The following is a 72,089-nucleotide window of genomic DNA, read 5'->3' on the forward strand; positions in this document are numbered from 1 at the left end:
AAATTATTCTTTTTTTGTAAATGTGCTGTAATTGTGTACTTGTAATTCATTTCCAACATTGACAAGTACAACTCACCCAAAAAAATAACTCTATTTATGTCCGACTTTGTAGAGCTGTTTTGTGTGAGACTTTCAAACTCGGACTCAATTACATCGGCCGAGTTGTATGTTTAATATGGGGAAAACATCTGGATCAGACTTTCTACCGGGCGTTCTTGTTCAGAGTAGAAAACTCTCAGAGTAACTTTCATGTACTTGAACGCTATTAGATTGACTGAGTTTGCAAAATGTCCGACTTTTACTGCAAATTTCAAAAATTCGCAAACTCAGCTCCCATTACATCCTGGCCATAGTCTGTAGTTGACATGTTTTGCTACTTATATAAATGAAACATTATTTTTTATTGTTGATTCCTAAGGAATTTATAGTCTAAATTGTTATATCCTAATCACTTAATTATGTAGTAATTATATTGCCCATGTATTTATTATAATTATATAAGTTGAGATAATTTGTTCTTTAGCACTGTCTGTAGACAAGTGACAATTGCTCATCAGCCTTCAGTATAATTATATAAGTTGAGACAATTTGTTCTTTAGCACTGTCTGTAGACAAATGACAATTACTCATCAGCCCTCAGGAAGTCATGTCCGCATGTTACACAAACCACTATATTGGGCACAGCAAATAAAACTTTACACTTGTCCTGGCCTTTTGTGTTTGATGTTATAGATTATTGCATGGCTGTGGATTAACAATGTTTGACTTCCAGTAACTATAAAACCAAAAGAAAATTGCACGATAATTTAAGACTTCATTTGCCCAAGCTATGCAAATTTACATAACTACAGGAATATCATTATTACCGGCTATTGCGTGAAACACCTGTTTGACATTTGATTTAGAACTATCCAAAAATAGATCTCAGATGAAAAATTTTACTCAAACATAAGGATTGTTTCCATACTGCTCCCATAATGTATATGTGTTTATTTTTAAGTACCTTTTTAATACCAAATTATAATATCAATATTCAACATGAGTTTTAGAAGATACATCCCTTCTTAAGTAAATGACATGAGCTGGACAATAAAAAATGATTGTTAAAGAGTGTGGCATCACTGCTTAGAGTATAGCATTACTGACTGCTAAAGAAGTTGTGTAGTGGAAGCACACACTGACTTCTTCACCATGGTTTTCTTTTGTCAGGATGTTCTCAAAACCAGGAATGATTATAGTAAAATGTTTATGGCCCTGTCACTAACAGAGATCTACTCCCTAGTCCCCTGCCAGCTTTCCCGGCGTAGTTCATCCAAACAAATGGCCCAAACAAACCTTATACACCCTAAACTACTCCTCCTCCTCCTCCTCCTCCCCCTCCTCCCCCTCCCAGACTGACAGGCAAACAATACTTCCATCTTGCCTTTAACCCAGGGGTGGGGAACGTCCGGCCTGCAGACTGTAGAAGGCCCGCAAAGTCATTTCACCTGGCCCAACCAGGGAAACCATGGTGCAGACCAGACTAGAAGGGGGATGGCATGCGACGGAGGAGGGCGTGAGTTCGAGGGCGGCAGCATGCGGCACTAGGAGGGGGCGACATCTGCAAGTGGGGGACGGATGGTGGAGTATGTGGGTTACCACGGCCAAGGCAACTGCGGGCAGGACTAGGAGGCGGTGTGGCCTGGCAGCCAAGGAGGACATGGGTCACAAGGGCGCTTGGCACACTGTCTGTATGAGTGTGTCCCCTCTGTGTCTTCCGAGCACCTGCTGTTCTGAGGCTCCTGTGCCCAGCTTCTAGCAGACCTGTTCACCGAAGGCTGCTTTAATCTGGATGGGTGGTGGTGAGTGGCCTGCTGGGGACAGTATGTGTACCTGGCACTATACTGGGGACATTATGGGTAACTGCACTATACTGGGGACATCATGGATAACTGGTGCTGTTCTGGGGACATCATGGTTAGCTGGCAATATACTGGGGACGTCATAGGTAACTGGCACTATACTGGGGACATTATGTGTAAGGAGCACTACTGTAAGCATTATGTGTAAGGGCGTGAGCTTTGCGGGCAGGGTGTTTTTCTTAAAAAATGGCCTGCAAATGATCTTAAAAAAATCCAAATGGCCCCTGGCAGAGAAGAAGTTCTCCACCCCTGCATTAACCACTTCCCTGACATGGTCGCATCAGATGTGACCACATCAGGCTGAGCTTTCCCTGACTTGTGACCAGCCAGAAAGCCCATGGTGCAGCTTCTTACAAATACCGCTCTCAGAGGGACCTCAGGTCCTTCTGCTTCTCCCAGTGCCTGCTGTGCTGCCGATCAATGCTGATCAGTCAGCCTGGCAGCACCCCCTCCACACCTAGCAGCTGCAGACATTAGCAGCCGCTGGGGAAATGTAAATAAAAAGAAGCCCTCACTTTCACTGGGGAGCTCCGGGGGCTGCGGAATAGGATCACATGCCGGGAAACAGAAGTTGTGATGTTCGTGATGTTCTGATAATCGATGGTCATAATGTTCCGACCTTCTGTGTTTGTACCAATGTTAAAAATAAGTTTAGGTCTTTTTTCTAAATTTAATTTTTTTTAAATAAAATTGTATTGGAGATACTTTACTGTAAATAAATGTTCTTAACCTAATTCAATCATAAAAAAACAACAATTTCTGAGCATTTTTTGGAAAAAAATATTTGTCAGTTATGTGGTTAAAAGGGAGCTCTTCACACCTGCTCTGATTTGACCAGTCACATGCCTTCAGCTATGCCAACTGAGTTCTGACCAGAGTTTCTTTGGAGAAACGCCACTCATGGAAGTGCTGAGCTCAAACTGGACTAGTAACTCCGACATGAGCTAGTATCTCAGTCTTTAAGGTTGAATACACTGATGCTTCCCTCTTCTAGAGGTCCATATAAACCTACTGGGCCTCACCTGACAAGTATGGTGCCAGCTTCTCCACCCAGACTTCCGGTGGGCATTTTATCCCTATTTGCCGTTCTCTTAAAGATGGCAAGGTAAGCTCTGTCTTCGTCAGCTGACATTTTCTGAAGTTTGGCCTCTTCCTTAGGATCCAGGTGTTGCTGCTAGGACCTTAGGTCCAACTGTCCATTTGAAAATCCATAAACTTTTTAAATATAGAGTTCAAATTTCCTGGATTAAAATCCTGATTGAACTGCATGCATATGTGGACATTTGAACTCTATCTTTAAAAAGTTTATGGACTTTCATATGGACAGTTGAACCTAAATTCCTTATTGAACTGCATGCATATGTGGACATTTGAACTCTATCTTTAAAACGTTTATGGACTTTCATATGGACAGTTGAACCTAAGGTCCTAGCAGCAAGTCCACATATGTATGCAGTTCAATCAGGACTTAATTTTAATCCAGGAATTTAGTTCTCTTCAATGAAGCCTAGGCCACCAGAAATATTCAATGCTGGTAAGTCTGACAACCTGTAATATACCCTCTCACCAGAAAAGACACCCCAAACATGGCACAAATAGCATCTTATTAGTCAAATATCTGAAATGTATTCATAACATTCAGAATAAAATGTATATAAAAGAAAATTTTCTTACATCATAAAAAGGTGTGACATACTGTAGTACCAGCACTATCCATTTGGTGGAGGGTTCCCGTATTAGCAGAAGGGTCAAACCACCAATACCCAGGTCAAACCACCAATGTCATTTAGAACTACCTTCAGCATAAATGAGAACAGGAAGTCCTGGAAGTGATGATATGCCCCCCACAGAGTCCTGATCTCATCATCATCGAGTCTGTCTGGGATTACATGAAGAGACAGAAGGATGTGAGCAAGCCCACATCTACAGAAGATCACAGAAGGTTAGTTCTAAAAGGCGTTTGGAACAACCTCCTTGCCAAGTTCTTTCAAAAACAGTGTGCAAGTGTACTTATAAGAGTTGATGGTGTTTTGAAGGCAAAGGGTGGTTACACCAAATATTGATTTGATTTACATTTCTCTTCTGTTCATTCATTTTGCTTTTTTTTAATTGACAAAAATAAACTATTAACACTTCTATTTTTGAAAGCATTCTTACTTTGCAGCATTTTTTCCACGCCTGCCTAAAACGTTTGCACAGTACTATATATATATATATAGAGAGAGAGAGAGAGAGAGAGAGAGAGAGAGAAGATATATATCTATATCTATATATATCTATATCTATATATATATACATATATATATATATATATACATATATATTATATATACATCCGGAGGTCTGGCTCTCCCATTAATGATACATACTGCGCCAAGTGCCTTCACGGAAAAAGTAACATACACAGCGAGTGGTGTGGCACTCCAGGCGACGGATAAATTAGAGGCAGTAGACAGTCATGTACAAGACAACGTTTCGATGCTGTTTAATCTGGCATTTTCATCAGGTCACAAAAGAAAATCACAACACACTTACCTATATACCAAGTGTCTAACCCCATTTACCGGCGCTTCTGGAAGTCAGATCACCCACCCGGTTCCTTTGGCGCATCCCCATGACGTCAGTGTTAATAGTGTCATCCACATTTGTACATCACCATGGCAACATGTACATATACACTGAAATGCATAATCAAATGACAATAAAGCATTTAAACAAACACCAAAAGCTAGAATGCAGATAAACATTTACAATATTAGCCATTACACTATAAATTAATAGTACTGCAAATAGCCATATTGGTACATGAATAATGAAACCAAACTACAATCTTAAATTTAATGAAGCAGTGCACTGTAATACTAATTCAGGTAAAACTAGTCAAACCTAGCTGCTCATTAAGACCCCTGGGCTGAAGTATTCCTAACCGATGATCCACCTGGTTTCTAATTGGAGCAATTAATGCCCACGGTCACCACCTCTCATAGTGGCAGGGACATGGTCGATCATACGGTAACGTAATGACACCAGCGGATGCCGTACCTGGCAATAGTGTCTGGCCACTGGCTGGTCACTAGTACCCTTAGCGATGGCTAGTTTGATAGCCAACCTGTGGGCTGCCATACGTTCTTTGAACATCTGTTTGGTTTTTCCTATGTATGACAGCCCACAGGGGCATAGAAGTTGATACACTACGTATCTGGAGTTACATGTGAGAGTAAAATTAATGAACATAGGGGGTAATTCAGAGTTGATCGCAGTAGCAAATTTGTTAGCAGTTGGGCAAAACCATGTGCACTGCAGGTGTGACAGATATAACATTTGCAGAGAGGTAGATTTCGGTGGGTTATTTTGTTTCTGTGCATGGTAAATACTAGCTGCTTTATTTTTAAACTGCAATTTAGATTTCAGTTTAAACACACCACACCCAAATCTAACTCTCTCTGCACATGTTATATCTTCCCCCCCCCCCTGCAGTGCACGTGGTTTTGCCCAACTGCTAACAAATTTGCTGCTGCGATCAACTCTGAATTACCCCCAGAGTGCGTCCCGTTAACGGTTGTTGAAATGTATTGCCACTTATGAGGAACTGACACGTGGTGAAAGGGTGCATTAGGTGCACTTTCACCAGAGCCGTAATTAGGTGTGTGCCAGAGGGGCATTGCACACAGCGCAACTGCACTGTGGGCGCACCATCTGGCAGCACCAACCGCACGGCCGCTGCCCGCCGCCCACTCTTAATTGCCTCCTGCCTCCCGCCGGCCGCCGCTGCAGTGATTTCCTGCACGCAGGCAGAAACCCCCCCTGAGACGGACACACCTCTGCCTCAGTGGCGGATTTACGGCAAAGCAATTAACGCCCAGGCAGAAGTCGGCGGGGCCTAGGACCCATTGCGGCTCTGCAGTAAGGCACAACCTTGGACACACTGGCTCTCCACGTGGTTGCTCTCCAGCGTCCTGCGGGCCTCCCCACTGTGTGTGCGCCGGTGACGAGACAACGGTGAGGAGCATCATCCAGCTATCTTCAGGCTCTCAGCTTATGGGAAAGGATGTGCTGCCAGCCTACCTCCCAGGACTCACTCGGCCCGGGTAAGACTCCGGAGATCTGGGTGTCCGCAGTGCGCCTGTAGCACATTTACTGTATGTTGAATGGTTAATGGGTGTGTGTGTGTGTAATGATTAATGCAGCATGTGGGGGGGTAATTATTAATGCAGCATATGTGGGTAATTATTAATGCAGCATATGGGGGGGGTAATTATTAATGCAGCATATGGGGGGTAATGATTAATGTGGCAAATGGGGGGGTAATGATTAATGTGGCAAATGGGGGGGTGTAATGATTAATGCAGTGTGTGTGTAATGAAAGTACAGCATATAGGAGGAATGTAGTGTAGTGTATAAAAGCGGGTGTAACGACTTGGTGCAGCATATAGGGGGGATGTAGTGCAGCATATTGGGGGAGGGGGATGTAGTGCAGAGTATGGGGGGGTGTAACGACTTAGTGCAGCATATACAGTAGGGGGATGTAGTGCAGCATATTGTAGTGATGTGGTGTAGCGATGTAGTGCGGCATGTAGGAGGGCGTAGTGATGCAATATAGTGATGTAGTGCAGTGTATTAGGGGCGTGTACTGATTTAGTGCAGCATATTGGGGGGGTGTAGTGTAGTGGTCTAGTGCAGTGTATAGGAAGGCGTACTGTAGTGATGTAATGTAGCGATGTACTGCGGTGGTGTAGTGCAGCAAAGTATTGTAGCCTATGGGGGGTGTAGTGCATTGATGTTGTGTAGTGGGGAACGCGCTGCTGTGGAGGGGGCATGCCAGTGAGACACTGCAAGCACACAATGAGGATTGTTTGAGAAAGGGGGGTTCCCCTTGGTGTCTTGCTTAGGGCCCCATGAAGTCTAAATCCGCCTCTGCTCTGCCTCTGTCTCCTTTAGTGATTCCCGCAGCGATGATCGGCGCTGCCAGCAGCACCTATAGATAGAGAGTGCTGCTCAACAAAGCTCTCCTGTGCTACGGCTGAGAGGAGCTTCGGGCACCCGGCGTCAGGGGAAGCGGTAGAACCGGCAGCGGCGGCAGGCACTAAACAGCAATGCACAAAGGATTTTTCTCTATTGGGCGCCGGGCGGCCTTTACACTCTTCTCACCGGGGCTGACCTACACTCTGCTGTGCTCCCAGTTCCAGCGCCGCTGCCTCCTTTTTCAGTGTTCCCAGCTTAACAGGACTTCAAGGGGCAGGCTCCGGCTCAATGAAGGCAGCAAAGATGGACAGACCCTTGCGGCGCTGACTTCAGGTTACCTGCCCTCTCCTGTTCTATATATCGTGTATATATATATATATATATATATATAATATACAAAATACTGTCATATATCTATGTGTATATATCTATCTTATACTGTATGCCTCCCTATATATATACTATAGGGAGGCACACAGTATAAGATAGACATATACACATAGATATATGACAGTATGTTTGTGTGTGTGTATATATATATATATATATATATATATATATAAAAAGAAGGTAGTTACTGCTTTATTAAAGGCACTCCGGCGCACAGGTAGCATAATCAGCATGAATCCATATCAGTATCAGCAACGGCACTCAGAGTTGGCATGAGGCAAAGAAGATTTGTGTTAGACAAGCGTTTTCAGGGCATGCGCCATGTAATCAAGACCACACAATTATTATTTATGTTGTTTTGATGACAGTTCGCATGCCCTGAAAACGCTTGTCTAGTACAAATCTTCATAATCTCATGTCAACTCCGAGTGCCGTTACTGATATGGATTCATAAATATATAATCTGGAAACCCTCCTTTACAAATTCTGCGTTTGCCTCTGCTGTGTGTGGTGTGCGCTCATCTCCTCTGCTGCTGAGCGCACCCACAACCTGCACCAACGCAGCACCTTCTCCCCGGGCCCAATCAGATGCTTTGCCTCCCTCCTACCTGCAAGGGAGAGACATGATGACGTCTTTCCCAACTGTCTCCCACAGCGCCCCGTGCCACGAGTTGCTGCGGCGTTCGGGCGGGCAGTCAGGGAGCATTCAGTCCAGCTGAGCTCACACTGACCACTGCAGCAGCACCCCAGCCTGCAGCTTCCCGTCCCTCACTAGGCTTCGCCGCTGGTCTTCCCCTGTGTCTGCAGCATTTAGGCTGGAGGGATGTCAGTATAAAATCAATATCTCTCTCTCCATCCCTCTCTCCCCCAGGGTAATGTGTAAAAGGTGACTCTACCTTCTGTAATGTGTAAAAGGTGACTCTACCTGCTGTACTGTGTCTAAGGGAGCTCTGCCTGTCGTAATGTGTAAAATGGGGCTCTACCTGCCGTAATGTGTGTAAGTGGTGCTACTGTTCGGTGTAATTTGAATAATGGAGACTACTGTGCAGCATAGTATGAATTGGCATAATTTTGTAGCCACGCCCCTTCCCATGAAGCCACGCCCCTATGGGGGGGCGCCGTTGCTGTTTCTTGCACACAGCGCTAAAATGTCTAGTTACGGCACTGCCTCTAGGTCTAGTATTCGTTTGAACAATAGGGTCACTTGTAATGTCTGATTAAAATAAGAAATCCCTAAGATTTTTGCGCCTAGTGTAGCAAGACATTAATCTCGTTTATCCCATATTAAGTTCCGGGTCCGATTGTACTATGTGCCACAATTTTTTGGAGATATCTGAATGGGATGTGGACTTAGATTCACCATATAACAACTGTGCTCTGTCTATTTGCATAGCTTTAGTTTTAGATTCCTCCAGCACATGTAGTGGGTACTCTCATGCCTGAAGCTGATCAATCATCTCATTCATCTGACACTCGGCCAGAACCGGACCTGAAGTAATTCTACGAATTCTAATTAATGGAGAATATGGCAGTACTGATTTGAGGGGAGATGGATGGAAACTCTTAAAGTGCAACAAGTTATTACGATCTGTGGGTTTGCTAAATAATGAAGTATGACCTGTACCATTCTTAATGGATAGTTGCACATCCAGAAAATTGATGGCGTCCTTGCTCATGGAGTAAGTGAATTTGACTGGATGATCACATTTGTTATGATTATTAATAATCTCCTCCAGGTGATTCTGAGTACCTTTCCAAAGAACAAGGATGTCGTCAATATAGCGACAATACAATAATATATCCTCAACTACAGTTGGATCATCAAAAAATATGGACTGTTCAACCTGGAACATGAAAATATTTGAGTATGATAGGGCCACTGAGGACTCCATCGCACAACCAATGTGTTGCAAATACACTTGCCCATCATATAAGAAAAAATTCTTAGTCAAAATCATGTGTAATAACTCCAAACAAAATTGTATATTGGGACCCTTATATTCAGGATGTCCGTCTAAATACTGCTGTACAGCGCTGAGCCCAAGATCATGAGGTATGACAGTATAAAGGCTCTGAACATCGATACTACAAAGTATCACATTGCAGTCAAATCTAGGTAATGCCTCAAGTTTACGCAACAGCATGCTGGCATCTAACAAAAATCGGTGATGAGTTTGGATACAAGGTTGTAGAAGAGAATCTAGGTATAATGCTACAGGTTGAAACAATTAATTATTGACCAAAATTATGGGCCGTCCAGGCGGATTAACTAAACTTTTGTGTATTTTAGGTGATGTATACAGTACGGGCATTACAGGATGTTTAGGTACCCATGCATTACGTAGAGTACTCAATATAACACCAGAACCAACAGCCAGGTCTAATTTCTTACATAGCTCATCTTTAAATCTCACAGTAGGATCAGTAGAGAGAAGGCTATAAGTGTTATGATCTTGCAGCTGTCTAGATATCTCAGCTTTATAATCACTAAAATCTTGTAACACAAGGGCACCGCCCTTATCAGTGAGCCTAAATACAAGCTCAGGACAAGAGGATAATTTGTCCAAAGCTTGTCTTTCAAGTTTAGATAGATTGCTCCTACAAACAGGCTTAGTGGCTATAAAATGGTCAGTCTCGTTATCCAAAAGACGCATAAATGTCCGACTGGACACATTGGTGGTCATTCCGAGTTGTTCGCTCTGTAATTTTCTTCGCATCGCAGCGATTTTCCGCTAATTGCGCATGCGCAATGTTCGCACTGCGACTGCGCCAAGTAAATTTGCTATGAAGATTGGTATTTTACTCACGGCATTACAAGGTTTTTTCTTCGTTCTGGAGATCGGAGTGTGATTGACAGGAAGTGGGTGTTTCTGGGCGGAAACTGGCCGTTTTATGGTAGTGTTTGAAAAAACGCTACCGTTTCTGGGAAAAACGCGGGAGTGGCTGGAGAAACGGAGGAGTGTCTGGGCGAACGCTGGGTGTGTTTGTGACGTCAAACCAGGAACGACAAGCACTGAACTGATCGCACTGGAAGAGTAAGTCTCGAGCTACTCAGAAACTGCACAGAGAAGTCTTTTCGCAATATTGCGAATCTTTCGTTCGCAATTTTGATAAGCTAAGATTTACTCCCAGTAGGCGGCGGCTTAGCGTGTGCAATGCTGCTAAAAGCAGCTTGCGAGCGAACAACTCGGAATGAGGGCCATTATGCGTCTGTGGTTCAAAAGTCAATCAGGGCAGGATCTTCTTAAGTTTAGGAGGAATCTCTTTATCCTCAACAAGATCGCTAGAGCTTTTAGCGAAATGCTCTTTAAGTTTAAGCTGTCGGTGAAGGCGATACTTATCTGCCTTCCATTGTAAAGAGTCTTGTCGGTAAGACGGAATAAATGAAATACCCCGTGAGAGTACATCCTTCTCAATTTGGCTCAGTTCGTAACTGGCGAGGTTAATTATTAGGCTCGCCGTTGCTTCGGATTTTTGGGCAGATGACCGACCCTTGCTCTTCCTCTTCCATTGCTGCTTGCGTCTGGTAAATCGGCGTTGTCTCTTGCACTGGTCGTGACCCCTAAAGGGTGGTTACTCCTAGGTGTTTGAGTATTAGATTCAGAGTCACTTGTGGTAGAGGACTCTAGATCTCGTACTCTGTGCGCTCTGCGGCGGAAAAAAGGTCTTTTAGTGTCGTGTTTAGGAGCTGCATCTGCCCATCTATATACATTGTGTTCAGAATCCATATCCTCTTTTTGATGCTTCTGGGATTAAAACTTAATAAGCTCGCGTTTATATAACTGAACTTGATCATTGAGCTTATTAAACCAATTAACTGTATTATCTGCCTCCATTATTGCTTTATGCACCGCCTCAAAATCTGCTGCCTTTGATTTAAACGAATTCATCTCCTTAGTAGATTGCTCGATGATTAAAGCATTAAGTCCATTGAACAACGATTTAAAATTCCCACCCATTTCCAACAGAAAATGGGATCATTATGTCCTATGGTGGGAGAGTTCCAGACTTGCAGCCCATGGGGAATTTTCTTAGATCTGTAATAGTCTGATAATGATAAGCAGTGATAAATAGTCAATCTCTTTACGTTTAAGCTTTAAAAGTTTGTGGTATAAACCCTCAGGAAACGAAGATTCCTGTTGTTCACGTGATTTTTTAGTATATAGGATAGCTTCAGCCTCAGCCTCCGAATAACAATGTTTACTCACCAATTGGATAGTTAGTAAATACTGCTCCACAGTTGTCAACTTCAGCAGGTTCCCCCGCCATAGTACAGTGATGGCTGATTGTAAGTATCAAAAATATTGCACTAATCCAATGGCTAAAGTGACTATGCAAGTCAATTCATATGCAAAGTGGCGAACAGTGCTAAAAGTGCAACACCATAAAGTGCATATCATGCTAATTCATAAAAAACGTATGACCGCTGCAAGGTCTCATATCCATAAACCACAGAGACAGCAAACATACTGATACTTGATGAAACTAGGTAATGGATGGGGAGCCTTGACAGAGAATACTCACTACGAACGTGCAGCCAGGACCGTTTCTTGGGGCAGGCGAGCAGTGCAACCGCACTGGGCGCCCGCCGCGGCACTAACTGTGGCTCTCTGCTTCCCCCTCCTATTTCTCCCCGAGTAACCCGCTCGGGGGGCGGAGTTTCACGGAATGATGCGGTTGCGTCGTTACGTCACGACGCAACCCCGTCACTCCGCAAAACTTCCCCCCCGAGTGGAGTACAGAGGGGGATCCAAGTTAGGAAGAGGGAAAGGCCGGCGCGAGGAGCGACTGGTGAGGCGGGCCGAAGAGCGGTAATCGCCTCTGTAAGTATTCTCTCTCTCTCTCTCAATGTGTAAAATGGGGACTCTTGCCTGCCGTAGTGTGGGGATTTAATGTATTAAGGGCATTGCAGTGTGTGGCATAATATGGTGCAGGGGGCATTACTGTGTGGGGCTTAATATGGTAGAATTTTTTTTTCCTGTGGTGGTTGTGATCTGTTGGAGCAGGGTCAAAAACTGGATTGTGAGGTAGTCTTTTCAGACGAGGCCATGCCCATTTAAATGAGGCCACACCCATTTAGATGAGGCCACGCCCCCTTGTCAGGTGCACGCGCAAGTTTTTTTATTTTTATCTAGGTGTGTGGGGGGGGGCACATTTTTTTATGTCATGGGGGGGCGCATTTTTAAATCTCGCACTGGGAGCCAAATTGGCTAGAAACAGCCCTGCGTGCAGCAACTCATACATATACATCCAGAGGTCCGGCTCCTCCATTAATGATACATACTGCGCCAAGTGCCTATCACGGAGAAAGTAACATACACAGCGAGTGGTGTGGCACTCCAGGCGAAGAATAAATCAGAGGCAGTAGACAGTCATGTACAAGACAACGTTTCAATGCCGTTTAATCTGGCATTTTCATCAGGTCACAAAAGAAAATCACAACACACTTACCTATATACCAAGTGTCTAACCATGTTTACAAGCGCTTCTGGAAGTCAGATCACCCACCGGTTCCTTTGGCGCATCCCCATGACGTCAGTGTTAATAGCTTCAGCCACATGTGTACATCACCACGGTAACATGTACATATACACTGAAATGCATAATCAAATGACAATAAAGCATTTAAACAAACACCAAAAGCTAGAATGCAGATAAACACACACACACACACACACACACACACACACACACACACACACACACACACACACTATACAATGCAGTAACATTTTGAAACACTTGTCTGTGCTGTCAAACAGCATACTTTACTGTATTTTAACTTTGATTGTTGTATTTGTATGTTTATTATTACCACAGGCAGGGAGTAGTTCAAGGGCCACTCTTATAATATATTTGTGGTACACCACTAAATGTATAGTTTTATTTATTTATTTTATATTGTTACCCTCTCATAGAGGAAGTGGTTTGACCCAACCAGGGAGACTGTGGATACTGTGATGAGGCTTGCCACCTCCTGTCAGTACCATGAGCAGCCAGGTAGAAGCCACAAGATGGCCACAGCTCACTTGAGTTAGCAGCACTGCAGTCAGGGAAATGTAGGCGACGGCCAAACGTTATTAGTTCTCTTGCGCACTGCACCATGTGACACTGACTGGCATACCCTTGCCCCTCTACCGCACAATGGTGCACATATTTGCACACTGTGTTGCTGCACTTGAATAAAATAACAATTTTCCTAAATGACAGGGGTGGGGGATGGGGGGCACGTGCCTTGGTGCCTCCCCTCCTGTATCCACCTATTGCCGTTTGCCATTTGTTAGCATCTGTTTTGGAATGACAATAAACAAAGTGCAAAGTCAATCCTTTAATGTCATTGGTGTGGACTTGCGTAACAAGGTTTTTTCACATGGTCAGTTATACATGGGTTTCTCCCATGTCGGTAATGCCACCAATAAAATAATACTCATAACTGATCACAGTAATAAGACACATAGGGGATCATTTACTAAGCAGTGATAAGAGTGGAGAAGTGAGCCAGTGGAGACATTTCCCCATCAACCAATCAGCAGCTCTGGAACATTTTATAGTTTGCAAATAATGTGGTTTACAAGAAGGTACTATTAACAGACTGACTAAATAGGTAAACAATAAGAAAATAAAAATTATTTTATACTACAGAACAGTGGTTCATAAACTTTTTTAAATCATGACACCCTAGAGTATCAGAATTTTTTTCACAGCACCCTAGGGTCAAAAGTTTCTATTGAGAAATTTAGTAAGAAATATTAACTTCAATTAATTGTGTTTATATGTCATCCTTAGGTTCAGTTATGTGGTGAGGAACAATATTTGCTTCTGTTTGTCCACATATTTTATGACTGACAGCCACTAGCACTGGTTTTGCCTATTACATTGACCATAAATAATTTGAATTGGTCCTGGACCACCAATCCAAGGAACCCCTGCAAGAGCCTTGCGGCACCCCAGGATGCCACGGCACACAGTTTGAGAACCACTGCTACAGAAGATATTAAGACAGATGAAGTAAAGAGAAAAATGCATCATTAAATATAATTAATACGCACTAGGCATCATTGAATAAAATGAATAATCACTCGACAATGACGGGCACGTACTGCTAGTATATATAGTGAGGAGATCAAGGTAGGATTGTCCTCTCCTGGGGTAGATGGGCAGATGGGCACTTCCAAATACACAGCAGCCAGAAAACAGCACACCTGTCCAGGGTTTATGTGCAACCTAGCCGTAGTTTTATTGCGCAGTGCAGAAAACAGAAAAATAAATCCTAGCCTGTCTGGACTCTAACTAACCTACAGATTCCCTCTCTCAAAAGATGGTAGGACCTAATGTCCTTACCACAAACATAGATATGCACAGTACTCACAGTTAGTAGATCACAGTGTCTCATAACAAGCCTGCTGTCTGTTCCCCCAGGTAGTGAGACCCTGAATAATGCTATAACACACCTTATATAGTTTGCTCTCAGGTTGAAGACTCAAAATGGGCCTAATGGATGGAGCCCACCCTCTCTCTTCATCCATACCCCAAGGAACCCGTAACCTGCTTTTACTAAAGCCTAAAATCTAACCAAGTCTATTTTTCAGAAAAATACATTTTTGGGCTGTTTAAATCATATGGGTCAGAAACCTTGGAAATAAATATCTCCTGTTTATAACTTTAACACAATATATAAAGATATATTCTTAACTAAAGCTATATACTTAACTAAACATTAGACTTCAATGATCCCTGGTGGTCCCATTTCTTTCCTAATCAGACACCCATATTGAAGAACATGGATACAATACACCATCCATCCATATCATCTCCAGTCACAAAGGCCAAGATGGGTCGCACCTCACAACCTTTTTTCCCCTCTAGAGATAAGGGGAGGTGTCTCTCCAGAAATGTATAAAAAATATATAGCATCTTTACATTAATGCTCTACGTTATTAGCGGTAGGAGACATCTACTGTATTTAACTGTTCTCAAAGTCAACTATTTCTTATGAGAACCACCTTAAGCCCAAAAACAACCCATCTGCGAATGTCAGTCTGAAAATAACCCATGGGAATAGACAAACTGTTCTCTTACAACACACAAACATGTGCAGCCTTGTACTGACAATGTGGGACAAGAGTCACAAATATTTTAGCATTACTCCAACTGGTTACTATTGGGAAGCTTCAGTGGAAGCCAGTGAGGTTCACTCATAGCTTATATCGGGCTGACTACATGGTGCAGCTCACACAATAAAAGTACATACAACAAACATAAAATGATGCTGAAGGCATGACATTGAGCTTTGCCCAACTTTAAGATTTATTAAACTGTCATCCTACTATTTAGCTGAGGCTGCTGTAACTATTTGTTTCCTTTATGTCCAATGACATCTTTTTGTACTTTTCAGATACAGTGGCCTTTCCTTCCCACCTGATATCTTTTATCAAAATGTAATTTATGAAGATGGGGCACTTTTCATCTATTTTATTTATAGGCAATGCCATCTTTTGGTCTTAAGAAATGCTGACTTTGTATATATCCTAAATTATTTAAGTGCCATATAGCAGGGTGACCAATCCCGGGATCGGGATTGAAAGCTCCAATTCCGGTGATTGCGGGATCAGGCGGCCCTTTGTATTTTTAATGCCGGCAAGCGTTGAGCGCACTTAGGAGGTTCAGGCGCTGCCTGGCTCCCTCCTCTCGGCTCCCCCTGCGCAGCGTGACTTGAAGTCAGAGGTCACGCTGCGTAGTCAGCCGCCCGTCACCTGCCGCCGAGCCCAAAGGAAAAATGCCCGTCACCCGACGATGACCCCGAAGGAAGTGGCCCACCCGCCTGCCCCGTACTATGGTGAGTTATGTGTGCGGTGTGGGGCGGGAGGGATGAGCGGACACACAGGAAAAAAGCCAATCCCGGGTATCCCGGGAATCCTGGTATTGATCATTTTTCAACCTCAATACCAGGGATTGAAAAAATAGCCCGGGACTGGACACCCTACCATATAGTCTGCCGCTGCATCTGATGCCTTTTTGGAGCACTCTTTTGATGAGATAATAATGTATGAAGATATGATGTATGTAATTAAAACGTAACCTTTATTTCTTGCCAATATAATATAGATGGGGGAAAAAGATTTTTTTGTTAATACTAAAGAAAAATAAATTTGAACAAGTATAACAATGGACTAAAGCAAATATGCAATGCATGTTGCTATCTCCCCTATGGTAATTTAAGATCAAATTTATTCAAAAATAAGAGCAATTCAGATCCTAGCAGCACCTAGATCAAATGTCCTCCAAGAAGAGGGGACAAAAAGACTAGTGGCTTAGTGTCAAATAAAGTCATAAAAAGCAATAATAGCCAAATACTATAGGTTAATATTCGTGAAAATTTGGCAGATTTGGCAGATTAGCCTCTACGGAGCTAGTCCCCAAAAAAAGTATGTTCATGTGAAGTGCTTTCATAATTCCAGGAGCACCTCCAGCCTAAGCAATTTATAGGATTTTCCTTTGGATTAATATTAGCTGATTCTTAGCTAAATTAGTAACACTGAATTTTGAGTACTTATTAGTCTGGTGCAGGAAACAACTCTAGCTTTAGAAGCAGCATATAGTTTGTTTAGTAGCACAGTATATTTCATCAAATTACAATCTACCGATCTGGAGCTGTTTTGACAGTCTGTTTTATTTGCATCAAATTTCATCTTAAAAGAACATGTAACCACTGCTCTCCTAGAGCTAATATTTGAGACACACCCCCACCAGCAAGGTACTGATTTAATTCAATGCTTTTCCAAATTTGGCCGGTGCACAAAGTGAAACATCCACAGAGGTTTAAATTCCAACGTGCCCACAACTATCTCTGACCAGTCCATCAGGAGCCAAAACCCCAGGTCAGGGGTGTCGCCAGATCTCTGTGGGCCCCATATCAACATTTTGAAAGAGCCACAATCCCAATGCTTCTAGAGACACCTCTCTGCCGCAGTTTTTCATGTCATGCTTCATAATAGTGCCCTGGTTCATCTTCTGAACAATATTAGTGCCCTATTATGTCACATTGTAGGGCTGCCAGTACACATTATGCAACACAGTACCCCCAATCCTTATTATGACAGTGTCCCAAGTTCATATTATGCCACATTACTTTGCCCCCTATTCATATTATACTACTGTAGTGCCTCCATGTAATAATATGGCACATTACAGTGCCCCAGTTCATATTATGTAACATCAGTGGTAGAAGTAGGGGTATGGAAAAGTGAAGGCTGTAATGCGCACGTGCTCCAAAAAAGGGGGTGTGGTCACTAAAAAATGGTGTATCCACTAAAAGAGGCATGGTCTTAAGTGTAGTGTACCTTACCATATACCCCTTATACATATTATGCACCACATAGTAGGACTCCTTATATTAACTAGTATTGGTGCCCCTTACACATTATGCCACATGGAATGAGCCAAAATTCACATTTTGCCAATGGCCGCTTACACACATTACGCCAGGTACAGCCGCTTATACACATTACGAGAGGTAGCGCCCCTTACACTCATTACACCAGGTAGAGTCCCTTACACACGTTATGCCAGGTAGAGCCCCCTACACACATAATGCCAAGTGCAGCCCCTTGCACGTGTTACGCCAGGTACACCCCCTTGCACGCGTTATGCCAGGTACAGCCCCTTGTACACGTTGCGCCAGATACAGCCCCTTGCACACGTTATGCCAGGTACAGCCCCTTGCACATATTACTCCAGGTACAGCCCCTTGCACGCGTTATGCTAGGTACAGCCCCTTGCACACGGTACCCCAGGTACAGCCCCTTGACACACGTTACTCCAGGTAGGCCCTCCCGAAAAAGCACTCACCTCTCCTCATAGCAGGGACATGGTGGGGGTAGAGGAGAGGTCACAGGAGAGGTGGCAGTGTCATGCTCAGGGCTCAGGCTCCAGTGGCGATGCCTAAACGGGTGCACCACAGGTAGGCGCCCAGAGAGCTCCAGTGGTGACGGGTGAAGGAACTGGGCGCAACCCACGTGGGCGTCCGGCACCTAATGATGTACGGTTGTCCTATCCCCCATCCTCCTACTGCTCAGCGTGCCTCTGCTAATAGCAGTGTGCAGAATCGAGTCTGCACACTGCTATTAGTTAAGAAAAAGAAAATAACTTTCTGGTCAGTGGAGAAGTTTCGGTATGGCATACTGTTGCATACTGGCCCACTTCGACAACTGTGTAACATTATAATGCCGCCCAGTTTATATTATACCACATTACAATGAGCAGGTCTGGGGGCATAACTAGATGTTTCGCAGGGCTCAAAGCAAAAGTTTGTAATGGCCCCGATGTATCACCCAATAGGTCGGCATCGCAAGAAAAGATAGACTGTGCAGGCAAGTCAATCCTTGCTAGATCGGTGTACTATCTAGTTCATCTCACATGTCAATTACATCTCACATAAGCCAAAATCGTAAGCACACATAGTCAATATCTCAAGAAAAGTTAGTCAAAATCGGTGGTGCTGGGCTCCGGGGAGTTCAGGGGAAATTGCAAAGTGAATATCGGGCATAGCAAGGATCTCACCGTGTGTACACACTATTAGACTGTGAACCATCAAACTGATAACAATACGATACAAAGCTCTTAAAATCTTTATTCCAATATGAAAGGTTGAATATTTGTAACATTAGTTTGGACGCCATTGATTTAAATTCACTATCATTTCCTCACAGATTTGGATTGCTCTGCAACTGAGTATTTTAAAAATGAAAAAGAATTAATATCTGCATGTTGGTGTACTCATATCTGTGGGCCTAATTCAGACCTGATCGCTGTGCAGTGATTTTTGTAGCCCTGAGATCAGATAGTCGCTGCCTACTGGGGGAGTGTATTTTATAGAGATGAGCGCCGGAAATTTTTCGGGTTTTGTGTTTTGGTTTTGGGTTCGGTTCCGCGGCCGTGTTTTGGGTTCGAACGCGTTTTGGCAAAACCTCACCGAATTTTTTTTGTCGGATTCGGGTGTGTTTTGGATTCGGGTGTTTTTTTAAAAAAACACTAAAAAACAGCTTAAATCATAGAATTTGGGGGTCATTTTGATCCCAAAGTATTATTAACCTCAAAAACCATAATTTACACTCATTTTCAGTCTATTCTGAATACCTCACACCTCACAATATTATTTTTAGTCCTAAAATTTGCACCGAGGTCGCTGTGTGAGTAAGATAAGCGACCCTAGTGGCCGACACAAACACCGGGCCCATCTAGGAGTGGCACTGCAGTGTCACGCAGGATGTCCCTTCCAAAAAACCCTCCCCAAACAGCACATGACGCAAAGAAAAAAAGAGGCGCAATGAGGTAGCTGTGTGAGTAAGATTAGCGACCCTAGTGGCCGACACAAACACCGGGCCCATCTAGGAGTGGCACTGCAGTGTCACGCAGGATGGCCCTTCCAAAAAACCCTCCCCAAACAGCACATGACGCAAAGAAAAAAAGAGGCGCAATGAGGTAGCTGTGTGAGTAAGATTAGCGACCCTAGTGGCCGACACAAACACCGGGCCCATCTAGGAGTGGCACTGCAGTGTCACGCAGGATGTCCCTTCCAAAAAACCCTCCCCAAACAGCACATGATGCAAAGAAAAAAAGAGGCGCAATGAGGTAGCTGACTGTGTGAGTAAGATTAGCGACCCTAGTGGCCGACACAAACACCGGGCCCATTTAGGAGTGGCACTGCAGTGTCACGCAGGATGTCCCTTCCAAAAAACCCTCCCCAATCAGCACATGATGCAAAGAAAAAGGTTAGGTGGTATACAATTATGGACGGACTGCCTGCCGAGTGCAGACACAGAGGTAGCCACAGCCGTGAACTACCGTACTGTACTGTGTCTGCTGCTAATATAGACTGGTTGATAAAGAGATGTCGTAGTAGTATGTATGTATAAAGAAGAAAAAAAAACCACGGTTAGGTGGTATACAATTATGGACGGACTGCCTGCCGAGTGCAGACACAGAGGTAGCCACAGCCGTGAACTACCGTACTGTGTCTGCTGCGACTGGATGATAAATGATATAAAAAATATATATATATATCACTACTGCAGCCGGACAGGTATATATTATATAATGACGGACCTGCTGGACACTGTCTGTCAGCAGAATGAGTTTTATTTTTATAGAATAAAAAAAAAAACAACACACAAGTGAAGTCACACGACGAGTGTTTAACTTTTTCAGGCAATCACAATATAAGTATACTACTAACTATACTGGTGGTCAGTGTGGTCAGGTCACTGGTCAGTCACACTGGCAGTGGCACTCCTGCAGCAAAAGTGTGCACTGTTTAATTTTAATATAATATTATGTACTCCTGGCTCCTGCTATAACCTATAACTGGCACTGCAGTGCTCCCCAGTCTCCCCCACAATTATAAGCTGTGTGAGCTGAGCAGTCAGACAGATATATAATATATATAGATGATGCAGCACACTGGGCTGAGCCTGAGCAGTGCACACAGATATGGTATGTGACTGAGTCACTGTGTGTATCGCTTTTTTCAGGCAGAGAACGGATATATTAAATAAACTGCACTGTCTGGTGGTCACTCACTAGTAAACTCTCTGCACTCTCTACACTTCTACAGTACTCCTCCTAGTCCTAAGCTCCAGTAAATCTCTCTCTCTTATAATCTAAATGGAGAGGACGCCAGCCACGTCCTCTCACTATCAATCTCAATGCACGTGTGAAAATGGCGGCGACGCGCGGCTCCTTATATAGAATCCGAGTCTCGCGAGAATCCGACAGCGTCATGATGACGTTCGGGCGCGCTCGGGTTAACCGAGCAAGGCGGGAGGATCCGAGTCTGCTCGGACCCGTGAAAAAAACCATGAAGTTCGGGCGGGTTCGGATTCAGAGAAACCGAACCCGCTCATCTCTAGTATTTTAGTTGTGCAAGTGTGCGAATGCATATCTTACAGAGCTGCACAAACTGATTCTGTGCAGTCTCTGCGCAGCCCAGAACTTATTTAGCCACTGAGATCACTTCAGCCTGTCCGGGACTGGAATGGACGTCAGACACGCTCCCTTCCAATGCTTGGTCACGCTTGCGTTTTTCCAGACACTCCCTGAAAATGGTTAGTTGCCACCCACAAATGCCCTCTTCCGGGCAGTCTCCTTGTGATCGCCCGTGCGATCACTTTTTTTGCACCATCCTGTCGCTATGCTCCGATCCCCGTTTCTGCAGTCCATCGCACCTGCGCATTGCGGTGCATACACATGCGCAGTTTGGACCTGATCGCAGGCTGTGAGAAAACGCAGCCTAGCAATCGGGTCTGAATTACCCCTGTGTTTGCTGTTATACAATACTCGCCTCTGAATAAACTGAGGCTGCAGACTTCTTTAAGGGCAAATAATTTCTGAATCACAGTCTATTTGTGATATATTACATACACATTTATTTTCTAGGTGTTACTCTCTAGCACCTGCTATATTTAGCAAGTGATTTACCCTTTCAAAAGTGTTTTGAGAATCTATGGACTGGTAACAATAGTGAGCATCCAAGAGCAGTGGCGGCACTGGGTTCGGTGACACCTGGTGCGGCCAAGGGACCCCCTACACACACCCACGATGTGCGCTTGAAAAGGGGGTGTGGTTTCATGGACAGGGAGTGCCCTCTTGGGAGCCCCGATGATGTCACAAAAGGGGTATTGCCTCGCGGGTAGTACCCAATTACTTTACTCTGGGGGCATGTGGACCACCTCTGGCAGCGCTGCTGGCTCCTTCTCAGTGACAAGAAGTGAGTGCTGCAGGGGCAATCCGGAAGCTGCAGGTCACACTGCAGTACCCTGCTCCTGTCACTCAGGAGGAGATGACATTGTGGTGTCACCCCCTGGAGGGTGAACCCCAGGTACAGCCCACTCCCCCTGCACCCCTCTTTTGACATCTCTAAGAGTTTGTTCAAACCAGTAAATTAATACTACTTTCACCAGAGTCGGATTCCCAGGTAGACCCTTTCACACCAAACCTGGACCATGATTTCACCAGCAATAACCCGGGTTATAAGTTTGGTATGAAAGGGGTATAAGAGAGCTTGCTCCTATACCGCATGTATGATTTTCTAAAGTGTGGCAATAACTCCCAATTCTGAGGGCCAAGCCCATGCAGAGCACAGGTAGCATACTGTTCAGAACACTGAGATAGCAAATTCTCACAATACATTCATCAGAACAAACCCTTTTACTGAGAAATATGAGGACATTTATCATAAAACAAAAATCACTACTAATGTGGTAGCTGGGTGGAAAATGAGTTATAGTATGAATCATTACCCACTTGGGTAGCTATTTATATCAAGACCATTACAGAGAAAGATAAATGAAAAACAAGAAAAGATTTCAAGTGTCCCTTGTCCGGGGACTATCTTGTATAGTTCAAACAATACCATTATTATTCTTATCAGATGCAGTGTAAGATCTGTCAATCACTGTAATAGCCATTTGGGAAATTCTTCAAAAGAAAAGCACTTGTCTTCAGTAAATTGACACTGTTCTTTTACATCACAAATCAGCCAGATGCCCAGTTTATTTCTGTAGGGTTATCTTTCATTGTGCCCTGCCTTTCTTCCTTTGTATCTTGTCTCTCACTATGCTGCCTCCACACTGAAATAAGCTATGAACACGTTCCTATATGATTTACGATACTGAAGGTAATTTACAAAGCAGCAGAAACATACTCTGATTTTACCCCAATAGGTAAAACCCTTTATCGGAGTTATTCGCAGAGATACAGTATAGTATCAGGGCCATATACGAGTATTATCACTCTATGACAGTAGCGCCGGAAAACAGATATCTTAGCCAGAGATACTAAGACCGAGAGTTATCAAGCCTTGGAGAGTGATAAATTGAACAGTGATAAAGTACCAACCAATCAGCTCCTGTCATTTTTCAAACACAGCCTGTAACATGACAGTTATGAGATGATTGGCTGGTACCTTATCACCGTGCAATTTATCACTCTCCAAAGCTTGATAAATCTGGGCCTAAGTACTTTCCTGTTACTGATGACTCATTTTTCACTCATTAACAAAAACCCTGATTTAAATAATTTCTGATGCCACAGTCCCACCTATTATATGATTCTGTAAGGGCCAAAGCAGTTTTGTGTATTCCTTTTCAATTTACATGATGCAATGTTGGCAGAGAAATACTGGCTGCTTTTGCATTTAGCACACAAATAACATTTTATACAGGAACATGCTGCATCCTGTATTGATTCAATACCAGACGCAGTCCTGTATTAGGTCTGCAGAGTTGAGAAGGGGGGATCCGGTCTGAAGATCGACACTGTCTAGGTTGACCACAATAGGTCAACAGTCACTAGGTCGACAGGGTCTGAAAGTCGACAGGGTTTCTAGGTGACATGTGCTAGGTCAACAGGTCAAAAGGTCGACATTAGTTTTTCACATTTTTTTTCTTTTTTTGAACTTTTCCATACTTAATGATCCACGTGGACTACGATTGGAACGGTAATCTGTGCCAAGCAAAGAGGTAGCGAAGCGAGCCATGCGAGGGGACACGGTACACTAATTGGGCTACCCGGTCACTGTACAGAGAAAACGACAACAAAAAAACATGAAAAACTCATTTCGACCTTTTGACCTGTCGACTTAGAAACCCTGTCGATCTTCAGACCCTGTTTAAACATTGTCGACCTAGACACTGTCAATTTGATGATCCACACCCGAGAAGGGGGTATGCCGGCGGCCGGGCTCCCGGCGACCAGCATACCGGCGCCGGGAGCCCGACCGCCGGCATACCGACAGTGTGATGAGCGCAAATGAGCCCCTTGCGGGCACGGTGGCGCGCGTGCCACGCTATTTTATTCTCCCTCCAGGGGGGTCGTGGACCCCCACGAGGGAGAATATATGTCGGTATGCCGGGTGTCGGGATTCCGGCACCGGTATACTGTGTGCCAGGATCCCGACATTCGGCATACTGAAGACCACCCCGAGAAGGGAACTGTGCAAGTGTAACACAGGCCTACAATAAAAAAAAGTCTGAAAACAAATATTAAATTCTTACTTTCAGTAATTCCTGAATTACTGTATTCAGGGCTTAAAGTGGTCCTGGATAGGTGGTGGAACTCATTTAACTCTCATCTTGTCTTGAAGATGCACTGACTCCGCTCCTCTTCACTTCAGAAGCAGTGACAACATGACATAACATACGCTGTGCTAGAAAATGATGCCACTTGGACCTGAGTAGGGGATGAATGCTGTCCAACAGACACATGTGTGAGTACCAGGAGGGGTGGGCTATAAATGGAGGAGGGCCATGGAGCCACCAGGACCTGAGTAAGAAGGAGGTGGCTCCAGCTCATCAGTAACACTAGCACTGCCTGTATCATCTATTGATGTAGATGATGGGGCAGGTTTTTCTGTTGGAATCACTGTGCAGGACAATGGAGGTGGTGGAACTAGTTCCCCCTACCATTACAGGTGGTGGAACTCAGTTCCACCTCATCCCCGTCCCCCTCACTTTAACCCCCGACTGTATTAAGCTTTAAAACAAAATGTAATTATCGCGCTTTGAGAACATTTTTTAGACTGTCATTTAGTCAAGTTTTGAAGAAGGCGCATTCTACGAACAAAGGGGGTTATTCAGACATAAGGGGGCATTTACTAAGCAGTGATAAGAGCAGAGAAGTGAGCCAGTGGAGAAGTTGCCCATGGCAACCAATCAACACTGAAATAACATCAGCCGACTGCGAATGCGTTGCAAACACATCACATGGGTGGGAGATTGTGATTCCTTCGTAAACAAGCACATCAAAATTAACACAAAGAAAGTTGCTGCTTGTATTACCAAAAAAGAGGAGTAACAGGGAGTGGCTGAGGTGTGTTCAAAATTAGCATTGCAAAAGTGGGTGTCCGCATGGGCATACACAGCTCTAATGTGGTCGTGCATACATTAGCAACTGCTGTTTCAGGTGCAGAAGTCTGTGATGAGAGCTGGGAATTGCAACCCATTTTCTGAGTAACGTCTGACCTAACACAAGCTTCATGGTTCCACAATGCATACTTTCACTGCAACCATCGGTGCTGGAGAAAGGCTGCACATCCATTAATGCAGGTGATTAGTCTTTCCTATTACTTTAAATAGATTGCAATGTAAATCTGCACTGAAATGATCTTATAATATTGGTTTTTGTCACCTACTAGTTGTACTTGATTGTTAAAAATTTATTTTATTTTTGCTGCAATTGTAATGTGTAAACTAAAAACATTTGAAACATCCATCTGAATTTTGTTCACTTCCTACATCTTAAAAACATCAAACATTTGAATATATACTGTAGGTAATCAATTAACTTTCTGGTTTAGTCTTAAAAAGAATTGCATTATTAACCCATTGTGTGTTAACATTTAATTTAGTGACATAAAAAAACTGAACCCACAATTACCTTGTTCATGTACATTACCTTGTGTTTTTCTATGACAGCGTACCATGGGGGTAATTCTGAGTTGATAGCAGCAGGAACTTTTTTAGCAATTGAGCAAAACCATGTGCACTGCAGGGGAGGCAGATATAACATGTGCCGAGAGAGATAGATTTGGGTGTGGTGAGTTCAATCTGCAATCTAAATTGCAGTGTAAAAATAAGGCAGCCAGTATTTACCCTGCACAGAAACAAAATAACCAACCCAAATCTAACTCTCTCTGCAAATGTAATATCTGCCCCCCCCCCCTGCAGTGCACATGGTTTTGCCCAACTGCTAAAAAATTTCCTGCTGCGATCAACTTGGAATTACCCCCCATGTGTGACTCATTTTTCTGTTGTACGTAAATAAATTTGTCTTTGCAAATGTAACTCATGGAGAACAATACTATATATGTTTGCAAACATGTTCATGTCTCATAACTTATCCCAATGTCAAACATCAACACATTACATGGTTTTAAATTGCTTTATTTTTTGTGTTTGGACTTTCTGGATGAGTTGTAGGTAAATCAGAGGGTGTGGCTTACAAATCTAGAGAAAATGAAGTCAGCAGTTGTAGCTGCCTCTACTGCAGATAAAACAATCTCAAGCATACACTCCAATGTGACAACAAAACACCTGTTATGATTCAACAGAAGAACTAGCTGATAGACAAGTGCCACACATCACAATGAGAAGGAATGCCATCCTGAATAAAGAGGCACTGGCAAGATTCTTCATGAATTCAAGGTCAGGAGTAAAGAGAAGAAGGTCAAGATCTTGCAAAAGTTCAAAGTGGCGCCCATGCTTCACAGCAGGCTGTGGGCGTTGAGTGGGCAGGTAGGCTTGCTGGCCCATCCTCACATGCTCTGGCCAAAGGCGGGTTTTACGTGGGCCAGTGAGTCGGGATGGTTGGTCAGTGGTGGAGGGTCTATTTGCTAGAATGTCTATAAACACCCCCAGTATTTGGTTTAGGAGAAAGGTCTCTCGCATCCTGGCTTCACAATCCCTCTCCAGGAACTCCATTAGGAGATCTAGGTGTCTGTTGTGGCCTTCCACTGCTACCCTGATGGCTGAGATGTTTTCTTCCTGGGTGGCAGTGGAGGGGGCCTGAGAGACTTGTTGACAATCATCCCTCAGGCCCTCCTGTTGAGTCCCTGGAGAGGTCAGCTGGTTGTCTAAATGGAGAAAAAGAAAAAAAATTACATATTCAAAATCTAAAGTATTTCAAGGTCCTGGCGTGGCCTAGCCAGTCTCCAGACCTTAACCCAATAGAAAATCTGTGGAAGGAGTTGAAGGTCTGTGTTGCCCGGCGACAGCCCCAAAGCATGACAGATCTAGAGAAGATCTGCATGGAAGAGTGGGCCAAAATACCTGCTACAGTGTGTGCAAACCTGGTCAAGAACTACAGGAAACGTTTGACCTCTGTAATTGCCAACTGAGGTTATATTACAAAGTATTGAGTTAAACTTTTTGATTGTCCAAATATTTATTTTCCACAAGAATATACAAGTAAATTGTTTAAAAATCATACAATGTGATTTCCTGTTTTGTTTTTTTTCCAGATTCTGTCTCTCACAGTTGAAGTGTACCTATGATGGAAATTACAGCCCTTACATCTTTTTAAGTGGGTCAACTTGCACAATCGGTGGCTGTCCAAATACTTTTTTGCCCCACTGTATGTAATATCATCCTAGCTCAAAGACTGGAAACAATTATTCAATAGTACAGTTAAAGTCCACTGAGAAGTATATAGCATTAAGGGTATCTTTTATCAGCTGCACTGTCAAATTGGAGCATTAGACATTGGATTTAAAAGTTTCTGTTAACTTACTTTCCCTTAGTTACAAGAAAAGAACTGCTATTTTATACACTTAATCTATACTACAGTATAAATCAGAGGGAGAAACAACTTTAAATACCTTCTGGAGACTAGTTTGCCACATTGGAGTTATTTGTACTTCGAGAACAGAAGTAATAGCAATATCTATATTTAATATTCTTAATTAAAAGGGCCCCAACACTGTGTGCACCATCATACTGCAGTAATATTTTTATGACTAATTATACCCGGGTATACTTATATGATTTCTTTACTCTGTGGTTTTTGTATTGCATGCAGTGGAAAAATTGTATAGGCCATTTCAAGGGTTAAGATCTGTAGAGCTGTTATGTTGTAATGATAAGATAAAAATGTGAAAGTGTAATCCTTTGAATATTATTCCATGTCATTACAATTGTGTACTTACCTGTTTAATATTGTTCCTGATGACTGTTATTGAAGAACTTTGAACAAGAAGAGTAGACAGGTTTATTAGGTGTATCTACTGTATATTTTAATTGATGTAAAATTACATTATCCATCATCACACTGATACATATATTGTAATTACTTTTATTACATTTAAAACCACTTAGGCTTTCCCAAGTAGTCCCCATCTCCTATTGCAGGACAAAATAGGATTTTAATTACCTACCGGTAAATCCTTTTCTCGTAGTCCATAGAGGATACTGGGGTCCACATTAGTACCATGGGTATAGACGGGTCCACTAGGAGCCTTGGGCACATTAAGAAATCAATAGTGTGGACTGGCTCCTCCCTCTATGCCCCTCCTACAGACTCAGTCTAGAAACTGTGCCTGAGGAGACAGACATACCTTGAAAGAAGGATTGAAAAACCAGTGGTGAGATTTGAACCAGTACACACAAACCAAGAAGAAAGCCATGCTAACCAAACTTGAACAGGAACAGCAACAGCTGAACCAACAACAATACTGAACCAAATAACACTTCAGGAAAACATGAAGCACTGGGCAGGTGCCCAGTATCCTCTACGGACTACGAGAAAATGATTTAGTGGTAGGTAACTAAAATCCTGGTTTCTCTTACGTCCTAGAGGATACTGGGGTCCACATTAGTACCATGGGGATGTACCAAAGTCACCAAACTGGATGGGAGAGTGCTAAGGTTCCTGCAGAAAATATTTACCAAACTGCAGGTCCTCAGAGGCCAAAGCATCGAACTTGTAGAACTTAGCAAACGTGTTCCAACTTGACCAAGTAGCTGCTCAACAGAACTGTAAAGCCAAGACACCCCGGGAAGCCACCCAGGAAGAACCCACCGACCTAGTAGAGTGGGCCTGTACAGATCCTGGAACCGGCAAACCTGCTGTAGAATAAGCATGCTGGATAGTAAGCCTGATCTAGCGAGCAATAGACTGATTTGAAGCAGGACACCCAATTTTATTGGGATCAGAGAGAACAAACAGCGAGTCCGATTTTCTGTGACAAGCTGTCCACTTCATATTGATCTTCAAAGCCCTCACAACATCCAAGGACTTTGAAGTAGCAGAGGTGTCGGTAACCACTGGACCCACAATCAGGGCCGGTTCAAGGGCGCGCTGCACCCTGGGCAGGAAAAGGGGCGTGGCCTAATACAGGGGCGTGGTCATTTACGCCCCCTGTACATTGCTAGCGCCGCTTGAATGCTGAGCGGTGCGCGATGACGTCATCGCGCACCGCACAGCAAAAGGTCCTCTCCACGAAGGGAAGCTAGACGCTATGCGTCTAGTTCCCTTCGTGGAGAGGACCTTTGCTGTGCGGTGTGCGATGACGTCATCGCGCACCGCTCAGCATCTAGTTCCCTTCACAGGAGGCGGACGGGGACGGCAGCGGGCAGCGGAGGCGGACGGGGGACACAGCGGGCAGCAGTGGCGGATCTTGCCACGGTGCGGCGCCCTCCGAATGGCGCCAGCGCCCTCCGGAAGGCGGCGCCCCGGGCAAAAGTCCTGCTTGCCCGTGGCAAGATCCGCTACTGCCCACAATAGGTTGGTTGATATGAAATGCAGACACCACCTTTGGAAGAAATTGCTAACGAGTTCTGAGTTCAGCTCTATCTTCATGAAAAATCAAATAGGGGCTTTTGTTAGACAACACCCCCAGCTCCGACACACGCCCTGCTGAAGCCAAGGCCAACAGTGTAACGGCCTTCCACGTAAGAAATTTGACGTCAACGTCCTGTAAAGGCTCAAACCATTCCAATTGGAGGAACTGCAACACCACGTTGACATCCCAAGGTGCTGTAGAAGACACAAAGGGCTGTTGGATGTGCAGAACACCCTTCAAAAATGTCTGGTCCTCAGGGAGAGAAGCCAATTGTTTCTGGAAAAAAATGGATAAGGCCGAAATCTGGACTTTTAAGGAGCCCAAACGTAGGCCCACATCCACTCCTGACTGCAGAAAAAGGAGAAAACGTCCCAGTTGAAATTCCACTGCAGGAAATTTCCTGTTCGCACACCAAGAGATGTATTTTTTTCCAAATACGGTGGTAATGTTTAGACGTTACCCCCTTTCTGGCTTGGATCAAGGTTGGAAAAACCCTGTCCGGGATCCCTTTCCAGGATAGAATTTGACGCTCAACCTCCATGCCATCAAACATAGCCGCGCTCTGAGACTCAGAGGCATTCCCAACTGTTTGCTATACTTTCCATTGTTATGTTGTGTTATGGTATGTATGAAGCTACTTCAGTAGCTTATAGAAGCTTCAGTAGTATTGAGGAAGTTTTTTTATAAATAATTCAGTGGTACAGAGGAAGTTTGTTTTTTTTATAAATAATTCAGTAGTACAGAGGAAGTTTTTTTAATAAATATTTATTGGTGGACAGTTATACTGTCAGTCATTTTAATTAAAGCATCCAATCACAACCCAAAAAACACTATACATACTAGTGAAAAATAGAAAGATGCCCCTGCCATCATGAGAGCCACGACGTTCAATACTTACAGCCATTATGGAGGGGAGGCTTGGGCACCCCATACCCAGACCTGTTGGCAAGGATGTGGGCATCCATCCGTGACGCTAAGTACTTTTCTGCACACTTTTACACATTTTGTTATATGTGTGTTTGGTGTTGTGAATGTATCAGGAACCACCATTTTTATAGCAGTTATCTGGTTGGTTGGTTGGTTGGTTGGTTGGTTGGTTGGTTGGTTGGTTGGTTGGTTGGTTTGTATGCTGTTACAGCCTTCCATGTTCAGGTGCCATTTTGTGTGGGATATGTAATCCTATTCAGTACTTACAATGTAATTAAGGCAGTGCTGTACCGGGCTTACACATTCTTTTTTATTCTTTTTTTAGAAAATGCTTTTCTGCAGTGGGGTACACTGTATTCCACAGGGAATAACATCGAGGTGTAGAGTAGGATCTTGATCCGGAGGCACCAACAGCTGAAGCTTTGACCTTCGTCCCAGGATGCATAGTGCCGCCTCCTCTATAACCCCGCCTCCATGCACAGGAGCTCAGTTTGTAGTTGGTGTCTGCACTAGCAGGCATCTCAACAGCAGGGCTTCTCCTGGCAGCCCTGAAAAGAGCTTTTTATTTGAAGAAAGAAGACTTCAAGGGCAGCAGCCAGTGTTGGATGTCAGTTTGACATCGCTGGCTGCTGCTCCATCACCTCCCCCAACGGCGCCGCATACTCCCGTGCCCCGGTTGCTGGGTACTTGCGCGGAGGCTCCGGTTTCTGTCAGGCACACAACACTTCGCTGCAGCTCTCCTGGATCGCGTGGCCATGTACAGGGAAGAGGTAAGAGGGTCCCCCAGGCGGGACCAGCCGCAAACCGCGATCCGGCGCAGTCTGTAGGAGGTGGGCCACGCGCGCTGGCTAGGACACTGTGTTACTACAGGGACCCCACTAGGCCACCAGGGCAGGATACAGGTCGGGTATTAACCTGATTTATGCGGTCCGCAGTACCTGGTGGTGGAAGCCCAGCAAGGGGAATGTGCTCCGGCCTGTAGCCCCTCCCCGAGCTCCGGGTGCCATTTTATATAAGTGTTCCTGCCCTGGAGCTGCATACACTCTCTCTCCCTCACTCCCTGCTGCAGCTTGGCGCCATAAATACATGCTGAAGCTGTTCTGGGACTGCATGGGCAAATCCTCCTCTGTAAAGCCGCCTGTTCCTCAGTGCTGTGCATTTACAGGACACTTAAGTATTCTACATGCTTTTTAGCAGTGTTAGTTAAGAAATAGTGCATTGTGTCAGGGTTATTTTGTACAAGTTACCCTGTGATCCAGTCTTTACTGTGCATTATTATATCTCTAGACATATGTAGCTTTACTGGTTATTACTTTGCCTCCCAGTCAGATTGTAGCAACGGGAGCTCATCAGGACCCACCTTGGGCTACTTTCTCTGCCTTGCTGAGTAAGCTAGTGGCTAATAGCACGCCCCCTATGGGACCACCGGTGCTTCTGCAGCCACATTTTGTCACTGCCGTTAACCCACCATGGGCAGATGCTCTGTCCTCTCAGTTACAGAAAATTTAGCAGACTGTGGCAAAACAGAAAACTGACCCTCGCCCGCCTAAGGCCAAGGGGCCCTTGTTTCCTCTCAATCCACTCCTGCGCCGGATACATCTTCAGACATAGATGGCGCATATACTGATGCCGCAGACACTGACACAGATGTTTCTGATGGGGAATCGGTTTCTCAAGTGGATGTGCATGATCTTCTGGAGGCCATCAGGCTGATTATTGAGATCACTGATGATACCGATCCTCAGGATGCTTCTAAAAAACCTGATAGGTTCAAGCATCAGAAGGTGACCAAACTGGATTTACCTCATTCTGACCACCTAGTGGACATACGTCAGGAATCCTGGAAAAATCCAGGGAAAAAGTTTACACCTCATAAGAAGATGCTTGCTCGCTATCCTCTCTCTGCAGAGCTGACTAAAAATTGGGAACCACCGCCTCCAGTGGACTCACATGTCACACGGATGGTGGTATCCTCTGCTCTGCCAGTCACTACTGTCACTTCTCTGAAGGAACCGTCGAATAAACATGTTGAGGGCTACTTGAAGTCTATTTATACTCTGGCAGGAGCAGTGCATAGACCCACTATTGCAGCCTCATGAGCTGCTGAAGCCATTACGGTCTGGGTTCAGGAGGTGGAGGAGGAACTACCGTCCAACTTTCCTGACAATGCGAAACAATGCCTCTCCTATATTGTTATGGCTTCTCAATACATTCAGGAGGCGGTCTCCGAAGCTGGTGTCCTGGCAGCCAAAGCGGCTACTATGCCCATTCTGGCCCGTCGGATTCTCTGGCTACGGTCCTGGTCTGTGGACATGGACTCTAAGAAAACTCTGGAGGTTCTCCCATTTAAGGGAAACATTTGTTTGGGGAAGAGCTCAACAAAATTGTTGCTGACCTGGCCTCTGCTTAGACTGCATGTCTACCTAGTACTGCTCCTTCAACGTTAAAGGCTAAAAGTACTTCCTTTCATTCCTACAGGCCTCCAAGTAAAGCGAAGGGTCAGGCGTACTCTTGCACTTCCAAGCCCGGGTTGCCCAAGCCTAAACGAGCCTGGGCCGCCCGTCAGCCCGCTTCCAAATCGGAGAAACCGGCCGCATGATGGGGCAGGCCTCCCTCTGGGGGATCCCAGGATGGGAGGCAGACTTCTAGAGTTTGCTCAGACGTGGTTAAAGACCACTTCAGACGCCTGGGTATGGGAAGTCGTCACTCAAGGGTACGCAATCTCCTTCAAGAAATGTCCCCCTCGTCGGTTTTGAAGACATCCTTTCAGATCTGACTAAGGCAAATGCTCTGCAAGTGGTGGTATGATCCCTCCTGGACACAGGAGTGGTAGTACCGGTGCCCCTGTCTCAGAGGGGCAGGGGGTATTATTCCACACTGTTCCTAGTCCCAAAGCCGAATGGGTCCTCGCGGTCCATTCTCAACCTCAAGTCTTTGAACAAATTGGTGCGGGTATCCAAATTCCATATGGAGACTCTCCGCTCTATTGTTCTGGCTTTGGAGCCATGGGATTATATGGTATCCCTGGATATACAGGATGCTTACCTGCATATTCCTATTGCCATGTCGCACCAGAAATACCTGCTATTGGCAACCTCCATTATCAATTCCGGGCCTTGTCCTTTGGACTAACGACAGCTCCACGAATCTTCACCAAAGTCATGGCGGTGATGACAGCTGTACTACGCTGACAGGGTATCAGGATCCTGCCGTATCTGGACGATTTGCTGATCCTGGCCAACTCGCCAGAAGTTCTCCTCCGTCATCTGGAACTGATGGTCCAGTTTCTGCAAGCCACGGGTGGCTCATCAACTGGAAGATATCATCCCTGGTCCCTGCTAAGAGCATGTTGCACCTGGGAGCAGTGGTGAACACTCACAACCAGCAGTTGTTTTTATCCCAGGAGAAAGTCCTGAACCTTCAGGACAGAATACAATGCTTCCTGTCTCGTACACGAGTGTCGATACACTCGGCGATGCAAGTACTGGACCTCATGGTATCGGCTTTCAACATGGTAGAGTATGCTCAATTTCATTCCCGCCCTCTACAGAAACTGGTTCTTGACAAGTGGGATGGCCTGCCTCACCAGATCAGGTCTCAAATTATCTCTTTGTCTCCGGAGGTCTGTCTGTCACTGACCTGGTGGCTCCAGGACCAGCAGCTGGGCAGGGGCCATCCCTTCTGGATCTCCAACTGGGTCCTTCTGACGACGGACGCCAGTCTGAGGGGTTGGGGAGCGGTGTTGGAGCAGCACTCCTTCCAGGATCGTTGGACCTGGGAGGAGTCTCGTCTCTCGATAAATATTCTGGAACTGCGGGCAGTGTTCAATGCACTGACACTTGCCCTGCCTCTGGTACAGAACAGGCATGTTCAGGTATAGTCAGACAACGCCACCACGGTGGCGTACATAAATCATCAAGGCGGCACTCGAAGCCACATGGCAATGATGGAAGTGTCAAAGATTCTTCAATGGGCGAAACGCCATCTGCCAGCCATATCAGCAGTGTTTATTCCGGGAGTATTCAACTGGGAAGCGGACTTCCTCAGTTGTCAGGACGTACACGCCGGAGAGTGGAGCCTTCATCCAGAAGTATTTCAACTCCTAGTGGACAAGTGGGGCCTACCAGATGTAGACCTGATGGCGTCTCGACACAACAACAAGGTTACGGTCTCCGGAGCAAGGACATGGGATCCTCAAGCAGTTCGTGGATGCACTGACAATTCCATGGGACTTTTGGCTGCCTATGTGTTCCCTCCGGTGTCACTCCTGCCCAGGGTAATACGGAAGTTCAAGCAAGAAGGAGGAATCCTACTTCTGATCGCTCCTGCGTGGCCCAGACTGCATTGGTTCTTACACCTCCAGGGTCTATCGTTAGAGCGTCCTCTTCTACTTCCACAGCACCCAGACATACTCGTTCAGGGCCCCTGTGTCTATCAGGACTTGGCCCGACTGGCTTTGATGGCGTGGCTCTTGAAGCTTCTGTCATGAGGGCCAAAGGATTTTCTGAGGCAGTTATTCAAATGATGTTGAAGGCCCGTAAACCAGTTTCTGCTCGGATTTATCATAGGGTCTGGAATTCCTATTTCACCTGGTGTGCCGATAGGAATTGTGATGTGTTTAAGTTCAGTACTGCCAATCTTTTGGCCTTTCTGCAACAAGGTCTTCGTCTGGCCTCCCTCAAGGTACATGCTTCTGCCTTATCGGTGTGGTTTCAAAGAAAATTGCGACTCTTCCTGATGTTCACACGTTCACTCAGGGTGATTCAACCTCCCTACGTGCCTCCTGTGGCTCCTTGGGATTTGTTGGTTGTGCTGAATGCCCTACAAGAGGCTCCGTTTGAACCTCTTGAGACTGTGGACCTCAAGTGGCTTACACTTAAGGTCTTGTTTTTGATACAGTAGCTATTACTTCGGCTAGACAGGTTTTAGACTTGGGTGCTTTGTCCTGTAGGTCTTCCTTTCTGATTTTTCACCGTGACCAAGCAGTTCTTTGAACGCGCCCTGGTTATCTTCCTAAGGTGGTGTCCTCATTCCACCTTAACCAAGAGATTGCGGTTCCGGCCTTTAACTCTCCCGATTTGTCCTCCAAAGAGCGGTCTTTGGATGTGGTACGGGCTCTCAATGTTATTCCCTGTGGAATACAGTGCACCTCGCAGAAAGAGATTTAACAAGGGTAAGTTCTTACCATAAATCTCCTTTTTTTTTTCAAAACGTAAATGGTAATTTTCCCATATAAATAAATTTTTTGCTAGAAGATAATGGAGATGTCAAATTGGAAGGTGAGCACAGCAACTGCTTCACGACTACAACTCCTCATCCCCTTCTGCTCCCCCTCCTGACTCCTGCCCCCATCCCCTTTCACCCCCTCCTGACTCCAACCCCCATCCCATTCCACCCACCCAACTCCAACCCATCATCCCCTTCCACCACCCTCTCAACTCCATCCCCCATCCAACCCACGTCCACTTCAACAGCCCCTCCCCATCCAACCCCCTTATCCACATCCCCCTCCAACCCCCCCATCCACATCCCCAGGTTGGGAGAATGATGTATCCCCCAGTGAAGGTGAAGAAGCTCAAGAAGTTGGGCCTTCTGAAGAAAGTAAGTATATGCAAATGTTATTTAACCTTTTTGCAATTATCATTTGCAAATTTAGTGGAATGTAAGGACTCAGTCCCTGCAATGTGGCAAGAGTGTGGTCCAGCCCTCTGTGCACCCATTTCCAATATTTATACATCTGTTAGCATTGCAACCCCCATATAAACCTAGGGGAAATGCAGCTACAGACACCATTGGAGGGATTGCAGCAGGTATTGGAGATACCACCTACATTTACTCCTAAAATTGCAGTAATATTAAGACCCACTTCTTTACCAAACCCAGCCAAATCTCATCCTAACCCTCTGTTCCACCCTCAGTCTACCCTATCTGTGTAACCCCTGTCTGTCTGCCCCTCCCCTTTAGAATGTAAGCTCTCATGAGTAGGTCCCTCTTCCATCATGTGCTTATCCTTTTCTTACTTTAATAATCCTCAATTGCCCCAAATCCTGTGGAAGACACCCTGATACTTATTCCAGTGTCATCTGCTGATGTAGTTATGTTTAGTTACCCTGTACTTGTTCTATATTGTCTTCATCTGTAAGTCACTGTTTTCTTGTTTTGATTATTTGTTTATGTACTCTGTAATTGGGTGCTGCGGAACCCTTGTGGCGTCATATAAATAAAGGATAATAATAATAATAATAATAATAATAATAATAATAAATAATAATGAATGTTTGTGGCTTGCAACTAAAAAGTTTTGGGGGACACTGCGCATGTGCAAAACACGTCTGGAGAAATATGCATTTTTCACAGATTACAGAAGTGTGTGTGTGGCTGAGGTAAAACTATGAACCTTGAAGCCAAATTGCCCCAACAAAACAAAACATAAAGGTGGAAACTTTTCAGTTTTACTGTCATTTAAGTTACTAATATTGCCAACGAATGTTAGCAGGTGACCTTATACACGGGTCACTTACAGTCATTCTGTACTCCAACTCTTTTCATAGGCAATTAAGTGAACCATTACAAGGTATCACACTTTTGGGGCAAAACCACCAGATCAGAATGTTAGAGATCCTACAGATGATTCTTAGCCTGAGGATTTTGCTTTAAATTCCTGCTTTTCTCCCTTAAGTAAGACTCGTAAGCTGTTGAGCTAAAAGTCCATTTTATATGATTTGTGAAGAAATATGCCACTTTTAACTTGACAGCCTACAGTACACTTTTTATTTAAGGAAAAAAGTAAGCATTTACGGAAAAATCCTAACTCTAATGATTACATGCAAGGATGGATACTGTAAGTGTAGATTACTAATTACTACTGTATGGTCTGACTTCCTCAAATTAATCTTACAGAGAAATAATTTAGTAAGGCTTCGTGTAGATTGCAAGGGCTACAGTCTTATTTTAATGGGCAAATACTGTATGCATGCCATTTCTCAAGAGTTTTGTAAAGCATCTCAGAAATTAGAATCTAACTAATAGTAAAATAGTAATATATATCAAACTGTCATATTTGTCCAGAGTAGTTAGCTTCAAAAGACACAGACTTCTCAGCATATGATGTATTAAAGTGTTAGTTATAGAGAATTCCGCACAAGCATAGCAATCTGAACCAGTGAGTGGGGTTGGCACCATACAGGCATACAAATCAGATAACAGAATATAGCTCACAGTCAGCTGCACCAGCCTGCACAGATCAAAAATTTGTTGCCAGCCATTGGGACACAGATAACAGGTGTAGTATGTTATTCCGGGGCATGGGATCCCGACACCAAGCATACCAGCACCGGTATCCCGACTGCCGGCATGCAGGCAGCGGGGTGAGTGCAAAAGAGCCCCTTGCGGGCACAGTGGCGCACTACACCCCAAGAGGGAGAATAGTTGTCGGGATGCCGGCTGTCGGGATTGCGGCGTCGGTATGGTGAGCGCCGGGATCCTGAGAACTGGCATATCAAATGCCTCCCCAGATAACCATAGGAAGACCCTGTGCCTGGAAGAGCAAAAATGTATGTATGTATACTATGTATGTATATGTGTATGTATATATGTATGTATGTATGTATGTATGTATGTTTGTGTGTACCTGCAGAATTTAACCCCAGAGGAATAGTAAGTGTGACACACCCGGCCCGAGTGTGAGTGCGATTACCTTATCGGTGCGAGGAATACCCCAGTTCTTGTTATCCGGCAGTTCAGAGACACCTGCTGGGGACTCAAGGAGCAAGTAACAATAGGGCTATGCAACCAGAGTATTTTACTACTACGTCACTGGGGCGAGAACCCCTAAATTTCTCTATGCTGTCAGACATCTGGTTAATAAACAGGTCACTTCAATAATGCTTCTGCACTTATAACAAACACAACACTTTCAGTACAGTGGTCTCATCAACAGTAAGTGAGTTACTTTATCTATAGCTTATATTACATATCACAACAGTGCTATTAATACTAGTATGTCCCACTCACAGAGCTGGCCCTAACCAATATGATGCCCTAGGCAGGATTTTGGCTGGTGCCCCCTAGCACCACCGCTAGTTCCGCCTCTAACCCTGCACCCCTTTCCCAGCACCATCACCCCCCACCCATCGCAGTCCTTTTTTTTTGCTTTCCTAACCCCTGTAATTTAAATAAGAACAATAAGTACATTTGGCGCACAGCCCAAAAAGGTGTGTTTTTGCTGTGTTTTGCAGGCAATTCAAATTATGCCTCACAGTAGTGCAACTTTATTCACAATTTATCATAGAATAGTGTCCCTTATTCACATTACATCACATAGTACCAATTTACCTTATATACGTTACTCCTCACAGTAGTGCCCCTCATTCACATAACTTCATACTGAATTGCTCCTTATTCACATTACACCACACCATATTGCTCTTTATTCACATTAGACCACACGGTAGTGCCCTTTCTATACGTTACGCCACACAGTAGAGCACCTTATACACATAATGCGACTCATTGGTAATGCATTTATACAAATAATACCACACAGTAATGCCCCTTACACATACTGTATGACACACATTATTAATGTCCTTATAAACAAAATGCACCTTACACATTATGCCAACCCTTATTAATGCCCTTATACACATAATTTCCCTTACACATATGCCGCACATTGTTAATGCCCTTATACACATAATGACACACATAATGTACCTTACACATATGCTGCACATTATTAGTGCCCTTATACACACAATGACACACATAGTGCTCCTTACACATATGTTACACATTATTAATGCCCTTATACACATAATGACACATATAGTTCCTGGCGTGAGTCAACTGGCAGCTCTGCTAACGTCGGGTGCCTATTTTTTATGAAAATGCATCTTATTTGCATTGCTATGTGGCTAGGATGCACAAGCAGCTTCTGCTGATTAAAATGATGGCCCTCATTCCGAGTTGATCGCTCGCAAGGCGATTTTAGCAGAGTTACACACGCTAAGCCGCCGCCTACTGGGAGTGAATCTTAGCTTCTTAAAATTGCGAACGATGTATTCGCAATATTGCGATTACAAACTACTTAGCAGTTTCAGAGTAGCTTCAGACTTACTCGGCATCTGCGATCAGTTCAGTGCTTGTCGTTCCTGGTTTGACGTCACAAACACACCCAGCGTTCGCCCAGACACTCCCCCGTTTCTCCGGCCACTCCTGCGTTTTTTCCGGAAACGGTAGCGTTTTGATCCACACGCCCATAAAACGCTGTGTTTCCGCCCAGTAACACCCATTTCCTGTCAATCACACTATGATCGCCGGAGCGAAGAAAAAGCCGTGAGTAAAAATACTATCTTCATTGTTAAATTACTTGGCGCAGTCGCAGTGCGAATATTGCGCATGCGTACTAAGCGGAATTTCACTGCGATGCGATGAAAATTACCGAGCGATCAACTCGGAATGAGGGCCGATATGCGGCATGCCTATATACCTGTACTGTGTGCGACTGTGGCTGTATCTGCATACGAAATGCTACAAACAGAATATAGGCATGCCGCATATCATTTTAATCAGCTACAGCTGCTTGTGCCCCTGGGCATACCAGATGCCCTAGGCAATTGCCTAGTTTGCCTATGCCTAGGGCCGGCTCTGACCACTCACTATTTTAGGCTAGCAATGGTATACCTTTTATTACTAACACTTGCAAGTGTGTGGTAAACAAAACCCGACCTGTGCACAGGGATTTAAGTCTCTATTTCTGTAAATAGGGTTTACTCCCACAGTCACTGTCCCATTCACCATTGCTGGGTAGCAGAATGTGCCTTTGGGCAGGTAACCCAGTGTTAATGTGAGGTATGGAAGGAGAAAAGAGGAGTCACGTGTCTTTGTAATAGCCCTGGCTCAGTTCTGTGGTGACAGTGCTGAAGCCCAGTGTCCCTGGCTCAGTTCAGTGGTGACAGTGAGGGTGCCCAGTACCTTCCCAGTTGCCAGCTCCAGCTGGATGTCACGATCCCTGACTCACACAGTATTCCTTGGTCACTGTAGTCTCGCCTAGAAGCACCCGCACGGCAGCTGCCTGTGCGTGGTAGGCCTCTGTGGAAGTGATCGCTAACTGGCTGTCTCCAAACCTGGGTCACGCTAGTGTGGGTGCTATGCGTTGCCGCAATCAGCTCTTACCCCTTGTCCTGCTCTGGGAACACAGTCGCTGCATCACTCCTGGTCCGCGCCACATGTGTCCACACACTGGCCCTCCTGAGTGCTCTCCACACAGCAGCTCCTGTTCCCTCCTCTGCACACATGTAATGCTCCAGCTGCTCAGCTCACTCCCCACACAGGTCAGGGGTTTATCATAATAGCGGGCTTTTCCCTTCCAACTTCAGAGATGAGTCTGCCTTCCCTGGGTCCTAGTGCCCCTCTTGTTCCATTAACCCTGTGTTGTGAGGATCTTGAATAGTCTGAGGGAATCTCTGATGTCTCTAGGGCAATCTTGCAGGGATCCCTGCTGGGACAGGGATACCACATTAGCAAGGTTGTCAGTGTGCCAAATCCCCAAGTCCTAAGGACAGTAACGTGTTGTAATGATTTATCCCTGAAAATATTTGTCCCTGGAAACTACACCACATCAGGGCCATCTTAATAGTATTGTAGGCACTTGGCAAAGCAATGCACTGGGACCCCTACCCACCCATGCATCGGAAGAAATGTAAAAAAAAATCATAACCCCTCCTGTGGTCTGTTGCCTTCTTTCCACATGCCTCCGAACAGTGAAAGGCTGTATGCACTCTGACTGGTGGATAGCTCCAGTCATCCACGAAAATAGCATGCAGACAGCCATTCACTGTCTGGCTGCAGGCTGAGAGGCAGATAGAGAATCCTGCCTGGCTGCTCTAATTGTGTGTAATTAACACCGGGCAGCATTCTATAACTGCCTTAAAAGAAGATCTGAAGGCACCAGCCCACCACTGCTTTAAGGCTGATCCTGGCCCTTATGCCACTGAGCTTCTTCATTAACCACTTAACTGGCATGGTCAGATCACATGCAACTGCGCCCCCCCAACTTTGTCCCCCAGATTTGACTGTGCATAATATAATATTTGAACATTTAAAAAATATGCCTTCTAAACTATATTAAATTAAAATAATTAAAAAAACAGTGTTGTGAATGGTTTTGAAGGGGAAAAATCGTCAGTTAAAAAAAAAAATACATGCAATTGGCGGTGGTTGATGACAGGCATGGAGGGCCCCCGAGAAATAATGTATCCCCCCTCCTTAATCCAGCAATGTTGTAGCGACCCACAACAGGCCCTTCATGAATTTTTAGCTCCAGGCCAATGCGGACATTAATCTGGCACTGTTGGTGGCAATACATCAAGAAAGTGAAGATTAATCATATCCAGCAGAGGCTCCTACTCACAATTAGTAGGGGGACTGCCGCTACCCCCGTGCCCGGAGAGGAGAAGAGACATCTAGCCCCAGGTCCTGGCACCTGCGCAATGGATTTGGCAGGTGCCGGGAACCGGCACATGCACAGATGCCATGATGGGACTGAGCCTGCGCAAACCTCCGGCTTCTATAGACTGCACCGACTGCAGTCCATAGAAGCCGGATTGGGCTACACAAAAGACACGGCGTGGCTTCCTACAGGAAGCCAGCTTTTTACTTATTGCAGCCAGGTCTGGCAGTCCCAGAGGGAGGAAACACCTCCCAATGGGACTGCTTTGTGTGTCTGTGACTGAACTGTAGGACTTCCAATAGGAAGTCACTGCAAGTCACAGTGACAGCATCTGACTTTAATGACACTGAGCTAGATGGCGGATTTTACCTGGAAGAGCTGCAGTCCTGCAGCCCATAGGTAAAATCCGCCACTGATCATATCTTCTTCCTCTCCAGAGCCGTGCCTTCTGCAGGATCTGGGGCTGTACCTGGTGTGACCGGAAGTGATGGATCTGTTTTGAAAGAACAAGTAAGTATGTTTTTACAAACAGTAGTTTTTTCCCAGTACTGCATCATGGTGTACATTTTTCAACAAAAAAGTAAAATGCACATAGATTTGGGGAAATGTACCAAAGGACAGTGCAGAAATAAACAAAAAGATACTGTACTCATGGGGGCTAGATGCATCATCGCTTGGAGAGAGGATGAAACGAAACATTTGCTTTACTCGTGATTGTGCAGCAGAAAAGTAGTGCTAGCTACTGTTAAAATAAGACTGCAATTAGTGCAACAAAAAAAAATCCCACACATACAAATCCTGCCTATTTAAACACAAAGGTGTTTTTCTACTTTAGAGTCTTTACATGACATGTGACAATCACTTTTGTATTGGCATTTTACACAGGAACACACCTACTGGCTGCGTACATAGTGGAGTAGATGAGTCCCTTGAAGAGTCAGTGTTCGGAGGGCTTGGTGTGGTTTCACGGGGAAGATGTGGAAATGATGGAGGCAGAACAGTACTTGATGGACCTACAGTACAGAATAAGAGTTTTTTTAATTACAATGCAAACACATATACATACTACATTGGCACATATAAATGCCAACTCGTCATCTTCAATCTTCAATTATAGTAGACTTTGATTTTACTGTCTTCTTTTGTGGAGCTATAAATAAACAGAAAACACATTAAATACAATAAATTTGTAAAGCAAAAAGCATGTTTACTAAAAGGCCTTATTGCAAAAATGCATTCAGGGTACAAGACACCATTGAGGTCATTCCGACCCTTTCGCACGCAGTGGTTCTTTGCTGTGGTGTGAATGCCCACAATGCGAACGCGCGTCGTTGCCTGTCAGCGACGCCACCAGCGCTGAAAGTGATCGCAGCAGCGATCGCAAGAAGACTGAGGGCGGGGAGACATTCCGGGGGGTCTACTCATTGTTTTCTGGGCGGGGAGATCTGAATGCAGGCGTGTCCAGACGTTTGGAGGGCGGATGTCTGACGTCAATCCCGGGACCTTCGTCACTGGATCCGTCGCACAGGGTAAGTAGGTCTTGTTTTGCAGGAAACTTTTTTAGCATAGCAGGGCTGCACATGCGAATGCGGCCCTGCGATGCTAGAATACACTACCCCATAGGCGGCGTCTAGTTGATCGCACGAGCAGCAAAAAGTTGCTGCGTGCGATCAACTCGGAATGACCACCCATGTACATGAGCACACAACAGCAAACATTTTATACTTTAGGTGCTACAGCTGCTGTGGGCGCCATTTAGAGCATTTTTTGTGTAATTTATACCTAGTAGGTATAAGTTAGGGCCCATTACTGACTATTGAGACAGACATCAATGCACCTGTAAGCTAATGATGTATATATTACACATGTATGCAAACAACATGATAAGGTGAGCATATAAAAAAATTGAGTCACTCACCAGGTTGTGGTGGGGTCTCCTTGGCCATGGACATTGAGGGCCTGGACTTATTTTGCGGTATGATGGCATGCATCGGCTTTTCATATTCATATGCATCTTGAGAAGTGGACCACCACTGGTTTGCCTTGCAGCCTTCCTCTCCTTAGCCATCTTGTTTTTCATTCACGCACCTTTTTATGTAGCTGAACCTTTTTCTACAGGGTTCAATATGCCTCTTAATGTGTCCAATCATGGCATTGACATCCTGCATCACACTGTTCCACATTTGCATTTTCTTGTGTCCTGTGGATCTTGCAAACAAACACAGAAAACTAAAATCTACTTTGAGCGGGTTCGGTTCCTCTGAATCCGAACCCGCCCGAACTTCAGGTTTTTTACACGGGTCCGAGCAGGCTCGGATCTTCCCGCCTTGCTCGGCTAACCCGAGCGCGCCCGAACGTCATCATCACGCTGTCGGATTCTCGCGAGACTCGGATTCTATATAAGGAGCCGCGCGTCGCCGCCATTTTCACACGTGCATTGAGAGTCATAGGGAGAGGACGTGGCTGGCGTCCTCTCCGTTTAGAGAAGAGAGAGACACAGTATTTTGGGGAGCATTATCAGGAGGAGTACTACTATACTGTATACTACTATACTACTTGCTGAAGTGATATTTATAGATTAGATAATAGATAGTGTGACTGTAAGTGTATTATCTGACTTGTGGGGGAGACACTGACAGTGGGGAGCAGTTAGAGTCTGAGAGCAGGACTCAGGAGTACATATAACGTACAGTGCACACTTTTGCTGCCAGAGTCAGTGCCACACTGCCATTGTTGTGACCACACTGACCACCAGTATAATAATATATTTTGTGATTGTCTGCTTAGGCCTCGGAGTACTAGTTGCAAGTTGCAACGTGACCTGAAGTGACCACCAGTTTAATAATCAATCACCACCAGTTTAATATATATATATATATATATATATATATATAATTGTATATAATATATATATAATATTGACAGCGGTGTGGGGATCGGCACTCTGAAATAGAGGTACTAGGAATACTTGCTGCGGTGCCCTCTGTGATCCTGTGTGGGATCCAATATGGTGAGTAGAAAAAGCAGCGGCACTCAGCAGTCAGAAGTAAATGATGAGAAACAACTTTTAATCACGTCCTACGGCGTTTCGGGGAACAAGCCCCGTCTTCAGGGACAGACAATATAACAATACAAGTGTACATACAACATATATATACCCGTGCTGAACAATTAATCATGTACAGGATTCATCTCACCTGTCAGACGCCGCCACCGCCGCCGCGTCCGTCCGGGTATCAGCGTGTCCACGAGTCCCCGGACACTGACGTCAGTTAGCAGCGCCGGACAGGGAGCCAATCCCGACGGTCACAATAGTGTTGCTAAGCAACTGAAAATAAACATAAACAAAGAAAGCGTGAGGGTTATTGTGCAGCGGACACCAAACTTAGCATGTCCGCTGGTACAGAAAACATTAAAAAAGTATATATACAATAAAGGTTAAAAACTTATATCCTCTGATCTAGGCAGTGACGAGCCAGTGAATATCCGGTGGTATAACATTCAATTATAATAGGGTCTACACATACATTGCCCCTAACACTGGCCAATTAATGATTTAGGACAATATGTAAACAACATTACAGTGTCTTTGGAAGAAATCTATTGCCTACACCATTGGACTATTATTTAAGATTAATAGGGATAACTAAAGTCACACTATAATCATAGGAAGCTTTGGAGACCCATGGTCTCATTTAAACCCCGTGGTGACAGGGTATTGAGAACAAAGATCCACCTGCTTTCTCGTTGCAGTAGGATCTTGTTCCTATCTCCTGCACGGTGTGACAATGGTACTTGATCTATTATGATGGCCCGCATGCTGGCTACCGTATGTCGTGCTTGTACGCAATGTCGGGCTACAGGTTGATCGCTAGTGCCCTTCTCAATGGCCAATTTGATGGCACTGCGATGCAGTGCCATACGTTCCCGAAATTGTCTCTGTGTTTTGCCTATATAGGCTAATCCACAGGGACATTTTAACATGTAAATTACATGTGTAGACGTACAAGTTACCCTATGCCTGATAGTGTATTTCTTACCCGTAAGTGGGTGGCTGAAATTGGGACCCGTCATAAGGGTGTTACAGGTGGAACAACCTAAGCAACGATAACAACCAAGTTTAGGACGCAGGAAATGTGATTGCCCAGGTCTAGTTAAAGGAAAAATATCCAATTTAACGACCGTGTCAGCAATACTTTTACCCCTAGTGTAGCTAGGGAGTAATTTAGAACCTGCCAGTGCCGGTAAGGATTTATCTGTACTTATCATTGGCCAAAGCTGTTTGGCCTTCCTTACCAGAGGAGTGGTAGCTGTCGTATATTTATTGACCCATGGGATTCTAGTGATGTCTTTATTCTGCACTCGTGTTGAAGCAGTGCTGTTCAATAGGGATTCCCTAGTCTGTCTAAGCGCTTTGGCCTTATTAGCCAAAAGCTCTGAATATGGGTATCCCCGCTCTTCAAATTTAATTATCATTTGATCCATGGTATTTACTGTCTGTGTGGGATCAGAGATAATACGCCTGGCTCGTAATAACTGAGAATACGGGAGACCCTTTCGTGTAGACAGAGGGTGAAAGCTCGCATGATGCAACACAGAGTTTCTGTCTGTGGGTTTGACATAAAGGTTGGTCTGTAAAACACCATCAACTAAAGAAATGGCCACATCTAAAAAGTGTATGGTTTGGGATGAAGTCTGATAAGTAAATTTCACAACACTTTCAGAAGCATTATGGTCATCCAAAAGTTTAGATAATGATAGGGCAGGCCCTTTCCAAAAGATTAAGAGATCATCTATGTACCTCTTGTAGAAGCACACAGATGACCCTAGTAAATTATCAAGCAATTGGGTTTCCACTTGATACATGTAGGCATTCGCGTACGATGGGGCCACTGGGGACCCCATCGCACAGCCTGTTAGCTGTAAAAAAATACGACCATTAAATGAAAAATAATTACGAGTCAAAATTAAAGTTAACAGTTGTAGAAATACTTCAATAGGGGGACCCAAGTATAAAGGATTATTATTGATTAACTTCCGTACTGCCTCCACACCTGCTTCATGTGGAATGCAGGTGTAGAGGCTAGTAACGTCTGCACTACATAACTGTACTTGTTCTGAAGGGATAATCAACCGTTGTAAGTGCTCCAATAGAGCTGTGGTATCCTTCAGATACGAAGGGACTGCCTGAATGCATGGATTGAGAAAAGCATCCAAAAAAATAGAAATAGGGTGATATAATGATTTTCTGGCCGACACTATAGGTCGGCCCGGTGGATTAGACAAAGATTTGTGTACTTTGGGTACTGTGTAAAATAAAGGTACGGTGGGGTACTGTACTGTCATGACCTTTACCTGTTCACTAGATAATGCACCCGTGCTTACACAATGTGCCAAGAACAAATCTAATTCTGTTTTATACTGTATAGTAGGATCAAATGTTAAACTCTTATATGTGGTAGTATCAGAGAGTAGACGATTGCCCTCTGCCACATATACTGGTAGGTCCTGTATAACTACAGCTCCCCCTTTATCTGCTTCCCTGATAATCAGGTCAGTCCTGGTGGATAAGTCCTTCAAAGCGCTCCGTTCCTCACTTGTAAGATTAGGATGACATGTAATGGTGGAAGTCTGTTGATATGACTGTTCCAACATCCTCGAGAAAGTCCTAATGGATGGATTATTCGTATTAGGATCAAATTTGGATCTTGGAGCCACATTTCTTAATTTTGCTGGAATATTGGTGTCATGTTTAGGCCCCTCGGCAATTCCAAAATGTTCTTTGAGACGTAAAGTCCTGTTGAACTTATAATTTTCCACTAGTGCGGTGAAGTCATCCGGCTTGGTGGTTGGCACAAATGATAACCCTCGCGATAAAACTCTTTGTTCTGTTAAAGTAAGTGGAGTCGAGGATAAGTTTATAACTAAATCCGTCAGCGGCGTGGTGGTCGACGTACGTTGGATCCTTTTGTTCTGCCCCGACCGCCTCGTCCTCGTCCGGGGGCGGGGCGATGTCCCGACCGGGTAGCCACCCCTAAAGGGTACGTTGCTGTATTAGATGTGGAGGGGGTGCTAGGTTGTTCGGTTTCGCTCACAGATGTACTGGAGCCAGATTGCTCAAACGGATGATTTCTCTGTCGATACCTCCTAAAGTGTGTCGGTCGCTGTTGAGATGGGTTGGTGTTACTGAGCCAAGAATAGACTCTTCTTTGTTGATAATCAGATTGAACTTTTTGCAATTTTTCTTTCTTGTATTTAATCAAGTTGCTCCTATACTGTTCCATATGGACCTGAATCTTGTCAAGCCAATTAGTGGTGGAGTCGGCTGTTAAAGTTGACTTGTGAGCACTCTCGAATGTGGTGAGTTGCTCTTTAATCTGTGTCAATTCGCGTGTCGACTCTTCTATTACCAGCAACATTAAGTCCATGGAGCACTTATTTAAGATTGCCACCCATCGTCTGCAAAAGGGTATACTATATCGGCCTATCGTGGGGGTATTTTTTATTCTAAATCCCCTCGGTATTTGATTAGTGCGGTAATAGTCCGATAATGTAATACCATGATATGTAAAGTCACACTCTCGCTGTTTCAATTTAAGCCATTGACGGTATAATTCTTCTGTAGTAGAAATTGGAGGGTCATCATCTAATTTTTGCTTAATAAGAATTGCTTGAGCCTCTGCGTCAGAGTAACTGTATCGTTCCTTGGCGTCAAGTTGCGCCAATTCCCAAGCTGCTTCAATATCCGAATCCGGTGCTGACATGTTAGCCCAATATGGGTTGAATATACTGGATGATCAAACAGCGTTGATCAGAGGATCAAAAACCCCACACCAGTGAAGAAAAAAATCAATAAAGTCACTGTATAAAACTGTGACAAAGATTCAATGTTCCCTGGATATATGTATGAAAAGAGTAAGTAAATGAATATCCCGTTGGTGCCTTATCCAGAATATTTTCCAAAACACTTTGCCTGCATGGCAGCGTGCTGGTTATCCCAAATAGACAGCGGTGTGGGGATCGGCACTCTGAAATAGGGGTACTAGGAATACTTGCTGCGGTGCCCTCTGTGATCCTGTGTGGGATCCAATATGGTGAGTAGAAAAAGCAGCGGCACTCAGCAGTCAGAAGTAAATGATGAGAAACAACTTTTAATCACGTCCTACGGCGTTTCGGGGAACAAGCCCCGTCTTCAGGGACAGACAATATAACAATACAAGTGTACATACAACATATATATACCCGTGCTGAACAATTAATCATGAACAGGATTCATCTCACCTGTCAGACGCCGCCGCCGCGTCCGTCCGGGTATCAGCGTGTCCACGAGTCCCCGGACACTGACGTCAGTTAGCAGCGCCGGACAGGGAGCCAATCCCGACGGTCACAATAGTGTTGCTAAGCAACTGAAAATAAACATAAACAAAGAAAGCGTGAGGGTTATTGTGCAGCGGACACCAAACTTAGCGTGTCCGCTGGTACAGAAAACATTAAAAAAGTATATATACAATAAAGGTTAAAAACTTATATCCTCTGATCTAGGCAGTGACGAGCCAGTGAATATCCGTTGGTATAACATTCAATTATAATAGGGTCTACACATACATTGCCCCTAACACTGGCCAATTAATGATTTAGGACAATATGTAAACAACATTACAGTGTCTTTGGAAGAAATCTATTGCCTACACCATTGGACTATTATTTAAGATTAATAGGGATAACTAAAGTCACACTATAATCATAGGAAGCTTTGGAGACCCATGGTCTCATTTAAACCCCGTGGTGACAGGGTATTGAGAACAAAGATCCACCTGCTTTCTCGTTGCAGTAGGATCTTGTTCCTATCTCCGGCACGGTGTGACAATGGTACTTGATCTTTTATGATGGCCCGCATGCTGGCTACCGTATGTCGTGCTTGTACGCAATGTCGGGCTACAGGTTGATCGCTAGTGCCCTTCTCAATGGCCAATTTGATGGCACTGCGATGCAGTGCCATACGTTCCCGAAATTGTCTCTGTGTTTTGCCTATATAGGCTAATCCACAGGGACATTTTAACATGTAAATTACATGTGTAGACGTACAAGTTACCCTATGCCTGATAGTGTATTTCTTACCCGTAAGTGGGTGGCTGAAATTGGGACCCGTCATAAGGGTGTTACAGGTGGAACAACCTAAGCAACGATAACAACCAAGTTTAGGACGCAGGAAATGTGATTGCCCAGGTCTAGTTAAAGGAAAAATATCCAATTTAACAACCGTGAACAGCACTGCTTCAACACGAGTGCAGAATAAAGACATCACTAGAATCCCATGGGTCAATAAATATACGACAGCTACCACTCCTCTGGTAAGGAAGGCCAAACAGCTTTGGCCAATGATAAGTACAGATAAATCCTTACCGGCACTGGCAGGTTCTAAATTACTCCCTAGCTACACTAGGGGTAAAAGTATTGCTGACACGGTTGTTAAATTGGATATTTTTCCTTTAACTAGACCTGGGCAATCACATTTCCTGCGTCCTAAACTTGGTTGTTATCGTTGCTTAGGTTGTTCCACCTGTAACACCCTTATGACGGGTCCCAATTTCAGCCACCCACTTACGGGTAAGAAATACACTATCAGGCATAGGGTAACTTGTACGTCTACACATGTAATTTACATGTTAAAATGTCCCTGTGGATTAGCCTATATAGGCAAAACACAGAGACAATTTCGGGAACGTATGGCACTGCATCGCAGTGCCATCAAATTGGCCATTGAGAAGGGCACTAGCGATCAACCTGTAGCCCGACATTGCGTACAAGCACGACATACGGTAGCCAGCATGCGGGCCATCATAATAGATCAAGTACCATTGTCACACCGTGCAGGAGATAGGAACAAGATCCTACTGCAACGAGAAAGCAGGTGGATCTTTGTTCTCAATACCCTGTCACCACGGGGTTTAAATGAGACCATGGGTCTCCAAAGCTTCCTATGATTATAGTGTGACTTTAGTTATCCCTATTAATCTTAAATAATAGTCCAATGGTGTAGGCAATAGATTTCTTCCAAAGACACTGTAATGTTGTTTACATATTGTCCTAAATCATTAATTGGCCAGTGTTAGGGGCAATGTATGTGTAGACCCTATTATAATTGAATGTTATACCACCGGATATTTACTGGCTCGTCACTGCCTAGATCAGAGGATATAAGTTTTTAACCTTTATTGTATATATACTTTTTTAATGTTTTCTGTACCAGCGGACACGCTAAGTTTGGTGTCCGCTGCACAATAACCCTCACGCTTTCTTTGTTTATGTTTATTTTCAGTTGCTTAGCAACACTATTGTGACCGTCGGTATTGGCTCCCTGTCCGGCGCTGCTAACTGACGTCAGTGTACGGGGACTCGTGGACACGCTAATACCCGGACGGACGCGGCGGCGGTGGCGGCGTCTGACAGGTGAGATGAATCCTGTTCATGATTAATTGTTCAGCACGGGTATATATATGTTGTATGTACACTTGTATTGTTATATTGTCTGTCCCTGAAGACGGGGCTTGTTCCCCGAAACGCCGTAGGACGTGATTAAAAGTTGTTTCTCATCATTTACTTCTGACTGCTGAGTGCCGCTGCTTTTTCTACTCACTATATATAATATTGTATACCACCTACCCGTGGTTTTTTTTTTTTTTCATTCTTCTTTATACATACTACTATAGTAGCTTACTGTAGCAGTCTGCGGTGCTGTGCTGACCTGACAGTGTCCAGCAGGTCCGTCATCAGTCATTACATAATAAATATATATAGTAACTGTCCGGCTGCAGTACTAGTGATATTATATTGATTTCATCTCATTATCAATAATTTATCATCCAGTCTAGACTCTATATTAGCAGCAGACACAGTACGTTAGTCCACGGCTGTAGCTACCTCTGTGTCGGCACTCGGCAGTCCATCCATAATTGTATACCACCTACCCGTGGTTTTTTTTTTTTCTTTCTTCTTTGTACATACTACTATAGAGTATAGTAGCTTACTGTAGCAGTCTGCGGTGCTGCTGAGCTGACAGTGTCCAGCAGGTCCGTCATCAGTCATCATTACCTAATAAATATATTATCTACCTGTCCGGCTGCAGTACTAGTGATATTATATATACATACATATATATATTGATTTCATCTCATTATCAATCATCCAGTCTATATTAGCAGCAGACACAGTACGTTAGTCCACGGCTGTAGCTACCTCTGTGTCGGCACTCGGCAGTCCATCCATAATTGTATACCACCTACCCGTGGTTTTTTTTTTTCTTTCTTCTTTGTACATACTACTATAGTATAGTAGCTTACTGTAGCAGTCTGCGGTGCTGCTGAGCTGACAGTGTCCAGCAGGTCCGTCATCAGTCATCATTACCTAATAAATATATTATCTACCTGTCCGGCTGCAGTACTAGTGATATTATATATACATACATATATATATTGATTTCATCTCATTATCAATCATCCAGTCTATATTAGCAGCAGACACAGTACGTTAGTCCATGGCTGTAGCTACCTCTGTGTCGGCACTCGGCAGTCCATCCATAATTGTATACCACCTACCCGTGGTTTTTTTTTTTTCTTTCTTCTTTGTACATACTACTATAGTATAGTAGCTTACTGTAGCAGTCTGCGGTGCTGCTGAGCTGACAGTGTCCAGCAGGTCCGTCATCAGTCATCATTACCTAATAAATATATTATCTACCTGTCCGGCTGCAGTACTAGTGATATTATATATACATACATATATATATTGATTTCATCTCATTATCAATCATCCAGTCTATATTAGCAGCAGACACAGTACGTTAGTCCACGGCTGTAGCTACCTCTGTGTCGGCACTCGGCAGTCCATCCATAATTGTATACCACCTACCCGTGGTTTTTTTTTTTCTTTCTTCTTTGTACATACTACTATAGTATAGTAGCTTACTGTAGCAGTCTGCGGTGCTGCTGAGCTGACAGTGTCCAGCAGGTCCGTCATCAGTCATCATTACCTAATAAATATATTATCTACCTGTCCGGCTGCAGTACTAGTGATATTATATATACATACATATATATATTGATTTCATCTCATTATCAATCATCCAGTCTATATTAGCAGCAGACACAGTACGTTAGTCCACGGCTGTAGCTACCTCTGTGTCGGCACTCGGCAGTCCATCCATAATTGTATACCACCTACCCGTGGTTTTTTTTTTTCTTTCTTCTTTGTACATACTACTATAGTATAGTAGCTTACTGTAGCAGTCTGCGGTGCTGCTGAGCTGACAGTGTCCAGCAGGTCCGTCATCAGTCATCATTACCTAATAAATATATTATCTACCTGTCCGGCTGCAGTACTAGTGATATTATATATACATACATATATATATTGATTTCATCTCATTATCAATCATCCAGTCTATATTAGCAGCAGACACAGTACGTTAGTCCACGGCTGTAGCTACCTCTGTGTCGGCACTCGGCAGTCCATCCATAATTGTATACCACCTACTCGTGGTTTTTTTTTTTTCTTTCTTCTTTGTACATGCTACTATAGTATAGTAGCTTACTGTAGCAGTCTGCGGTGCTGCTGAGCTGACAGTGTCCAGCAGGTCCGTCATCAGTCATCATTACCTAATAAATATATTATCTACCTGTCCGGCTGCAGTACTAGTGATATTATATATACATACATATATATATTGATTTCATCTCATTATCAATCATCCAGTCTATATTAGCAGCAGACACAGTACGTTAGTCCACGGCTGTAGCTACCTCTGTGTCGGCACTCGGCAGTCCATCCATAATTGTATACCACCTACCCGTGTTTTTTTTTTTTTCTTTCTTCTTTGTACATGCTACTATAGTATAGTAGCTTACTGTAGCAGTCTGCGGTGCTGCTGAGCTGACAGTGTCCAGCAGGTCCGTCATCAGTCATCATTACCTAATAAATATATTATCTACCTGTCCGGCTGCAGTACTAGTGATATTATATATACATACATATATATATATTGATTTCATCTCATTATCATCCAGTCTATATTAGCAGCAGACACAGTACGGTAGTCCACGGCTGTAGCTACCTCTGTGTCGGCACTCGGCAGTCCATCCATAAGTATACTAGTATCCATCCATCTCCATTGTTTACCTGAGGTGCCTTTTAGTTGTGCCTATTAAAATATGGAGAACAAAAATGTTGAGGTTCCAAAATTAGGGAAAGATCAAGATCCACTTCCACCTCGTGCTGAAGCTGCTGCCACTAGTCATGGCCGAGACGATGAAATGCCAGCAACGTCGTCTGCCAAGGCCGATGCCCAATGTCATAGTACAGAGCATGTCAAATCCAAAACACCAAATATCAGTAAAAAAAGGACTCCAAAACCTAAAATAAAATTGTCGGAGGAGAAGCGTAAACTTGCCAATATGCCATTTACCACACGGAGTGGCAAGGAACGGCTGAGGCCCTGGCCTATGTTCATGGCTAGTGGTTCAGCTTCACATGAGGATGGAAGCACTCAGCCTCTCGCTAGAAAACTGAAAAGACTCAAGCTGGCAAAAGCACCGCAAAGAACTGTGCGTTCTTCGAAATCCCAAATCCACAAGGAGAGTCCAATTGTGTCGGTTGCGATGCCTGACCTTCCCAACACTGGACGTGAAGAGCATGCGCCTTCCACCATTTGCACGCCCCCTGCAAGTGCTGGAAGGAGCACCCGCAGTCCAGTTCCTGATAGTCAGATTGAAGATGTCAGTGTTGAAGTACACCAGGATGAGGAGGATATGGGTGTTGCTGGCGCTGGGGAGGAAATTGACCAGGAGGATTCTGATGGTGAGGTGGTTTGTTTAAGTCAGGCACCCGGGGAGACACCTGTTGTCCGTGGGAGGAATATGGCCGTTGACATGCCTGGTGAAAATACCAAAAAAATCAGCTCTTCAGTGTGGAGGTATTTCAACAGAAAAGCGGACAATAGGTGTCAAGCCGTGTGTTGCCTTTGTCAAGCTGTAATAAGTAGGGGTAAGGACGTTAACCACCTCGGAACATCCTCCCTTATACGTCACCTGCAGCGCATTCATCATAAGTCAGTGACAAGTTCAAAAACTTTGGGTGACAGCGGAAGCAGTCCACTGACCAGTAAATCCCTTCCTCTTGTAACCAAGCTCACGCAAACCACCCCACCAACTCCCTCAGTGTCAATTTCCTCCTTCCCCAGGAATGCCAATAGTCCTGCAGGCCATGTCACTGGCAATTCTGACGATTCCTCTCCTGCCTGGGATTCCTCCGATGCATCCTTGCGTGTAACGCCTACTGCTGCTGGCGCTGCTGTTGTTGCTGCTGGGAGTCGATGGTCATCCCAGAGGGGAAGTCGGAAGACCACTTGTACTACTTCCAGTAAGCAATTGACTGTCCAACAGTCCTTTGCGAGGAAGATGAAATATCACAGCAGTCATCCTGCTGCAAAGCGGATAACTGAGGCCTTGACAACTATGTTGGTGTTAGACGTGCGTCCGGTATCCGCCGTTAGTTCACAGGGAACTACACAATTTCTTGAGGTAGTGTGCCCCCGTTACCAAATACCATCTAGGTTCCACTTCTCTAGGCAGGCGATACCGAAAATGTACACAGACCTCAGAAAAAGACTCACCAGTGTCCTAAAAAATGCAGCTGTACCCAATGTCCACTTAACCACGGACATGTGGACAAGTGGAGCAGGGCAGGGTCAGGACTATATGACTGTGACAGCCCACTGGGTAGATGTATGGACTCCCGCCGCAAGAACAGCAGCGGCGGCACCAGTAGCAGCATCTCGCAAACGCCAACTCTTTCCTAGGCAGGCTACGCTTTGTATCACCGCTTTACAGAATACGCACACAGCTGAAAACCTCTTACGGCAACTGAGGAAGATCATCGCGGAATGGCTTACCCCAATTGGACTCTCCTGTGGATTTGTGGCATCGGACAACGCCAGCAATATTGTGTGTGCATTAAATATGGGCAAATTCCAGCACGTCCCATGTTTTGCACATACCTTGAATTTGGTGGTGCAGAATTTATAAAAAAACGACAGGGGCGTGCAAGAGATGCTGTCGGTGGCCAGAAGAATTGCGGGACACTTTCAGCGTACAGGCACCACGTACAGAAGACTGGAGCACCACCAAAAACTACTGAACCTGCCCTGCCATCATCTGAAGCAAGAAGTGGTAACGAGGTGGAATTCAACCCTCTATATGCTTCAGAGGTTGGAGGAGCAGCAAAAGGCCATTCAAGCCTATACAATTGAGCACGATATAGGAGGTGGAATGCACCTGTCTCAAGCGCAGTGGAGAATGATTTCAACGTTGTGCAAGGTTCTGATGCCCTTTGAACTTGCCACACGTGAAGTCAGTTCAGACACTGCCAGCCTGAGTCAGGTCATTCCCCTCATCAGGCTTTTGCAGAAGAAGCTGGAGACATTGAAGGAGGAGCTAACACGGAGCGATTCCGCTAGGCATGTGGGACTTGTGGATGGAGCCCTTAATTCGCTTAACAAGGATTCACGGGTGGTCAATCTGTTGAAATCAGAGCACTACATTTTGGCCACCGTGCTCGATCCTAGATTTAAAGCCTACCTTGGATCTCTCTTTCCGGCAGACACAAGTCTGCTGGGGTTGAAAGACCTGCTGGTGAGAAAATTGTCAAGTCAAGCGGAACGCGACCTGTCAACATCTCCTCCTTCACATTCTCCCGCAACTGGGGGTGCGAGGAAAAGGCACAGAATTCCGAGCCCACCCGCTGGCGGTGATGCAGGGCAGTCTGGAGCGACTGCTGATGCTGACATCTGGTCCGGACTGAAGGACCTGACAACGATTACGGACATGTCGTCTACTGTCACTGCATATGATTCTCTCACCATTGAAAGAATGGTGGAGGATTATATGAGTGACCGCATCCAAGTAGGCACGTCACACAGTCCGTACTTATACTGGCAGGAAAAAGAGGCAATTTGGAGGCCCTTGCACAAACTGGCTTTATTCTACCTAAGTTGCCCTCCCACAAGTGTGTACTCCGAAAGAGTGTTTAGTGCTGCCGCTCACCTTGTCAGCAATCGGCGTACGAGGTTACATCCAGAAAATGTGGAGAAGATGATGTTCATTAAAATGAATTATAATCAATTCCTCCGTGGAGACATTGACCAGCAGCAATTGCCTCCACAAAGTACACAGGGAGCTGAGATGGTGGATTCCAGTGGGGACGAACTGATAATCTGTGAGGAGGGGGATGTACACGGTGATATATCGGAGGATGATGATGAGGTGGACATCTTGCCTCTGTAGAGCCAGTTTGTGCAAGGAGAGATTAATTGCTTCTTTTTTGGTGGGGGTCCAAACCAACCCGTCATTTCAGTCACAGTCGTGTGGCAGACCCTGTCACTGAAATGATGGGTTGGTTAAAGTGTGCATGTCCTGTTTATACAACATAAGGGTGGGTGGGAGGGCCCAAGGACAATTCCATCTTGCACCTCTTTTTTCTTTAATTTTTCTTTGCGTCATGTGCTGTTTGTGGAATGTTTTTTGGAAGGGCCATCCTGCGTGACACTGCAGTGCCACTCCTAGATGGGCCCGGTGTTTGTGTCGGCCACTAGGGTCGCTTATCTTACTCACACAGCTACCTCATTGCGCCTCTTTTTTTCTTTGCGTCATGTGCTGTTTGGGGAGGGTTTTTTGGAAGGGCCATCCTGCGTGACACTGCAGTGCCACTCCTAGATGGGCCCGGTGTTTGTGTCGGCCACTAGGGTCGCTTATCTTACTCACACAGCTACCTCATTGCGCCTCTTTTTTTCTTTGCGTCATGTGCTGTTTGGGGAGGGTTTTTTGGAAGGGCCATCCTGCGTGACACTGCAGTGCCACTCCTAGATGGGCCCGGTGTTTGTGTCGGCCACTAGGGTCGCTTATCTTACTCACACAGCTACCTCATTGCGCCTCTTTTTTTCTTTGCGTCATGTGCTGTTTGGGGAGGGTTTTTTGGCAGGGCCATCCTGCGTGACACTGCAGTGCCACTCCTAGATGGGCCCGGTGTTTGTGTCGGCCACTAGGGTCGCTTATCTTACTCACACAGCTACCTCATTGCGCCTCTTTTTTTCTTTGCGTCATGTGCTGTTTGGGGAGGGTTTTTTGGAAGGGCCATCCTGCGTGACACTGCAGTGCCACTCCTAGATGGGCCCGGTGTTTGTGTCGGCCACTAGGGTCGCTTATCTTACTCACACAGCTACCTCATTGCGCCTCTTTTTTTCTTTGCGTCATGTGCTGTTTGGGGAGGGTTTTTTGGAAGGGCCATCCTGCGTGACACTGCAGTGCCACTCCTAGATGGGCCCGGTGTTTGTGTCGGCCACTAGGGTCGCTTATCTTACTCACACAGCTACCTCATTGCGCCTCTTTTTTTCTTTGCGTCATGTGCTGTTTGGGGAGGGTTTTTTGGAAGGGCCATCCTGCGTGACACTGCAGTGCCACTCCTAGATGGGCCCGTTGTTTGTGTCGGCCACTAGGGTCGCTTATCTTACTCACACAGCTACCTCATTGCGCCTCTTTTTTTCTTTGCGTCATGTGCTGTTTGGGGAGGGTTTTTTGGAAGGGCCATCCTGCGTGACACTGCAGTGCCACTCCTAGATGGGCACGGTGTTTGTGTCGGCCACTAGGGTCGCTTATCTTACTCACACAGCTACCTCATTGCGCCTCTTTTTTTCTTTGCGTCATGTGCTGTTTGGGGAGGGTTTTTTGGAAGGGCCATTCTGCGTGACACTGCAGTGCCACTCCTAGATGGGCCCGGTGTTTGTGTCGGCCACTAGGGTCGCTTATCTTACTCACACAGCTACCTCATTGCGCCTCTTTTTTTCTTTGCGTCATGTGCTGTTTGGGGAGGGTTTTTTGGAAGGGCCATCCTGCGTGACACTGCAGTGCCACTCCTAGATGGGCACGGTGTTTGTGTCGGCCACTAGGGTCGCTTATCTTACTCACACAGCTACCTCATTGCGCCTCTTTTTTTCTTTGCGTCATGTGCTGTTTGGGGAGGGTTTTTTGGAAGGGCCATCCTGCGTGACACTGCAGTGCCACTCCTAGATGGGCCCGGTGTTTGTGTCGGCCACTATGGTCGCTTATCTTACTCACACAGCTACCTCATTGCGCCTCTTTTTTTCTTTGCGTCATGTGCTGTTTGGGGAGAGTTTTTTGGAAGGGCCATCCTGCGTGACACTGCAGTGCCACTCCTAGATGGGCCCGGTGTTTGTGTCGGCCACTAGGGTCGCTTATCTTACTCACACAGCTACCTCATTGCGCCTCTTTTTTTCTTTGCGTCATGTGCTGTTTGGGGAGTGTTTTTTGGAAGGGCCATCCTGCGTGACACTGCAGTGCCACTCCTAGATGGGCACGGTGTTTGTGTCGGCCACTAGGGTCGCTTAGCTTAGTCATCCAGCGACCTAGGTGCAAATTTTAGGACTAAAAATAATATTGTGAGGTGTTAGGTATTCAGAATAGACTGAAAATGAGTGGAAATTATGGTTTTTGAGGTTAATAATACTTTGGGATCAAAATGACCCCCAAATTCTATGATTTAAGCTGTTTTTTTAGTGTTTTTAAAAAAAAACACCCGAATCCGACAAAAAAAATTCGGTGAGGTTTTGCCAAAACGCGGTCGAACCCAAAACACGGCCGCGGAACCGAACCCAAAACCAAAACACAAAACCCGAAAAATTTCAAGTGCACATCTCTACTTTTAACCACACGTTCCCCCCAATCACACCCCAGGCATACACAAATTGTGACAAGACAGAAATATTGAATAACTAGTAGACAACTAACAAAAATTAAGACAAACTTTTAAACGAGAAAAAAACTTACAACAAAAATCACCAACTAACCAAGAATTCCTCCAAAGAACTCCAACCAACCCCAAACACTCTGCTCTAGCCTAGTGCAAACTCCTGCCACCCAGACCCACTACTGTGCATGTGTTCTGATGGTTTATAGTGTTTTTATAAGGGTTTCTGATGACAAATGTGCATGTGCTTGCATCAATCAATAGAAAAACAATTGGTTTCTCTGGCGATTTCCATTGCATTCAGACTTCTTTTTACAGCAGAGTCTATGTATAAGGGAAATCTGACACGGTTTTACACGAGGGATATCGCTGTCATTTTTGAATTGATCTCAAATACAATGGATAGTAAATAGTGATTTTAGAGCCAGCCAACTTCCTGTGATGTTCAGTGATTCGCAATATAAATAAAAAATGGTCCTTATACTCCAAGTTAGAGCAGATGGCAAATTCCTCTCCGCAAGATCCCCAGATGAGGCCCTTCAACTACTACACCAACTGAACATCTCCGGCCCTCCGACCACCCCTCATCACTCTCTCCCAGTCAACACCTCCCCTTCTCTCACAGCTCCAGCCTCAGAATGGACCACCGTCGGATCTGCATCACACACCTCCCCAGATACATGAACTACCATGTATAGATGTCCAGGATAGGACTTGTGACCACACGAGTCCACAACGGACTACAGGGGGTCTTTCCGCACTATGCCAAGATCCCCATACGGTGTAGAGCCTTGGGTTAAGATAATGTTTACCATTTAATGCCTTGTTGATCCTGTTGTGGGGGGACCTGTCCGGGCCCTCGGGGCCGGGGTTCTTCGTGGCTGGCCGCGTGGGCTTCGGTCCCGGGAGGCCCGTATAGGGTGAGTTTTGTTTTTTCTTGTTCTCCTTTTCTACCTCACACAGGTCTTAATATTATTGTTGGTAATATGCGTTCAGCATGCCATGTTTACCCCCAGTCCTACTAATGCTGTTACCCTCCCCCCCCCCTTCCCCCCTCCCCTTTAAGCTCCCCTAGCTTATTGTTCGCACTGCGTACATTTAAATATAGTATGATCGCACACGGGACCCGGTCTCCTCTCTGAGCAGCTGGGTTCACCCACCCCCCATTCGACCTTTAGGGTCGACGTCGGACGACCTAGACCTGCGGGTCTGTCTCTCCCTTGGGTCCGACTGACGAGAATGGATTCCCTCCGCCCTTTAACCACTGATGCTAATATATGCTTGTTCTTCATCTGTTCTCCTACCCTCTCTCTTCCCTTCTTTCTGATCCTCTTGTCTTTTCCTTCCCCCCTGTCTTTCGGAACTCCGCTGGCGCGCTTCCACATGAAAAGTGCTCTGCTCTCAAACCATGGTCCTTAGGATAATCACATTGAACACGAAAGGTCTAAATAGCCCACGCAAACGCTCCCTTTTATTTCAATCCCTTAAGCAACTTAAAGGCGATATCGTTTTCCTACAGGAGACCCACTTCTCAGGTAAATCACACCCAGCACTTAAGTCCAAACACTTCCCGCACACTTTCCATGCTTGCGACCCCATACACAAGAAGAAAGGGGTCTCTGTACTCTTTGCTAATCATTTAGATTTCATCCCCTCTGAAATACTGAGCGACCCTGAAGGTAGATACTTGTTGCTGGTAGGGTTGTTAAACGGGACTCCCTATACATTCCTAAATGTCTATGCTCCAAACCAGACCCAGGCTCCCTTTTTCCACTCCTTAAATAGCCTCTTAGCCCTACACAGATGCGGTAATGTGGTATTAGGGGGGGATTTTAATATGACTTTAGACAGCGCTCTGGACAGATCTAAACCTCTGCCCAGATCCATGCGCCCCTCACACACGCGCAATGCAACTGCTTTGAACCTCCTGCTGTCACGGCACCTTCTCTTCGATGCATGGAGAGTAAAAGAGCCGACCGCCAAAGACTACACTTACTATTCCCCCATATACGATGTTTACACGAGATTAGACATGATTTTCCTGAGTTCGGAGCCTGCACAAAGTATCATTGACACCTCCATTCACCCCAACACGTGGTCAGATCACGGTCCGGTCACCGTAGATGTCGCAGGCCCACACCCACCCGCTCGCCACCCTGTATGGAGATTGAACGATAGACTCCTTCTTAATCCCCAAACGAAAGCCCACATAGCCGCCGAAATCTCCCACTACTTTGAGACAAACACATCCCCGTCTGTCCCCCCTATGTTACTTTGGGACGCTCACAAAGCGGTCATACGCGGATACCTGATCAGTGCCTCCTCTTATAACAAGAAGGCCAGATCCAAACGCATCCGGGAACTCACGGACATGCTTGGCTCCCTCTCACTGAAGCACAAAAAAACAGGGTCCGAAACGGACCTCTCCGCCCTATCTGCGGTCAGAGGTGAGTTAAACATGCTCCTGACGACGAAAGTGGAGACCAGCTTGAAGTGGCTCAACCAATCCTTTTACGAAAAAGGAGATAAAGCTGATCGGCTGCTAGCCTCCAGGCTCCGGGCTAAACTTACAAGGAATAACGTTATGTCTATCCAGCATCCCTCTGGTGTGAAGACTAGGGACCCCAAACGCATCACTGAAACTTTCTCTCGCTTCTACGAGAAACTATACAACGCACATAAGACCACTCAGACGAAACCAGACTTTACTGGGGCTATTCGTACCTTCCTATCCCAAAGCCATCTCCCTCGTTTAAGCTCATCGGTCTCAGCCGAATTGAATTCGGAGATATCCGAAGAAGAAATTGCCACTGTTGTCAAATCCCTAAAACTTAGCAAAGCTCCTGGCCCAGACGGCTTTACGGCCGCATATTACAAGACCTTTCTCCCCCAACTTACACCTCACCTCTTGGCCCTTTTCAATGCTGTTTTGCAGGGAGCTTCTTTCTCCAAGGCGGCACTGGAGGCCAAGATAATAGTCATCCCTAAGGAGGGTAAGGACACAACTATTTGCGCTAACTATAGGCCTATATCATTACTTAACTCAGATATCAAGATTTATGCCAAAATATTGGCTCTCCGTCTAAATAGAGTCTTACCCCACCTTATCCATAACGACCAGGTAGGATTTATCCCCGGCCGTCAAGCACGAGACAACACGAGACGAATTATTAGCCTGACCCACTATATCAACCTTACACACACCCCTGCTCTCATGCTTTCTCTGGACGCGGAGAAAGCATTTGACAGAATAGGGTGGCCCTTTATGTTTGAAACTCTTGCACATCTGGGCTTTCAGGGGGAATTCCTTACAGGGATACAAGCCTTATATTCGACCCCTTCCGCTAGGGTATCTATAAACGGAGTACAATCTGACCCTTTGGACATCTCCAACGGTACCAGACAGGGCTGCCCACTCTCACCCCTGATCTTTGCCTTAGTGATAGAACCATTAGCAGCCCGAATCTGAGCCTCGCCCGACATCGGGGGGCTAGGAGTAGGGGACTCTGTTTACAAGATTTCCTTGTTCGCAGACGACGTCCTCCTATCACTTTCCTCACCTCACACCTCTCTGCCGAACCTTTTTACTCTCCTGTCTGAATACGGTAAGTTAGCGGGCTACAAAGTCAACTGGTCCAAGACGGAAGCTCTCCCCTTCCACATCTCCCCTCCCCAAATAGCCAACATGCAAAACAACTTCAAATTCACCTGGTGCACCTCTAAAATTCGATATCTGGGGGTCTATATTACGAGCCGCTATGGAGACTTGTTTAAGGAAAATTTCTCGCCTTTGCTTAAAAATCTTAAGGCCGATCTCCATAAATGGCAATCATTAATCATATCTTGGTTAGGCCGTATCATAGCTCTGAAAATGAATATTATCCCCCGCCTCCTCTATCTATTCCAAACGCTACCAGTGAAAGTGCCGGACTCGGTACTGGCACAAATTCATACGTGGTTGCTACGTTTTGTGTGGAGAAATAAAACTCCTAGGATAGGGTTCTCTACCCTCCGCAGATCAGTACAAGAAGGGGGGAGAGGATTCCCAGATATCCGTCTTTACTATCTGGCTACCCATCTCAGCCAAGCGGTTGCATGGTTCGCCCCTACGCAGTCCATACGTTGGCTCCAGTTAGAAAGGACACTTAGCCGCACTCCTCTATCGTCTCTACTCCTATCCCCTCCTAAATCTAGACCTCCCCATTTGCAACTCCACCCGGTTCTGGAATTCACCTGTCAGATCTGGGACTATTGTACACGCCATTTCCACATGCTATCAGCCCCTTCGGCGCTTACTCCATTGTGGGGCAACCCTTCGTTCGTCCCAGGCCATTCCATGACCCGCTCGCACTCATGGTCGACACATAACATCCGCTTTGTTCTAGATGTATTGTCCGAAGGGACCTGTACACCCTTACCGGAAATCGCGTCAAAATATGACTTCCCGGATGCGAACCCTTTTACCTATCTTCAGGTGAGACACTTTGTCTCGTCCTTAACAAGCACATCCCCATTCCAACCTCTCTCCACCCTGGAGTCCTATTGCTATTACAAACCGCTCGCTCGTGGAATCATCTCCCAACTGTATTCCCTTCTTCAGGTAGGGGATAAGAAGACGACCCCGGCTTTTATACTCAAGTGGGAACAGGACCTTGGCCCGATACCAGATGACTATGATTGGTCAGATGTCTTTGCGGCTGCCGCGAAATCCTCGATTTCAACCCTAGTTAAGGAAAACGCATATAAAATCTTATATCGGTGGTATCTAGTCCCCTCTAGACTTCACAAAATGTTTCCCTCCTCCCAGCCATTGTGCTGGAGAGGATGCGGCGGACACGGCTCTTTCCTCCATATATGGTGGACATGCCCTAAAATCGAGCTATTCTGGGATTCAGTCGCCCACTTGTTGAGTACAGTGCTCCAGACCCGGATATACAAAGATCCTTGGTCCTTTCTGCTAGGCCTCCCCACTGCCAATGCACCTCCGAACTCCGGTAAATTACTGACACAAATCTTGAACGCGGCTAGATGCGCAATTGCCCTAAACTGGAAAAAGAGGGAGTCCCCCCCTATACAACAGGTCATCAATAAAATATGGTACTTCGCAAGCATGGAAAAAATCACTGCATACCTCCATAACAGATCTTTTCAGTTCCTTCAAGTATGGGAACTTTGGTTTGACTCACAGACCCCCGCACACGGAGCTCGACCCCCCGGGAGCTCGACGGCCCTACTATTATGACCCTTGAACTCTCCTAGCCTGACAAGTAGCTCAGAGGATATCCTCAACATATCCTTTTCGTGTTCCCCGAGTAGCACTTTCCATTTAGTACTAGCGCCATGCGCGTACCAGCGCAAAACGGGGGCGTACCAGCGGCTTTTCCCTAACCCTGCCACCTCTCCTCCTACTCTATTCCCTCCCCATCTCCCCTGTCTCTTTTTCCCGCCTCTCAGGTTCTATCTCTTTAGTCTCTACCCTCCTACAGTCATAATTACGAACCTGTGTGTCGGTTCCCACCCATCTGAATAGTCTCTGTCTACCCTGAGACATAACTCTTTGCTGTTTCTTTGCATTGTGGGAACCACATGTTCCTTATTTTAAGGTTATATTTCTGTTATCGGTAATGTAATGTTAGACAGAACAGCCCATCCCATGTAAGGGGGAAGGCTGCAGTAATGTTTGTAACCTGTAAAGTTTATACCCTGAAAATTAAAATAAACAATTTAAAAAAAAAAAATGGTCCTTATTACATTACCCCAATTATTAGGACACCTTTTGCTGTTTCTGGATGCACTTTATACAGTAAGATGCATGTCAAGGTGCATTTCAGGCAATGTATAAAACTTTGAAAAGCAGAAATGTATAATGTAATAAACACAGTCCCAATGTTCCCTCACACAATTGCTTAATATAAGACAGAAATTAAGAACAAACCTTGTAGTATTTGAGAAAAAAAGACAAAAAAATGAAACTAATTACATAGTTGCTCCTAAAATGATAGGAGGTAGTACTTTAAAATTCTGTTTTCCATCTTTTACTTTCCGTCACATTGTCAATTGGACAGACAGATGAAGGTGCAGAATCATATTCAATAACCAGAATGTAAATTTGCACATGATGCATGTTTAGATATCTGCACTGTTGTAAATGACTTCTACAAAATCCATTGGAGATATATCAAAGAGTGTTTTTTGTTATTTTAGTGAAAAGTTAAAACTGGCATAAACAGTGGTGGATTTTAGTGAGGGACTGCAGCCACCACCTGTAGGGACTGCCTAGCAGTGGCAGTGACTTCCCATTGCTTCCTGCTAATCACAGCCAGACAGGCAGTCCCAGGGGAGGTGTTTTCTGTGATTGCAGAGAAAGTGCTTTCTATGGGAAGCCACTCCCCTGCTATTATATAGAGATGAGCGGGTTCGGTTCCTCGGAATCCGAACCCGCCCGAACTTCAGCTTTTTTTACACAGATCCGAGCGACTCGGATCTTCCCGCCTTGCTCGGTTAACCCGAGCGCGCCCGAACGTCATCATGACACTGTCGGATTCTCGCGAGGCTCGGATTCTATCGCGAGACTCGGATTCTATATAAGGAGCCGCGCGTCGCCGCCATTTTTCACACGTGCATTGAGATTGATAGGGAGAGGACGTGGCTGGCGTCCTCTCCATTTAGATTAGAAGAGAGAGAGTGAGATTGAGACAGAGACACTTGATTTACTGGAGCTTAGGAGTACTAGAGAGTGCAGAGTTTACTAGTGACTGACCACTGACCAGTGACCACCAGTGCAGTTTTATTTAATATAATCCGTTCTCTGCCTGAAAAAAACGATACACAGTGACTCAGTCACATACCATATCTGTGCTCAGCCCAGTGTGCTGCATCATCTATGTATAATATCTGACTGTGCTCACACAGCTTAATTGTGGGGGAGACTGGGGAGCAGTTATAGGTTATAGCAGGAGCCAGGAGTACATATTATTAAAATTAAACAGTGCACACTTTTGCTGCAGGAGTGCCACTGCCAGTGTGACTGACGTGACCAGTGACCTGACCACACTGACCACCAGTATAGTATACTATATTGTGATTGCCTGAAAAAGTTAAACACTCGTCGTGTGACTTGTGTGGTGTTTTTTTATTCTATAAAAAACTCATTCTGCTGACAGACAGTGTCCAGCAGGTCCGTCATTATATAATATATACCTGTCCGGCTGCAGTAGTGATATATATATATTTTTTATATCATTATTTATCATCCAGTCGCAGCAGACACAGTACGGTAGTTCACGGCTGTAGCTACCTCTGTGTCGGCACTCGGCAGTCCATCCATAATTGTATACCACCTACCCGTGGTTTTTTTTTTCTTTCTTCTTTATACATACTACATCTCATTATCATCCAGTCTATATTAGCAGCAGACACAGTACAGTACGGTAGTCCACGGCTGTAGCTACCTCTGTGTCGGCACTCGGCAGTCCGTCCATAATTGTATACCACCTACCCGTGGTTTTTTTTCTTCTTCTTTATACATACTACATCTCATTATCATCCAGTCTATATTAGCAGCAGACACAGTACAGTACGGTAGTCCACGGCTGTAGCTACCTCTGTGTCGGCACTCGGCAGTCCATCCATAATTGTATACCACCTACCCGTGGTTTTTTTTTCTTTCTTCTTTATACATACTACATCTCATTATCATCCAGTCTATATTAGCAGCAGACACAGTACAGTACGGTAGTCCACGGCTGTAGCTACCTCTGTGTCGGCACTCGGCAGTCCGTCCATAATTGTATACCACCTACACGTGGTTTTTTTTTTCTTCTTTATACATACTACATCTCATTATCATCCAGTCTATATTAGCAGCAGACACAGTACAGTACGGTAGTCCACGGCTGTAGCTACCTCTGTGTCGGCACTCGGCAGTCCATCCATAATTGTATACCACCTACCCGTGGTTTTTTTTTCTTTCTTCTTTATACATACTACATCTCATTATCAACCAGTCTATATTAGCAGCAGACACAGTACAGTACGGTAGTCCACGGCTGTAGCTACCTCTGTGTCGGCACTCGGCAGTCCGTCCATAATTGTATACCACCTACCCGTGGTTTTTTTTTCTTTCTTCTTTATACATACTACATCTCATTATCATCCAGTCTATATTAGCAGCAGACACAGTACAGTACGGTAGTCCACGGCTGTAGCTACCTCTGTGTCGGCACTCGGCAGTCCATCCATAATTGTATACCACCTACCCGTGGTTTTTTTTTTCTTCTTTATACATACTACATCTCATTATCATCCAGTCTATATTAGCAGCAGACACAGTACAGTACGGTAGTCCACGGCTGTAGCTACCTCTGTGTCGGCACTCGGCAGTCCATCCATAATTGTATTCCACCTACCCGTGGTTTTTTTTCTTTCTTCTTTATACATACTACATCTCATTATCATCCAGTCTATATTAGCAGCAGACACAGTACAGTACGGTAGTCCACGGCTGTAGCTACCTCTGTGTCGGCACTCGGCAGTCCATCCATAATTGTATACCACCTACCCGTGGTTTTTTTTTCTTTCTTCTTTATACATACTACATCTCATTATCAACCAGTCTATATTAGCAGCAGACACAGTACAGTACGGTAGTCCACGGCTGTAGCTACCTCTGTGTCGGCACTCGGCAGTCCGTCCATAATTGTATACCACCTACCCGTGGTTTTTTTTTCTTTCTTCTTTATACATACTACATCTCATTATCATCCAGTCTATATTAGCAGCAGACACAGTACAGTACGGTAGTCCACGGCTGTAGCTACCTCTGTGTCGGCACTCGGCAGTCCATCCATAATTGTATACCACCTACCCGTGTTTTTTCTTCTTCTTTATACATACTACATCTCATTATCATCCAGTCTATATTAGCAGCAGACACAGTACAGTACGGTAGTCCACGGCTGTAGCTACCTCTGTGTCGGCACTCGGCAGTCCATCCATAATTGTATACCACCTACCCGTGGTTTTTTTTTCTTTCTTCTTTATACATACTACATCTCATTATCATCCAGTCTATATTAGCAGCAGACACTGTACAGTACGGTAGTCCACGGCTGTAGCTACCTCTGTGTCGGCACTCTGCAGTCCGTCCATAATTGTATACCACCTACCCGTGGGTTTTTTTCTTTCTTCTTTATACATACTACATCTCATTATCATCCAGTCTATATTAGCAGCAGACACAGTACAGTACGGTAGTCCACGGCTGTAGCTACCTCTGTGTCGGCACTCGGCAGTCCATCCATAATTGTATACCACCTACCCGTGGTTTTTTTTCTTCTTTATACATACTACATCTCATTATCATCCAGTCTATATTAGCAGCAGACACAGTACAGTACGGTAGTCCACGGCTGTAGCTACCTCTGTGTCGGCACTCGGCAGTCCGTCCATAATTGTATACCACCTACCCGTGGTTTTTTTTTCTTTCTTCTTTATACATACATACTACATCTCTTTATCAACCAGTCTATATTAGCAGCAGACACAGTACGGTAGTCCACGGCTGTAGCTACCTCTGTGTCGGCACTCGGCAGTCCGTCCATAATTGTATACCACCTACCCGTGGTTTTTTTTTCTTTCTTCTTTATACATACATACTACATCTCTTTATCAACCAGTCTATATTAGCAGCAGACACAGTACAGTACGGTAGTCCACGGCTGTAGCTACCTCTGTGTCGGCACTCGGCAGTCCATCCATAATTGTATACTAGTATCCATCCATCTCCATTGTTTACCTGAGGTGCCTTTTAGTTGTGCCTATTAAAATATGGAGAACAAAAATGTTGAGGTTCCAAAATTAGGGAAAGATCAAGATCCACTTCCACCTCGTGCTGAAGCTGCTGCCACTAGTCATGGCCGAGACGATGAAATGCCAGCAACGTCGTCTGCCAAGGCCGATGCCCAATGTCATAGTACAGAGCATGTCAAATCCAAAACACCAAATATCAGTAAAAAAAGGACTCCAAAACCTAAAATAAAATTGTCGGAGGAGAAGCGTAAACTTGCCAATATGCCATTTACCACACGGAGTGGCAAGGAACGGCTGAGGCCCTGGCCTATGTTCATGGCTAGTGGTTCAGCTTCACATGAGGATGGAAGCACTCAGCCTCTCGCTAGAAAACTGAAAAGACTCAAGCTGGCAAAAGCACCGCAAAGAACTGTGCGTTCTTCGAAATCCCAAATCCACAAGGAGAGTCCAATTGTGTCGGTTGCGATGCCTGACCTTCCCAACACTGGACGTGAAGAGCATGCGCCTTCCACCATTTGCACGCCCCCTGCAAGTGCTGGAAGGAGCACCCGCAGTCCAGTTCCTGATAGTCAGATTGAAGATGTCAGTGTTGAAGTACACCAGGATGAGGAGGATATGGGTGTTGCTGGCGCTGGGGAGGAAATTGACCAGGAGGATTCTGATGGTGAGGTGGTTTGTTTAAGTCAGGCACCCGGGGAGACACCTGTTGTCCGTGGGAGGAATATGGCCACTGACATGCCTGGTGAAAATACCAAAAAAATCAGCTCTTCGGTGTGGAAGTATTTCAACAGAAATGCGGACAACAGGTGTCAAGCCGTGTGTTGCCTTTGTCAAGCTGTAATAAGTAGGGGTAAGGACGTTAACCACCTCGGAACATCCTCCCTTATACGTCACCTGCAGCGCATTCATAATAAGTCAGTGACAAGTTCAAAAACTTTGGGCGACAGCGGAAGCAGTCCACTGACCAGTAAATCCCTTCCTCTTGTAACCAAGCTCACGCAAACCACCCCACCAACTCCCTCAGTGTCAATTTCCTCCTTCCCCAGGAATGCCAATAGTCCTGCAGGCCATGTCACTGGCAATTCTGACGAGTCCTCTCCTGCCTGGGATTCCTCCGATGCATCCTTGCGTGTAACGCCTACTGCTGCTGGCGCTGCTGTTGTTGCTGCTGGGAGTCGATGGTCATCCCAGAGGGGAAGTCGTAAGCCCACTTGTACTACTTCCAGTAAGCAATTGACTGTTCAACAGTCCTTTGCGAGGAAGATGAAATATCACAGCAGTCATCCTGCTGCAAAGCGGATAACTGAGGCCTTGACAACTATGTTGGTGTTAGACGTGCGTCCGGTATCCGCCGTTAGTTCACAGGGAACTAGACAATTTATTGAGGCAGTGTGCCCCCGTTACCAAATACCATCTAGGTTCCACTTCTCTAGGCAGGCGATACCGAGATTGTACACGGACGTCAGAAAAAGACTCACCAGTGTCCTAAAAAATGCAGTTGTACCCAATGTCCACTTAACCACGGACATGTGGACAAGTGGAGCAGGGCAGGGTCAGGACTATATGACTGTGACAGCCCACTGGGTAGATGTATGGACTCCCGCCGCAAGAACAGCAGCGGCGGCACCAGTAGCAGCATCTCGCAAATGCCAACTCTTTCCTAGGCAGGCTACGCTTTGTATCACCGCTTTACAGAATACGCACACAGCTGAAAACCTCTTACGGCAACTGAGGAAGATCATCGCGGAATGGCTTACCCCAATTGGACTCTCCTGTGGATTTGTGGCATCGGACAACGCCAGCAATATTGTGTGTGCATTAAATATGGGCAAATTCCAGCACGTCCCATGTTTTGCACATACCTTGAATTTGGTGGTGCAGAATTTTTAAAAAAATGACAGGGGCGTGCAAGAGATGCTGTCGGTGGCCAGAAGAATTGCGGGACACTTTCGGCGTACAGGCACCACGTACAGAAGACTGGAGCACCACCAAAAACTACTGAACCTGCCCTGCCATCATCTGAAGCAAGAAGTGGTAACGAGGTGGAATTCAACCCTCTATATGCTTCAGAGGTTGGAGGAGCAGCAAAAGGCCATTCAAGCCTATACAATTGAGCACGATATTGGAGGTGGAATGCACCTGTCTCAAGCGCAGTGGAGAATGATTTCAACGTTGTGCAAGGTTCTGATGCCCTTTGAATTTGCCACACGTGAAGTCAGTTCAGACACTGCCAGTCTGAGTCAGGTCATTCCCCTCATCAGGCTTTTGCAGAAGAAGCTGGAGACATTGAAGGAGGAGCTAACACGGAGCGATTCCGCTAGGCATGTGGGACTTGTGGATGGAGCCCTTAATTCGCTTAACAAGGATTCACGGGTGGTCAATCTGTTGAAATCAGAGCACTACATTTTGGCCACCGTGCTCGATCCTAGATTTAAAGCCTACCTTGGATCTCTCTTTCCGGCAGACACAAGTCTGCTGGGGTTGAAAGACCTGCTGGTGAGAA

At 45.1% G+C, this 72,089-nt stretch overlaps 1 long non-coding RNA gene across 1 annotated transcript; it reads right to left on the bottom strand.

The window, feature by feature from the left end:
* Positions 1 to 26,175: 26,175 nt before the first annotated feature.
* LOC135057749 (uncharacterized) lies at positions 26,176 to 40,834 on the bottom strand. The gene is made up of 3 exons (XR_010244339.1): positions 40,690 to 40,834; positions 27,952 to 27,988; positions 26,176 to 26,880 (listed from the first exon to the last, which is right to left on the bottom strand). It is a non-coding gene; the product is annotated as an uncharacterized LOC135057749 (long non-coding RNA).
* Positions 40,835 to 72,089: the final 31,255 nt, after the last annotated feature.

The sequence above is a fragment of the Pseudophryne corroboree genome, chromosome 3 (genome assembly GCF_028390025.1).
Source record: "Pseudophryne corroboree isolate aPseCor3 chromosome 3, aPseCor3.hap2, whole genome shotgun sequence".
In the NCBI taxonomy this organism is placed as follows: Eukaryota; Metazoa; Chordata; class Amphibia; order Anura; family Myobatrachidae; genus Pseudophryne; species Pseudophryne corroboree.